The sequence below is a fragment of the Gavia stellata genome, chromosome 4, assembly GCF_030936135.1.
Source record: "Gavia stellata isolate bGavSte3 chromosome 4, bGavSte3.hap2, whole genome shotgun sequence".
Lineage (NCBI taxonomy): Eukaryota > Metazoa > Chordata > Aves > Gaviiformes > Gaviidae > Gavia > Gavia stellata.
This window is the reverse complement of record NC_082597.1, coordinates 35,528,677-35,600,594: the sequence shown is the minus strand read 5'-3', so window position 1 is coordinate 35,600,594 and position 71,918 is coordinate 35,528,677. Positions and strand designations below refer to the sequence as shown.

The window sequence follows — 71,918 nt, the reverse complement described above, 5'->3', positions numbered from 1 at the left end:
TAATTGATGAGACCCTCCAAAAGCACCTTAAAGATGCTGTTAGTAATAATCTGCTCAAAACAGGGAAAGCTGCCACATCAGAAACAGATGGCTAAGGTTTCAAAACTGCAGACAAAATTCCTGAACCCAGAGTCATCCCACGGAACTCAGGCATATAACTCAATGGAACCAGCTTAGGAAATGAGTGTCCCAAATGCTCCCTTATGATCAATATCTAGAGCTAACCACCTCCATGGAGAAATTCAGCACACCTAAAATCTTAATCTGCCAATGCCAGGCTTCCTGGAAGAGAAATGGTCTTTACAATAGACCATAGAAAAAAATTAAACCCAGTTCCAGACAGAGGGAACAGAACCCAGTTCTGCTCCATCCCTAGTGGATATGTAAACCACTCACTGAGAAATATGCCCTCTTTCACCTATTTCTAGGCCTGTGATTTTTTCACTTGTGACTACTCAGAAGTTTAGTTTCAAGAGGCAAAATGAAGCCTATTTTTTCTTTGGATACAGTAGGTTTTGTTATTAGCACACAATTCTGTGACTTGATGGAGCACGTAATCCTGGAAACGATTTCCAGGCACATTAAGGACGAGAAAGTCATCAGGAGCAGTCAGCACGGCTTCACAAGGAGAAGCCATATTTGATCAACTTGATAAACGTCTAAGATGAAATGACTGGCCTGGTAGATGAGGGGAGAGCAGGGGATATTGTGTACTTGGACTTGAATAAGGCCTTTGACACTGTCTCCCCTAAGATCCTCATAGAGAAGCTATTGAAATATGGACTGGATGAGCAGAGAGTGAGGTGGTCCAAAAACTGGCTGAGTGGCCGGGCCCAGAGGGTGGTGATCAGTGGCACAAAGCCTAGTTGGAGGCCAGTCACTAGCGGTGTACCCCAGGGATCAATACTGGGTCCATTCCTGTTTAACATGATGCAGCGGAATAATCTAATCTATGAGTTACTGTACAAAAAGTGACGTAATGACACTGTTACTGTTAATGCTGAAATTTTGAGGCTCCTCTGGCAACTGGTGCAGTGTCCACTGAGAGAGTAACAGCAGTGCTTTAAGCAGGGAGAAGGCACCCACCTTTGCAGAACAGGTCATGCTTGCCATTCACAGGTTAACTGATTGCAATCAGGGTTATCAGGTTTAGGAGATATGTCCTAAGGAGTAGGCAGTTCTTACCAGTAAATATTCATATATGGGACTTAGGCCACATCTGCAATTAGCTAACTTGGCAAGTAATGAACTGCCAAAGGGTATCATCCTTCAGCTCAGTTCTATGGCCAAATATTGCTCAATTTTCTCAAGAGAAAGCCTACGAGTTTAAATAAAAGTAAGAGTTGCAAAGTTTAGTCCTCTGTGTTTCAGTCAGCAACATTTTTGTCATCAAATGCTGTGTAACTGCCTCACAAAATTTGTGCATTTGCAACTATTGTCAATATATACATTTTTTTCAATGTGTGAAAGGCTTCCTTGATATATTCTGTTTTCAGATATTATAACAAAAAATGAAAAAACAGTATGAGAAGTTTAACATTATACTTTACATGATTGGTAGTATTGTAGTGAAAACATAGTTGTACAGTCATCTTACTTCATTTTAAAAACCTGGACATTACTATTCATGGAAAGGTGCGATTGAAAATACAGCAAACCAAAATCCAGATAGTGGAAGAAATATAACACATGCAATGGCAATGCATTATTTATTATGTGCTAAATTGCCCCATTAGCATGACTTTTTCTGACCTTGAAATATCACACTGAAGACAAAAGAGTAGTTCTGCCTCAATGCTTGTTGATTTTTGCATTTTATGTGGAAAATGACAAGATATCTAGGATATCTGGCCATTATAAGTGTATCTGTTGCAAATCCTTGTCAAGAATATACATTCAGCATAATCTTCAGATAAGTAATGTGTGGAAGAAAGGTCAACTAAACAATATTTGAGCAAGTATAGACTAGAGGTTGATCTAACATTCAATTTCCTAGGATAAGAAAAATATCTGAGGATTAAAGGATTATAAATTAGGTGTGCGAGTTATGGGTCACCTCTGTACGTAACAGAGGTTTTAAGATCCAAAAGCAAAAGTCACCAATACCTGGAATGTAGACCTTAAATTTGTTTTCTGGTACCAGTGGCAGATCAGGCTAGTATGTATCACAAAGCCTGTTTGTTCCCCAGAAAAAAAAATCACTAAAACTTTTTTTTTTTTAAATGCCTCTGCGATAATTGATGTTGAGCTCCATCCCATCCAATTTCTAGTCAATACAGTATTATCTACCTTAGTATTTCTAATTTAGCTATTTATTCCAGTGTGAATAAATTAGTTGACTAAGAATTAGGTCAACAACATTAATTATTTCGGTGCTCTGACCATAAAAAGATGAATAGAATAAAATTATGGAAATATTTTACAACTAATAGTTCATTTTGTTACCATGGTTGATGGGTGTTGGTGGTTGATAATTTCTTTTTTTCTCTCCATGCAGTAGGAAGTCAAACCCAAGAAGAGTAGCAGAGTCTTGGGGAGCGTTTGGCTGATTTCCCCATGTTACTCCCCTCCAAAGGCAAAATTAACATCAAGAAGTTAGATACAGTGTATGACAACAACTGGGATGGAGCCAAGGCAAATGTTCTAGGCACATTGCCTGGATATATTCAGATTTCAAGGAGGTAATGTCAACTTCACTGAGTATTTAGTCAGATGCTTGTAGTATGTTAACAATTTACTCAGACAAGAGTCCTATGTAGCAGATGCAAAAACAGTATCCTTTTTCTCCTATTAAAATTATCAACAAAAATTTCTGTTTCGTATCAAAATTACACAATTCAAAAGCACTTGCTCAAAATCTTGCAGCATTAGTATTACAAGTTAAAGCTTCAGTCCATCTCCCCATTCGATATTATAAAGACCTTATGTACCCGTGTGTGGGAGGGAGAGAGGGTGTGTGTGCACGCGCACACGTGTCTGCATATAAAAAAAAGGTACACATAATACAATAATGGACAGTTTAAAAAATGGGGACATTGTGCTATTGATTTGAAACTCTGAAATAAAGTCTTGCATATAAATATCTCTTTGATACCAGAGGAGTGATAATATTTTATTCTGGACCAAAAAGACACACAAAGCAATGCCAGTAACAAGACGTTTGATTTAAATGTGTATTATATTCCATCTCTCCTCCAAGAGAGTTATCTAATTTTTATTTTTTTTTTACTGAGGAAAAAATTTGAAGGTAGTTGTAGAAACACGGTTTGCAAATGCTATTTTAGAAGAGTTTTTCACAGTGAGAGTGAAAGGTATTAAAGACTTTAATTATCCTCAGATTAAGATATGGATTTATAGAGGATATAAAAATCAATTTGGTGAGAAAATGTGAAGTAAGTGTGACTGTTGGATATGTATCTTAAATTACTTTTTTTTTGGTATCTTAAGTATTACTCTAACATATGAGAACTGTGATTATTTTCTAATATGAAACTGGTATACTGTTATTCCTAAAGTGAATTATTTGGCGTCACTGAAGTCCTTGAGAATTTTTATTTCTAACTTGAATAAGGTCATCTCTTCACCTTTGAGTTTCTAACTAAGATACATCTGACCTACAGAGTTATTACAAGTAGTGCCCTTTTCAATTAGCATATATGTTAATATGTCACTAATGAATTGAATATGAGAGTAGTATGTTCTCCTTCCCTCTTGTCCTCAATGACATTCAGAAAGTTTTAGTTCATCATTCTACACTTAATGAACCACAGGAGTAACTTTCTTATGTCTTACCATGCTCTACTGACACCCCTGAGTTTTGTGTAATATTTCTTGGACCTAAGAGGTGATAAGATGACAATAAACTCTTGACGTACTATCACAACAATGAATGTAGAGTTGAGATTCACTAGTTACCCAATGTTTGCATGAAGTGGGAATATTAACATATTCTTAATAGTAATAGTAAAATTTTTTGAAAATTGTAAGCGTTTGTTTATCATTTCGCTTTTATCCCTAAAGACACCTCGGCTTGAAGCATTTTGTAACCACACCGCTGTTCAAATCTCTCACTCAGTGAAGCTGTCTTTACAAAGGTTCCACGTCTCATGTGAATGACTGAGCCTAAGAGCCCCAAAATTCTTGCCTTATGGCAGAAAAGGATCAGCTTGCTCTTCGATTATGTTGCAAATTGCAACATACATACATAAGTGTATATATACACACATATATTCATTTGTCTATAAAAGAATTCCTCTTGTAACATAAATAAAAATATTCCCTCTCTCCAAGTCCACTTACCTAATTATCACACAATAACTGAGTAGTGCTGTTAAATTAATTTTTCATGAAAATAATGGGTTTTAAAATATCTTGGGATCTATTTTCCTCATAACCAGTTTTTATAAACTGGGATTTACAGATTCTTTAACTGAATATTAGGAATGTTTTGCCATATTACATCAATTATATAAAATCTGTCTTATTCCTTCAAAAATTTGCCAGATAAAGTAATATGCCCATAGCAACTCTCCAAGAAATCATAGGCAAAGGTAAAAATCATGTTTCTTTCTTTCACTAATTAACCTTCAGGCTTAGGAAAGAAGACCCACTTTTTAAAGGTGTGACTTTCTTTTTACAAGTAATGAACACTTTCAAAGCATGTTTCATCTACAGTTTGAAAGGTAGTTAAGCATCGTTATGCTCTCCCTTTGGTGGGGAAATAGAAGCGCAGAGAGGGTGCCATCACCTTCCCCCCATCTGCAGAGCTGGGCCATGGTAGCCACGCAGCTGGAGCCCACATCCTCACCCCTGGGTTACTAAAGCATTCTGCCTCCCAAGATTCAATTTTTGGAGGGTGAAATATATACTGTGCTTATCAGTATATGAGAAGATTGGTTTTATTGATCTTTCTTGTCACACAATTTTGCTTTAAGAAAAAAAAAGAGGAAACAATTACAGTGGGTGAGTGCCCAGTGGATCATCTTCGAGAGGCACTTTAAGGTAAGGAAGATCTCAGAAACACTTCCTAATTTACCCAAGAAATTCAATGAAGTAACACTTATCATCCACTTTTATTAAGGGTACAAAAACAGATGTAAATTTTGTCTCAGAAATGGGCTAAGTACAGGCTAAACACAACACAAGCTGTGCTGTTATATGTGTTGAGCTAAGAGTTTTGGGACCAAGTAATACGGTTCATATCTAAATTATTCATACTCTACCTTAATGTGTCTTAAACCCCTGTACACGGTGGGTAATACTTCATTATTAACAATCTTCCTCATTTATGCTTTTTATCTCAATAGTAAATTACTGGCAAATCTTTCAGATAGTCTTAAAAAGATACTCTTAAGAGACTTAATATGCATGAACAAATACAAACTGCAAGTGTTTGGCCTTGAGAGTATTTCTTTTATCCGTAACTTTCTTGATGCCATGAAGAAAGAGAAATTGGTGGGAGTACTTAATTCATTGGTGACAAGGAATTTACTCATCCAGCTATTAAATGAACAAAGCATGATCAGAAGATACTACTGACAAGGACTGAAGTCCTAGCTGCTTTGTATGTGCACATGACACTAAGCGTTCATTTAATTAAGACATCATATGCATAAACAGTGAAGCTGAAAGGTCTGTAAAGCAGGAAAATAACTAATGCAAAGCACACAGTGGCTGAAGACTGGTTTCCAAAGAATTTGTCATGTCCTTTACAGTACAAAACAACAACAGATCTACATCTCCCCACATTTTCCATGAACGTTTTACTCTCTTCTCCCTTCATCACAATACTCTCAGCTTCTTCATCTTCGACCATCAACACCACTACAGCACCCTCAGGCCTTCAGTGCAATACCTTCACTTTTTTGTCACCCATCCAAATTTACTCTCAGCCACTTCTGGTGTTCTCAGTTCTCTCCCTCTCCTGCACTTTTTGGGAACATGGGAAATGGATAGGATGGATGGACGGTCACATTAACAGCATGGACCCATAAGCCATATTTCCTTAGTGAATCAGGCTGGATGGGGCTGCCTGCTCAATATTTTAGAGGCATCCACTACCACAGAACAGAGATTGCCAGCTGTACCTCAGAGTCCAGTCACAGACCCAGTTCCTCCAGCAGCCTCCTCAACACACCCAGGCTCTCAGTTCAGCCACACCAGATAATGCACCTCCTGAAAACCCAGGGTTCAAAGTTCAGTGTGTGCATCTTGGAGACCTGATGGCACAGCCCTCCTCTTGACAATATAAACCCATAAGTATCTTTCAAATAAGCATATGGCAATAAAATCTGATGTTACCTCCAATACCCCACTGTTCAACACATCAGCCAGGGGAAAGACTGAAGTAGAAAAGGGGACTAAGTTGCACTGTATCATTAAAGAATGAATTTGTCCACTTCCTCTCTGATTTGTTACACAAGTAAAAGTATGGATGTGCTGGGACATCCTGAGTACTCTGTGGGTGCTCTGTGCAGCTAATCAACACATGCCTAGCAAGTCTAGTTAAGGACGGTTTTAGCAGATCCACAATGTGTGAGCAGATGGGCTCTGGAACACCTACACAGTGGTCAACATATTCACAATGCAGGTGCAGACCCAAGGGCAGTTGATTGGACTAACTGAGCATGCAAAATATAGATGACCTGAACATAGACAGCTGTCATTTGTCCTGCTGCTGTTTTGAGTGGACTGCTGGGCACCCAGAAATCCCAGAGAAAATGGCTAAAGCTGGTAGAAGAGCAGGAGGCGAGACATAAAAGCAATCAGCTACTGCCAAAAGCAGTAACATTAGCAGGTGCGTATTCCCTCATCTGCTCCTGAGGCAACCTGGATAGGATCATTGTAAAGTTACAGGCAGGACACACTATGAAGCTGCAGTGCAGTAATTACTGTATAATACAAAATCCCATATTCAGTCATTGTCTCAAGCTACTGTGGTTCTCACTATAGAATAAAAAAGTAGTTAAAAGTTAAAGCAGGTACTAGAAACATTGCCATCAGTTCTGTTCTGTGGCAAAATTACTACACAGCATCTAGCTAAAGCTCTTCATGGCTGTCTAAGAGAAGAATTTGGCCTATTATGTTTCTCACAAGTATTTGTCTTATGCTCTCCATGCTTGTTGTTTCACCTTTTCAGATTGATTTTATCATTTTATTTAGTGTTCACCCTTAGACAGGTCTTCGGAACAACCACCTGGCACAGTATGGCCATAAAATATTTCTCAGCATTTGTTTTGTTAAGTTATCCATTAAGATCATTATCATGCTTCCTGTTTTCTTTATCAGAAGGAGAACTGGGATGGCAAACCCCATAACACACTAGCATACATGACTTAGGTATTTATGTACCTATGAATATATTCTCCAAATAAATGACACATATTAAAATGTAACAGAGCACACAAAAAATATGGTAATATACTAAAAGGTATAGTATCTATTTTTTAGAGCATGCAAATTGCATGCTTGTCTCAATAGGTTACAAACAGATGGAGTGTTGTGTTCAGCACATTTCTTCAGAGTTTCTAAATCTGCCCAATGGGAATTCCACTACCTGCACCAGCTGTACAGGTGACCTCTTTGACTTCCACTTGCCAGGCTCTGAATATATGAGGCAGTGCTGGCATGTTTTTAAAATAAAGTATATGCAAATATGGACATATTTGACATGTTGCTGTAGCACCTATTTAAAATGTATGCTATCTGGTTTAACCCTTGCACCCATAATTATAACATGTTTCAAACTGTCTATGCAGTAAAATGTTTTTATGTCTTTCTCTTGGCTAATCTACTTTACTTTTTTTTCCTTAATCAGAAGCAATTAAGATTTCTTTTAACCTGTAATTATGAGGGTTTTTTTGTTTTATTTCACTGTGAAAAGTTACTACTGTACTCCTAAGGCTGAATTTTCAAGGCACTGAATGTCTACTTTCTACCCTAGGTGCAAACGTTCAGGAAGATCTTGAAAGCTTTCCATATTAGGAGGCTTATTATACAAGAAATAGGATACATTTCTTGTTTTCATATAAACATAGCACGTAAAATATTCTTTCTTCTGTTTCTGTCTCATTTATTTTAAAATGCCAAAGTGAACATATCCATTATATAGCATTTCAAAGATACACTAAGGCTCGTATTGAAAAATGGCCAGTAGTTGTGTTGGTATACAGTCATTTTCTGGCTGAAAGCGGCCACACACTTGAGACATTCACCCTATTACACAAAAAGACAAAATGCTCCTTTCCTGGGAGCATGAATAACCTGAGTAAGATAATCGGCCCAATTTCAAGAAAACATACAGCTAAATCCAGGTGATTTCCTTGAGTTTCACGTGCTCACATGAGTATGGTTTCGAATGGGGATGTATGGCTCTAGCGAGGTTATGGTTGATCAATACGGTACAGGTTAATGAAAATGTAGTGTGCCCCAGGAAATGGACCAGCCCATGGAATAAGGTTCTGTCCCTCCACTTGAAGTTGGTCTGTAGAAGGGTTTCTGAAAATTTAGCAAGCTACAGAAATAAGGGGACAAAACCATTTTAGTTCCTTGAATTCTGCCTAAGATCTTTTTCCATTTCTCGTAATTAGTGTTGCTATGCTCAAAATTTTGTCTACAAGCAAAGGGAAAACACTTCTTATATGTAAAGACAATAATTTGCTCAAAACCATAACAGTGTAAACCAAGAAACACTATTGGTTTTAGATCTAATTATTGCAAAACCAGAAAGACTACTTTTCTATTGGGAAAAGTCTCTGTAGTAGTAACAACAATAAGAACAAGAACAACAACAACAATAATAATGATGATGTTAACATTTTATACACTTAGTTTCTACTCCTTTTTCTAGTGTTATATGCACCCTCTTCCTGCTCCTGCAGGTCCTGAAGTCGGTGGTTTCAGCCTGGTGGCAGTGGTGGGTGTTACGATGAGTGTCAGCATCTGGAGTCCTTCACTGGGAGGAATATGATGTTCATGTTAGTGGTGTCTTTGTCCTCACTCTACGATATACCTGGGGACATTTTATATGTCTGCTAATACATTTTTACACTTTTTTCTTTCTCCACTGATCTGAAGCTCCACATTACAGCCAAATTTACAATATATGGTGCCTTTTGCCTATGTTAGATACTATTTATTTGTTCTCTTTGTTATCCCTAAAAGCAGTTTTGTACAGCTCCTTTCTTTAGCTGACCACTGGTGAGTTGTTTATAGCCGTGGGGTCTCTAGTGCCAGCCTGTGCCCATCTCTTACCATCCCATGTCAGCCCTCGTCTGCGACGCATCCTGTGTCTCCACTTCTCAATGCTGCTGCTATCCTACCAGGCCAGTATTTCTGTATACCACCTCTTTATGGCAGTCATAAACACCTCTTTGTACATAGAACTGCTTATTATTGTTATCTCAATAGAACTATGATCATACTCTACAAATATAAAAGAAAGCAGAACAAATTAGTCTGGCAAACTTTCACGCTCTGGATTTTAACAGAGCTCTTCTGATCAGCGTGCAGAACGCATCCTGACCTAGTATACCCCGCTGCTGCCTAGAGTCCTCTTCTATCTCCAACAGGCAGCCTGTGAGAGACCTACCTCCCTGCTGCTGCATCAACTGGGACTAGAAATTTGCACATTAAAGTGAAGAAAGATACTCCAGGCAACCTTATGAAAGAATTAAAAAGGAACTGATGTGGGGCAGAAATAGGACAGAAAAAGGGATTATGCAGGTTTTAGGAATGGGATAGTGGGAAGAACAGGAGGTGGCAAAGAGTCTGAGCTCTCAGGAGAGGAAGAGACATGATCAGCAAGAAAGCAGCTCAGTGTCCATTACATGTGAGGGAGAGAACTCATAAATGTAGAATTATCAATATGTTCACCTTCAGCTTTACAAACCACATCACTGTGAGAAGTATAGGGTTAATTCAAATACCAGATGCCTAATAATTTTCATGAAATGGCTAGATGAAATGTCAGATTTATCGTCTAAACTAACTGCAACAAGCTCTACAGATTCACCCAAGACCTAAAACATAATAGATTTCCTCTGGCTAGCACTAACGCTCTCTCTATATTTCTCAGCACTGGTGAATTTAAAAAATGTATTTACTTTCAATCTTAAATCTATCAGGCAGTAATAATTCTAATCTAAATTTACAAGGATCAAGAAACTACTTATGGAAAGTGTTCTATAGATATTGCAGAATCCGTTCATAGTTTACAATGGTCCAACAAACGTAACAAGAGGCTATGCTTGCAGATCATAAAAATGAAGTAAAAACTTAAGATTGCTACTATGAACTTGAAATATTGATATAAAATAAAGCCTTAGTCTAGCATCATCTAGAAAAGTGATTGTAAATTTTCTGCTATAAAGTCTAGATACGGCAACAGTTTTCCAGTTTCTGAAGTTTGATATCTAAAAGTGAAAACCATATTTCTTTAATACACTTGGAAAAATATTTTTATTTTCCATCAAAAGCCAGCTGAAATGTGCCAGGATTTATCTGCCTTTAAAAGTAGCTTTGAGCAACAGCAGTAATGCCTTCTTAGACGGAGAACACTGAAGCTACCTGTAAACCAAATTGCATTTTCCACAGATGACAAGGCAACTCTGTATAATGGAACCCAGGTGTTAGACTAATTTCTAATTTAACCCTAAATGAAGAAAAGAGAAATATTAATCCTCAATGCAACTTGTTGTGGTATTACAGAATCCATCATAATGAAGAAATGACCCCACTTTGCACAAAGGTTAACTGTACAAACGGTACTGCATCGACAAAAATGTTAATGAGTTTGTGTGGCAGCAGGTAAGCAAGAGCTGGCAGAAGGAAGCTATTGTGATAGGCAGATAATTACAATGGAAGTCATGTCTTTGGTAATGACTAGGATTCACATCACATACCTTTTCAGTCACAGTACAATTTTGCTAGCTCTGTTTATGGTAATCTATGGGATTATTTGACAGCAAGGTGACACTTTGACTTTGGAACAAATTTCTTTCATAGGCAGCACAATTACTGATATTGTGACATTCAATTAGATACATCACTGCTGTGTAATTTTGATCTTAGAAAGTATACAAACTCAAGGTATATTTTTCATCAGTACATGAAGTTTTTTGGTTCTCAATTTGGGTTTCATCATGCTAAATGCTTTGACCTTACTAATGTGTAGGAGCCAGGAGAAATTTAACAGCTGTGAGTTTTTAACCATTCAGCTGCAGGATTTATAAAGAAAAAGGAAAAAATATGCATTTCAAATATGTAATTGTCTTAAAGAGAAGGAAAATAGATTTCCAGGCAAAGTTAATCTGTGTTATAAACTCTACTGCATAACAACAAATATGTAATATGATTTTCAAAAGGGAATTCTGGCAGTAGTTACACATTATATTGTATTCTAGGCCAAATCCCGAGCTAATCTGTTTACTTCGATCTCACAAAACAGCTACAAATAGGAAAATATTCAGCTGAAGAATCAAATCTGTGTCACCCATTCTTCCCTTTATGGAAGGAATGTGAAATGACAGGGAGAGGACAAAACTGACAAGAAATGTGGTGAGTAGCTCCTGAAGTTCCACCATATCCTTGGTCCATGGCAATAAGCAGGGTCTTACTGTGAACATTTCATTGCAAGACCAGAGACTACAGCACCCAATCAGTACTTGAATGTAAGTAAATAGTGTTCACAAGTGATAAAAGATTTATTTTGGCAAACAGACAGCAGTTTTTAAGAAAAGTATTTTCTGTTTGAAATTCTTCAAGAAATGCTTTGTACAAACAAATTTTGGCTTCTGGGATGCTCATCAACATTTTCTCCATGTGTTTCATGTGCATATTTCAGTGCCTGAAATTGTGTGACTGGTCGCCTAAAGCACATTTTGTTACTTCAGTTCTTTCAATAACTGACCTAATCTTTCACAACTGCCTCACCTAAAATCTCTCTTGCTTCATAAAGTTATATCTTCACAAATATAGAATTGTAAATACTGATTTTATGGAAAAAATTAAAGAAAGGAAAATATAAGAAAGGGTATGGATGTATCAGAAGCAAAAACTTGTTTAGAAGACAAAAGAATTTCTACAAATACATTGCTTTACTATTAGCATGGCTCTTGTCCTACTAGTGATTTTTTCCCCCCTTGATGTAGGTTTTACAATCTAAAGTTTGCATATCCACCTTCTTTGTATCTCTGAATCTGTGTGAAATATTTGTTATTTTAAGATATGGGATCTAAATATTAATCAAACAACAGCATTAAGGAACAATAGACACTCTTACTCTGCATGATGTCTGCATCATTCCTTCCATTGAACTTAGGTGTAAATTTTTATACTGAAATTGGATTAGAAAAGTTGGCTTAGGTAACTTATTTATAGTCATGATGTGGAAAAAAACAATTTGCTATCAGTATCCTATTATTTCCACTTCTGCTCAGAAATTTGTGACTTGAATGAACAAACCCTAAGTCTTTAATAGGATGAGGATGCTGCTAAGATTTGTTAGAGCAGTCACGTTTTTCTCTCTCCAAGGAGACAAGTCACAATCATAATCATCTTTCATTTGTAGAGTAGTTTTCATGCCAAAGAACGCCCAAATGCTTTAAAAACTTGCCAAATTACATACATGAATCTTACCATTCACCACTGAATTACAGCAGCCTCTGTTGTGAAAGATTTTAAACAACACACAGTAAAGTCTAGTTCACTTTAGGACAAGAAATGACTACTATAAAGCACGAAGAGTCTCAGTAGGCAGGCAATGACACTTCAAATGGAAATGCAAAGAGACCACTGAAGTTAACATGCTACTTAGGAAGTGTGGCACATCGATTTAACGACTTTCCTTTTGTGTTTTGAGAGGACTATACATCCAATAACTCATTGAGCAAGTCCAAGTGCACTTGATGCACTCAGAGCACAGTTCTTTAAGGTGCTGAGTACTGTGGTTCACAAGACAACAAATGGTAAGTCTGTAAAAATGACATGATTAAATGTAAGTAAGTGCTTAAGTGCTTTACTGATCAGAACTTCCAGAGCTGTGTAAAAGAGTCTGTGTCCCTGTGAGCCCGTCGTTCACATCTTGAAAGCAGGATTTTTGAAGGAGAGAAACAGAAGCAGTGAGAGGGGTTGATATTTTTCACTGGCACAGTTTACAAGGACAGAAATAGGTAATTCCCCTCAAAATTCTTTCCCTCACCCCTTCCTTGAGAATTTGCTTTATGAGGCTACAGCTGAAGAGGACAAGGGTTCTGTTTAAAGAATAAAAAAAAAAAAAGAAAGGACAAAAACATATCAGAAGAAATTTAGACAGAACCCAGGTCTCTAAAAAAACTTCTACACAGTTGTTAACCTAACTGCAGAGATGCCTATTTCTATAGACATCTCCAGTGCTGCAGTGAAGACTGTACAAGAGGGAGGTCTACCGTAAGCACTAGTTTAAGAATTTCTCAGATGGAGGCAAATGTGCCTGAGGACTGATAGCTGATGCAGCAACAGCTGCTGAAGGTGCATGGGTATGGAGAGAGCAGGCAGCAATCTGATGAGACTTTCAGGAGATAAGGAGCATGTCCAAGAGTCTTGAAGAAGATTTTGAATAGGAAAATCTATTTTCCTAGTGTTTTCCTAAAGTTCACCCACAAGTGCCTCAGTTTCCTTGGACAACCCCAAACCATCTGTCCTCAGACACCTAACCTCTGGGACCACATCTGCTGCCTTTTATGTCAGGATTTGGACAGGAGTTAGGTTGCTTATGTTAAACGTGTCATGAAAGGTGACAGTTATGTATCTCAAACAGCATCTACAAAGGCCAACATGGCAAGACAAAAGCAACCTAAACTCTTAATACTTCCTAAAGTCAAATCTAAAAGAAATGTTAAAGGAAGTGTTGACATTTACTTTTTTCCCCAGGTTAAGACACACTCTTTAAGACTGTAGCACTGCACATTCAGTAGATGCCTTACTTCGTGGTCATATATGCAGTGTACAAGTTACATGCCCAGCCTCTCGGGGCGGAGGTTCATGGATTTCTAGAAAATGTCTTCAGAAAAGCCTATTTTCTACCCAAGATAGGCAATCAAAAAGGACCGTGAACAATATGATTTCTAAAAACCTAACTGCATCAAGGATTCAGCTACCCAGGATTCATTGACTGAACCCTGAAAGGCTTCCTCAGCCCCTGTGTCTGAAATAGAGAACATGTCTTCCTTTCTAAGCAAAAGTCTGAGGGGGTGTGAACCTAGATTTCCCACCTCTTGGGGAATATCCTATCAGGCTGTTGGTACTCTGAAGAGAAGGAAGGGGACACCCTTAGTATCTTTCTTTGCATGGAGTAAGTAGAAGTGTATAGGCACCAGAAGGAGTTGAAATAATATCCAGTCCACTTCAGTTAGTGGCTGGCAGACAAATTCACTCTATTGGAGGCATCCAAAGAGCAGAAGGAGAGGGCTGTTATGTTAGAGCTGGCCTTTTAAGTCTGCTCTTACCCAGTAGTCAGAAAAAGGCATCAAGATAGAAAAGTGTACCTGTGACCTTTTCTTGCATTCCCAGTCCTACAGGTAGTTAGTCTCCTACTCCTCGTACCAGATCTAAGGCAGCAGGCATGAAACCTGAGGGTAATATATATTCTGTGATACCCAGGAATGCTTCTCAGATCCCATGAATGAATATTCAGCCCTGCCAGAAGTTCAACTCGGTATTAGCATGAGGTCTGACTAGTAATCCCCGTTCCCTGCCATGGTTTCTATATTAAAGAAACATACTGCCAAAGGTTTCCCAAACGGATTCCAGTAATGTGTCAAATCAAGAGACTAAAGCCTGGTGAACCATCAGCTGGCACCAACAACAGTTCAGCATGGATGCAGGGAGTGTGAGAGCAGCTGAGGAATGGAGGAGGACAGTTTCAGGAGATGGGGCGTGGGAGGAGTCGGGGAGACACAGTGAAGACACATACACATGCTTAGGTTTATTCATGAGCATATGACCAGAGGTGAGAAGGAAGCTCTGTAAAAACAGCACTGAGGGGAAGGGGATTCACCTCCCCATTCACAGTCTGCTCCTGGGAACTCCCAACTTGCTCCCACCAGACCAGATTAAAGCAATCAGAGTAAAATTCACTGCTGTGGGATTAGGAGGTGGAAATTGAAAGAGGACACTGGGATGAAAAACCCCTCATTCTCAGACATGTAACATAGCAGATCAGTTCCTCAGATAAAACTTCATTTCCCTTCTCCCTTGTGTGCATTGGAGGTGTGCAGTGGAAAGAGAAGGAGATAACTAGTAATGAAAGGAAAAGAAGAAAGGGCATCCTTTACATACACAAACACACACACACGTGGGAGGAAGTTGAGGAGGAAAGAGGGACAAGTGCAATGTGTTCATTGAGAAGAAACTCCCTCAAACAAGGAGAAAACAGCAGGACGAAAACGGAGATGAAGGAAAACCATTCAACTGTGAAGCATTTTGGGGAGAGGGAAAGACATCCCTGAGGCTGCTTCACTTTGCGCTGGGAAGGAGGGAAAGGAACTAACCAAAGTTACTGGCTACCAAAGGCTTCCTGCTCCCTCTGCAGCCATCACCCTGCCCAGTTTGTCACCCAGCCCTGCTTTGTTTACAGCCTTTTCCCCAGCTGATGCCTGTGAGTGGGGAGCACGGGTGTAAATCCAGCAAGCACTTCAATACTTTTAGCTCAGCATTCAGTAGAGCAGGAGCTGAAACCAAGATCTCTGTTCATATGTTGGTTTCTTACCCACCAGCACATAGACTCCTTTGTGTATGCCCTTCTTGTCCTCTTTTTTCTTCTTTTAAAGGAAAGTGACAGTAATGGTTTCCCTCTCTCCCGAGCTCTGCATGAATTTCTCATGTCCCATGTGGTAGTTTTGCCTGAGATAGAGTTAATTTAAAGAACTACAAAAAAACCCCCAACCCCTTATTGAATGAAAAGATGGTGTAAATCTTTGCTTAGCAGTTTTCTTTTTGAGCGGCCTTACAGGCAAGCTAGAGGATGAATGCTTGGTAGTTAATTTGGGTAGAGTTCTGCTGGATGATAAACTCTTGGTGCTGAACTCTTCAGTTCTAGCAAAAGCTAACACTCCCTGTGCACGCCCTGAAAACATCTGAACTTTTCGTTATAACAGAGTTGGATTTTTCTGCTTACTGATGATTTTTGTTGTTTTCACTTATAATTACTACTCCTCTCTAAAGCAGTTTTGAAAAACTACAATCAAGACATGAAGGCTCCTGTGGTAACTGGCATACATCCATGCAACTTAGAGCTAGGTAGTACAAACTTTAAAAATACTTCTGCCAAGGAACCATTCAGTGAGGTATGTCACGGCTAGTGTTTCTTCTCTAGGAAAAAGAAAACACCTAAAGACTCTTTATTAAATTATTCCCCTTTGTAAAATTATCTCTCTTTACTATTTAGACAATATTGCTCTTTTTTTCCCTTCTTTTTGGTTTTCCCTAGTCAGCATTGAGAATCAGCTTCAGACAGAGTCAGTGTAAGCAGAAAGCACTGGTGTTTCTAGTGATACTAGGCGGTTTGGATGCTCAGCTGATGCTTGCTACTCCCACGCCCAGAGGTACCTGGCTGGCACCAGAACTGTGGAATTTGCACAGAACCAGATAGAGCTCTGAGCCAAAACTTCAAAACCTTTCAGATATAAGGGGAAAAATGAAATGTAGTGGAAATTCAGGCATGAGAAATAAGGAATTGAGTTAATGTAATCTGCATGATTCTGATCACTGATGATGGATCTTTTATAGCTTGATGTTTTGGTCTGCCACATGCACCCCAGCATTTATCTAACTGCCTCTGCAAACGCACTCACAGTCCAAAACAGCACAGATGGCAAAAGTATTTCCATATAGGTTTTGACGTGGTCCTCTAAAGGAAACAAATATTATGTAAAAGCAGAATAATGCGATTGAAATATGTTTAATTTTTTAACCTATTTTAACATTAGAGTTATACAAATTTGATTAAAACAGAGATTTAAACCAAAACTAAACTGCACACTGAGCAACAGCTGTGCATGATCCGCAGGTGGCTTTCCACAGCAGCACGCTGTTCCATGGCTCTTCAGCTCCCTCTGCTGCTTAATCGATTCCCATATTTTTCGTATTTGCAATGAGCTTTTACTCATTTTTTTTAACCTCTGTTTTGATGAGAAAAAATGATGCAGATTAAAATTGCACCTAAAGCAATGAAATGATTGCTTGAATTGATAAACAGTGTGTGCAAAGTTTCATGTAATTATTGTCCCTCCTTTTCTCAGGGAATGACAAAAAGCCCATCAGACTCTTCTGATTGCTTTCTGGTTACTTGTAGTGCATATATTCCACCATTACAATTTGACTTGGTGTAACTGGAATGTATCTATTGCTTAAGCTGACATTTCCTGGTTATGCAATTTTATTTCATACTGATAATTTGTTAAAATAATTATGTCTTTATATAGCTCAGTGTACTATTTATTACAAATGTCTCTTTCAGATGTCTCTGGAATACTTTCTTTCCCAGATTTTGATGGTGTTCATCTATCAACGATGCTAAAGAAAAGAAGCAGCAGCTTGTATATTCCAGTCTTTATTGATGTATTTTCCATTTCTAAATAGACTTGACAAAGCTTATCCCAGATAGCAGACAACTGTATATATTCAAACAATGTGTTGGTCAAAATGCAATATAAATGCAAACCACAAAAATACACACACACACATTCATTAAAGTAGAAATTTCGTTAATAAGGTATAATAAAGGGAAGGAATTATCTGCCAGAATATGTGTGAGAAGTATTATAAAAAACTCAGTATCATACATCATACTGACTAAAATGGGGATTTGAAAAGCAGTAAAGGTTGAGGGAATATTAACACACAAGATTATGCTGTTCCAAGGCACCTCTGACCCTCAGGGGATTTTAGAATACCCAGGAAGTCTATTAGATTACATCAAAGACAGGAAGCTTAGAATTCGGTGTGTAATTTTCTCCATAGGTATGTAGGATATTATATCCATTTTTTTCTGTTCGGATAGTCAGCCATGCGATTATGTCAGCCACTGACAGAATTACCCTAAGAAAATAAGATTATGAAATCTACATTTGAAATTCTGCAAAACTATTGAACGTGCAGGTTTGGGGAACCTTGGCCAAGATGCTACTTCCTCCAAGACAACTAGGATGACTTTTTGATGGATCTGCATTAATGCTTAGCCCCAGAAGCAATGGTACCTGTGGGTATGTACTATGCTACATCTGGGAATAAATGCAATCCACCGGTAGTCCAACATGAACAGAACAACTCGGACAACTCAGGCTTGATCAGATCTCTCAGGCACTGTTTGGATGCATTGCTTTGCCCTTTGTGAGGACAGTGCTTACATTTGAATCTTTTCAAAGCGTTTGCTGCTGTTCAGGAAACGGCGACACATTGCTGGCTCTGCTCAGGGGACAGGGGAAGTGGCTGTCTTTGCTATCAGCTTCTTCATGCAGCTTGCTCTTGAGTGACACCTTAGAAGCAGGCCTGTTGGACTGAAGACTAGTTCCATGACTGAATACTTTTTAGGAGGACATTACAGAATGACAGTCAGATCCAACGGATGTAGGAATACAAAATAAGTAGGTGGATTGCAGGAGTCCAAAGCTGCAGTCAAACGAGGAAAGCAAGAGCAGAACCACAAAATTGTGGCCTTGTGACAGGGACATTCTCTTGGGAGTGGGTGAGTGAGAACCTGGGCTGCAGGACCTGGGTGTCCAGGTCTCCTGGGACAGCTTTTGCATTTTACAATACACAGAGAACAAATAAAATGCCTGTGCATATGCAGCTATTCTTCCAAGTGATTAAGCCTGAGCTCTGGGTTCAAACTGCAAGTTTGCATAGCGACCTTACACGCTACCTAAGCCTGTCCAGGTGGCATTTTACTGCTATTCCCAGATAGTTTTAACTCAACAAGTAGCAGAGCAGAGTGTTTTTTTGCCTGACTAAAGTCAACGTGAACAAAGCATGATTGGCAGACTCTTGTGCTCAGGGCTCAAGTTCCAGGTACCTGACCTGTCATTACACCTAGAGCAATAAATTAAACATGCCTGGAATGGTTTTCTAACACCTAAGGTAAGTGAGCAGAACAATTCACATTTATATTTTCAAACTTTTTAAATCTCCAGAATGCCTGTATGCAATCTAACTGAGATGTTCTCAAGTCCATGTTGATTCTTTAACCATGTTTGGGGCTTACACACAATAAGGCCAGACATTAGTGATGTGCCCCAGGTATTGGTATCAGGGCCAATGCTTTTTTAACCTCTTCATTAACAACCTGGAAGATAGGAGTAGTGTAACTTCTGCAAGTTTACAGACAATACAACACTGGGGGGAGTGGTTGATACACCAGAGGTTTGTGCTGCCATTCAGAGAGAGATCAACATGGTAGAGAGGAACCCCATCAAGTTCAAAGGGATACGCCAACTCCTCCACCTGAAGAGGAACGACCACAGGTACCAGCACACAACATGGACTGATCAGCTAGCTGGAAAGAAGCTTGGCAGAAAAGGCCCTGGCAGTGCTGATGGACACCAACTTGTATGCAGGCAGCACAGCCTTGCAGCAAATAAGGCCAACAGCCTCCTGAGCTGCATTAGGAAGAGTGTTGCCAGCAGGCTGAGGGAGGTGATTTTCCACTCTGCTCAGCACTGGTGAGACATCTGGAGGGCTGGGTCCAGTTCTGGGCTTCCCAGTACAAAAGAGACATGGACATAGCAGAGCGAGTCCAACAAACTGCCACAAAGATGATAAATGGATCTGAACATCTGACCTACAAAAACAGACCAAGAGGTGGGACTCTTCAGCCTGGAGAAGAGAAAGTTCAGGGAGATCTTATCAATGTGCATAAATACTTGATGGGGCAAGGGTGAAAGTAGAGAAGACTGAGCCAGAGTCTTCTCAGTGGTGGTCAAGGAAGGGACAAAAGGAAATTGGCACAAAGTGAAATACTGGAAACTCCATTTACACACAAGGAAGAAAAAAAACAAAACAAACCCTCAAGGGCGATCAAACACTGCAACAGGTTACACTGGGAGGCTGTAGAACAACTTCACACAGGAAAACTGACACCACCACCACTACTCAGACCTTGATGTCCTATGAAGTTGAAAGCCTGACTAAAATGTTTCACACTTCGTATGAAACAGTAACAATCAGGGTACCATTTCATCTTTGTGGAACTAAATTTCCCACTTGAGTCTGGAGCCACTATTACAGCAGCTATGCCTACAAACCTTTGACCCACATCTCCCTTACATCAGTGAACTGTACCTGTGACTGAATTGCACCTTTAATTTCAAGAAAGAGAAGAAAATGTGATTCTCTTGCATCCACGACAATGATTAAATGGATTATAATACCTGTATTTGGAAATAAGAGAGGAATGAGACAGCTTCTCTCAGACTTAGGATGAAGCTAGCAGCTTCCTGCTTTCCTCAGATGAACTTACCCACCTAACAAGTACAGGAAGAAGACCATAAGTAACACCAACATTTTAGGCAAAGCTCAACCTGGTGGACAGACTCTCACCAATGCTTATCCAGCTTGTAGGTTTGATCTGGTAAGCAGAATTGTCAGTCAAAGTCTTAAAAAGCCCCAGGGTTTTATGTACCTGTAAAGTTAACATTAGATGAGCTGGAATTCAAAGAATTTCAGGAGGTGCTCAAAAACAAATGTGGCAGCTTACTAAATTTTGGATTTAGTTGTAGTTATTAAATCTAGACCCAAGAGCTGTAGTTCAGGTGCCCATCTTTTAAAATGGAGTGATGAAGATCATCAACATTATGACTGGAAAGATGGTAGAAATGTAAAGATTTTATGAAAAGATTTATTCAGTAACAACAAAACTTTTAGAAACCAAGTCCTAGTCAGACTGAGCAGAATTAAACGTGCATTGAAATGTGCAGGTCATGATTTGACAAGTCATTTGGTGTACTAAATTATCTTGCTGGAATAACAGGTGAGGAAACAACAGTTTTTAGTCTTGTTCGTTTACTTTGCTTGCTTCCATGGAAGTTGGCTCCTGGAAAAACTTTACAAAATTAATTGATACATTTGATAGAATTGCCCTTTCCACCAGCACTCTATAGACTGTAACTCCAGATGTTACAGAACACTCAGGTATTAACATAATTTTTCACGTTTTTTTCCTTTACAAATTAGCATTATAGCGGTCTCTGTTCTGAAAGTCTCTATAAGCACGTTTTGCATCTGTTTTACTGTGCGGGATTCTTCCAAAAGGTTCCAAATCATTGAAGCAGGCATCAAAAACTTCATCCACAGCTTTTTCTGCCGTTTCTTTGCTAACTTTTCTAACAGCCAGAATGGAGCGAATTGCTCTGTCTCGTACACAAGTCTAAAGTGGGAATTAGATAAAGGAAAATCTGTTATTATTAGTATAAATAAAATTTGACAAAATCTGGAAAAAAATTAACTCCTACTGTGATACAAGATTATTGCGTATGTAGAAGAGTCAAACAATGCCTGTAATAAGCATTAAAGTACATTTTTGTTCCATCCTGTGTTAACTATGTGTTTTAGTTTTCCATGTGCAACTAAACCATCAGGTAAGTAAAATACATTCCTGAGAACAGGAATTAAAATAGAATTTGGCATTTGTTGTAAGTATCAAGTATTTGTACAACTTGACTTGGACACAAGAGAAAATATGCAGAAAGAAAAAGACATAAATATCAGTCAGTACTTTTCCATTTGAAATGCTGTAAAACATAGCGGAATGACTCCTCTACTGGCCTTCATTTTGATACCTCTTCTTTAGGGCAACTTTTGCTTATACAGTTTGTCTACTAAAAGATAAAAAAGATGTAAACATCCCCAGCTACAAGCTAACTGCCACTCTAACATAAGCAAGTACTTGGGACTCAATCCATAGTCTTTGTTACTATTAAGAAAAAATAATTCCTATAAGACTTAACACACGTGGGTATTTAGAACTCTTGTCGTTCTCCTTCCTCCAGTTTTCAAAGACTTTTTAGAGTTTTAACCACTTATAGTGGGTAAGGTATTCCCACTACATTTCCTGCAAACCCTGTTTTTTGTTTGGTTCTTATTAACCATCCATTGTCACTAATAATACTCTACAATATGACTAAGTATTCAGGAATTTCACTCCAACAAAAAGAACAAGGTAGAAAAAAAATTTACCATGAATCATTAAAGGTTATTAAAGGTTTAAGAGAAAGCAGCAAGTCTATGGCATCTCCTTCTTTTTCTGATGTTTTCAGCTATGAAAGTGTAGAAGACTGAGATCAAGTATGTAAAGATGGATCATAACAATTCAGTAGACTTTAATGTGTACAGTCTTTACCTGATGGTGTCCTTTTAATCCAAATTTAAACCTGGCTATTTCATTCATCAGTGTACAGTCTCCACTGAGATTAGCAGCTCGAATCTATTGAGAACAAAAAAAGCCACATGATCAGAGAAACACACGGAATTACAAAGTCAAAAAAGCTGTAACAATTTTTTGTGGTGACTGCTGGTAGAGAATATTCCCAGGGCCGCTTCTACTTATTAAGTACATATTACCCTTTATATCCACCCTCTCAGCCTCAGTGAACTGCAAAGCATTACTACAGAACCGGTAAGTTTCTCCAGGGACCAAGTCTCACATATTCCCAAAGCTTAAATTAATGAGCAGAAGAGATCATATGTATAAGGATGTGTGGGTATATATATACGAACTGCTAAAAGAACATGGAAAGTAGTATTCTTCCCAAACTATATCATAAGCTAATACAAGAGTCAAGAAGAAAGATACCTTTCAGAGACTACAGTTGCAACACCCAGAAAAGCAGTAACCCACCTGCTTTAGGAAAAGCTACATTTAAATGAGTATGTATGTTTTAGCTTGTTAACTGTCTTGTCCTGTGCATTGTGTTTTCTTTTGTCTGCCAACTGTTCCACACCCTACCCTCTCAGTTAGGAAATATAACTAAAACTAGATTTCCTGTAATTAAGTACCAGAGTGAGAATAAATGCATGGAAAATATGAAAAGTAAGAATTTAAAAGCTAGCAATAAAAATTGTAAACACCATATAGTAAAATAAGTATCAAAAGACTTGAAGCAAACAAATAATCTCAACAAGAGCAAGAACAAGTACAATCTTGTTTTATGTATGTTCTCTAATTCTATGTTTGAGGCTTACATGCTTTATTCTGCACTGTGTATATGCTTAGACAAAAAAAGTAGATGATAGTTACTAATTCTGAATTATTGTATTGGGTTTACGTGGCAAGATGTCGGCAGCAGGGGCCTGCCAGGGTGGCTTCTGTGAGACGAGACAAGGGGCTGCCCCCATGTCAGAGACAGCCAGTTTCAGCTGGCTCTAAAGCAGACCCGCTGCTGGTCAAAGCCGAGCCCATCAGCGGTGCCGGTGGTACCTCTGTGATGATTTAAGAAAGGATAAAAAACACTACATGGCAGCTGTGAGAGAGGAGTGAGAAAAACGTGAGAGAAACAGCCCCACAGACACCACAATCAGTGAAGATGAAGGGGGAGGAGGTGCTCCAGGTACCAGAGCAGAGATTCCCCTGCCACCTGTGGAAAAGACCACGGTGACACAGGTCACCTCCCTGGAGCCTGTGAAAGAACACAGTGCAGCAGGTATCCACACTGCAGTCCAAGGAAGACTCCATGCCAGAGCAGATGGACATGCCCTGAAAGAAGTTGCAGCCCATGGAGAGCCCACACAGGAGGAGATTTTCTGGCAGGAACTGTGGCCCATGGGGAACCAATGCTGGAGCAGTCCATTCCTAAAAAGACTGTACACTGTGGAAAGGACCCAGGCTGGAGCAAGTCTTGAAGAACAGCAGCCCATGGGAAAGACCCATGTTGGAGCAGTTCATGAAGGACTGTATCCCGTGGGAGGGACCTCACAGTGGAGCAGAGGAACAGCGTGAGGACGAAGGAGCAGCAGAGAGAAAGTGTTATGAACTGACCGCAGCCCCCATTCCCCATCCCCCTGTGCCACTTTGCGGGGGAAGAAGATAGAAGAGTCAGGACTGAAGAGTGAAGCTGAGCCTGGGAAGAAGGGGAAGTGGTGGGGAAGGTATTTTTAGTTTTATGTCTCACTATCCTACTCTGTCATTATAGGCAATAAATTAAATGAATCTTCCCCAAGTCGAGTGTATTTTGCCCATGACAGTAAGGTGAGTGACCTCCATGTCCTTGTCTTTATCCACAAGCTTTTTAATCTTACTTTTCTCCCCTGTCCTACTGAGGAGGGAGAGTCAGAGAATGGCTTGGTGGGTGCCTGGCAGACAGCCAAGGTCAACTCTCCCCCAGTTAAATAGAATGGCTTTACTGATACCACATAAGGTTACTTCATTAAGCTTTAACTATAAAAAGATAAAGATAATACGTGACTGTGACTCTCTCCCACAGCAAATATGAATTCAATTAATGAATTAAAGTTAATTTTTATGAAATCTGATTTGTTCTGTACCAAACACATAATTTTGGTTCTCTCACACACTGTTTATAGGTGAAACCTGTGCACATCTTAAATCTGGAATCAAGTATCTTCTCATAAAAAACAAACAAACCAACCCACAACCATGGCTTGGATGGGTGTACTCTTCACTGGGTAAAAAACTGGCTGGATGGCTAGGCCCAAAAAGTTGGGATGAATGGAATGAAATCCAGCTGACAGCCAGTCACAAGTGGTGTTCCCCAGGGCTTGGTTTTAGGGACAGTCTTATTCAGTATCTTTATCAATGATCTGGATGAGGGGATTGAGCGCACCCTCAGTAAGTTTGCAGATGACACCAAGTTGGGTGGGAGTGTTGATCTGCTTGAGGGTAGGAAGGCTCTGCAGAGGGATCTGGACAGGCTGGATCCATGGGCTGAGGCCAATTGTACGAGGTTCAACAAGGCCAAGTGCCAAGCCCTACACTTGGGTCACAACAACCCCAATGCAACACTACAGGCTTGGGGATGAGTGGCTGGAAAGCTGCCTGGCAGAAAAGGACCTGGGGGTGTTGACTGACAGCCAGCTGAGTATGAGCCAGCAGTGTGCCCAGGTAGCCAAAAAGGCCAACAACATCCTGGCCTGTATCAGAAACAGTGTGGCTAGCAGGACTAGGGAAGTGACTGTGCCCCTGTACTTGGCACTGGTGAGGCCGCACCTCAAATACTGTGTTCAGTTTTGGGCCCCTCACTACAAGAAGGACATTGAGGGGCTGGAGCACATCCAGAGAAGAACAAGGAAGCTGGTGAAGGGTCTGGAGCACAAGCCTTATGAGGAGCGCTTGAGAGAGCTGGGGTTGTTTAGCCTGAAGACGAGGAGGTGGAGGGGAGACCTCATCGCTCTCTACAACTGCCTGCAAAGAGGTTGCAGAGAGGTGGGTGTTGGTCTCTTCTCCCAAGTGACAAGTGATAGGACAAGAAGAAATGGCCTCAAGTTGCGCCAGGGGAGGTTTAGATTGGATATTAGGAAAAATTTCTTCACTGAAGGGCTTGTTAGACATTGGAAGAGGCTGTCCAGGGAGGTGGTTGAGTCACCATCCCTGAAGGTTTTTAAAAGACATGTGGATGAGGTGCTTAGGGACATGGTTTAGTGGTAGATTTGGCAATGTTAGGTCTACGGTTGGACTTGATGATCACAAAGATCTTTCCCAAACTAATTGATTCTATGATTTTATTAAAAAAAAAAATCCCAAAACAAAGCCACTGTAACATTTTTATGTATTTTTTAAAAACAGTTAAAAAGCCACCTAATTCACACAGTCACAAGAATGTGCTTTCATAATATTATTCATAAGGGTAAGTTCTTCTGTGGTCAAATGATATGGATTACATCAGAAACGAACTAAAAGCATGTGAATACACACAAAGCGTGTGCACAAGAGGAATCTTTACTCGCCTGTGCTCAGTTTAATTTCACCTCCTAATGCATCCATTTTTAAGGCCTTTCAAGTAGCAAATTTCTACATCCTCTGAAGAGGACATGGGGTCATAACTAAAGTACAGTATTAGCAACATCACAATCAATCAAACAATGTATGTTATAGGAAAAGACAAGTTTGCTGTTAACCAAATAAATCTAAAAAAAATAACGTTACCATACTACTGTGATAACTACCAAAGACACCAAGATTTGCAGGGGAGAAAAAGAACCCTATAAACATTTGATTAATGTGCGAATGTGTTTTCATCCCTAACTACTCTCATTTGTTAACAAACACTTCTTGTTACGGTTACACTTGCAGTGATCATGTTCTACTTTGTATGACACTGAGTTATTAATATTTGTGAAAACTAAATATTTGTTTTCTGAATGAAACCGTTTAGGTTGACTTGACAGAAAGGACAAAATATATTAATAGGATTAAACCAAATTAAGTCTGTGTAACAGCATTCCTATTTAAATATGAAACATCCCTAATAACCAGCAGTAATTAATATAATGACAATGTTAGAAGCATTTTAACTTACCTCTGAACATGCTAAGTGTTTGACATTTTTAAACCAGTCAACATGTGCACGGCAGTGATCAAAAGCATGAATCAATTCATGTGTGACCACCCGGTTCATATGGGATTGGTGGCGAATGTTATTCTGACACAGAACAATCTGTAGAAGAAAAAAATATAGGTAGTCTTTTCACCAAGTTTCAACATCTCCCTTCTCAGAGACCCAGCACACACCACCTACGGCATTTAGACTCTTTAGATCAGTGTTTTACTACATTGACAGCCTCATCATTCTGCAGTGTACTAGTTCCAATACCATGGAACATCTTTCATTTATCTTGTTTTCATGACTTAAACTCAGATATCAGCATTAGCAGATTTAATCCTAGTAAAAAACAGTAAAAAAAAAAAATGTAGACCTTTGAAAGGCGGCAATATCCAGTGCCTACCTGAGATGTGGCAGAATCAAAACCTCCACTGACACAGCCATCACAGTTTTCACAAGAAAAGTGCCGGTCATTGAAGACAGTGCTGAAAGGCCCAAACAAACAAAGTTATAGGCATTAATTTGAAAAAGACCAGTAACTCCATGTAACAGTGATGTTACTACACAGACCAAGACGAATTAGTTTACATACCAGCCGGACTGCTTCATAGCCTCAAGAAGAAGTTGAGCATATGGATCTAGAAAAATATTGCTGCAATCAATTTCTCTAGACAAAAGTTTTGAAAGTCATCTATAATCAAAATATAAAAACAGTCAAGAAAAAAAAAAAGGAAAAACACCAGACACACAAATTCATACTTTGTAGTATTTAACCCTAATGCAATGCAGCTGGCATAACCCTAATGCAATGCAGCTGGCATTGTTACAGCTCAGACTATGTGAAGTGATACAAAATGATACAGAATCATGAGATATACAAAAATATTCAGTAATCAAGTCACTTCTGACATTATTTTATTATCAATAGGCATAAATAGAGGGGCCTACAGGAACTGTTGTTTTCAGTAACATTCACAGTCAATATTACATAGTGAAAAGGGCACAAATGAACCAGAAATCGACAAGTGCTCTCAAATTTTCAAAAGAAAGTGATAGAGAAGGATCTTCTGATAAGAAAAAAAAATATACAGCCACTTTTGGAACTGTATTTTCTTTGTCTTAACCAAAATCGGCGTGTTCATCAAGCAGCAGCCGCAACCCGCCGACTGTTCGGGCCCCATCCAGCCGCCCCGGGGGCGGACAGCGGCAGCGGAAGGAGAGCAGCTCCCGCCCCAAGACCCTGCGGCCCAAGGTCACCGCCGCAGCCAGTCCGTTCCAGCGGGGGACACGGACTTCCCCAGTTCCACCCGGGGCGCCCTCCGCTGCGCCAGGGCCGGGGCCGCCGGGGATGCGCTTACTCGTGTCCAGGGTCATCCTCAGCATCAGCTGGCACCTGTTGTGGAAAGTGAAGAGGCTGCGCACCAGGAAGCTCTGCGGCTTCTTGTTCCGATCCGGGAAGAGCCGGTAGCCGAAATCATCCTCCTCCAACCCCGCCTTCTCCTCGGCCGCCGGTGGAGCAGCCTCCCCTTGCTCCATGGCCGACGCCGACCCCTGCCCTTCCCCGTGCCTGCCGACCACCGTCCCCGGCGGCGGGGCAAAGGGCAAAAGCCACGGCAGCGCCAATCGCCGTGCCAGCTCCCCGCCACGTGAGGCAGAGGGGGCGTGGCCAGGCTGCGCGGAGGGCCGCGGACCGCGGGCGGTGAGGCGAAGCGCGGCGGAGCGCGGGCGCATGCGCTGTCTGCCCCCGCCGCTCCCTATCCCCTTGCCGCTGCGGGGCCGCCGGGCCGCGGGGACTGTCCCGCTGCGGGGCTGTGGGGCCGCACTGCATTCTGGGAGGAGGCTTGGCCGCGCGCGGAGGGCGTCCGGCGGCGGCAGAAAGAGGCGGGATCCGGCGCAGGTGAGACCGCGGCGGGACGGGACGGGATGGGATGGGGCGGGTGGGGTGTGTGGCGTCCGGCTCGGCCTGTGGCGCAGCCGGCCTGGTGCCGCTGCCGGTCCGGTGCCGCCTCCCCGGTGCCGCCTCCCCGTGGCCTACAGGCGGCCTGGCCGCGCGGGGTGGGAAGGAGAGGAGAGGAGAAGGGGTCCCCTGAAGGGCCTCGTTTGTAAGTCCGAGGCGGTGGAGAGGTGGGTGTCGAAACTTAAACAGGCTGGCTTTGTCTCGGGGGCCTCTTCGGCGTGAGCCCGGGCGACCTGCGGTGCGGCCTCGGGGCCGGTGTGGGGCTCGCTTCCGGGGCGGCCTGCGGTGCCGCTGGGTGCTAGCCTGCTCCGCTGGCTGTCGGCCTTTGGGGTAATGCTCCCCCGTGGAGTCGCTGGGACAAGGCAGCCCTCGGGTGTTGGGTAGAACAAAGGAAGGCCCTAGCGCTGAGACTCAAGTGAAACCGCATTAAAGGGTGTAAGAGCTGTACTGCAAAGGAGTCGGCTGTCCACGCGTGGGTTAAGGTCGTTGCTAAGCTGTGTGCAGCAAGCAGCGTTAGGTTAGTGGGTAACAGGAGCAGGCTTACGTTATACACTTGTGCAAGGAGCTTTAGAATGCTAGAAAGCAAACAGCTAGATTTAACATTAGATTTTCACATGTATAAGAATATTATTTTAGTCAGTGGTAACAAGAAGAAAAGTTCAACAGACCACAATGTAGTTTTTTGCATCTTTTGAAGGTTCTTCTTCTAGCTACCGGTGGCCAGGGTGTACTAGGCTGTATGGAATATTTGGTGTGGCCATGCCCAGGTTTCATGAAATTAACTGGCGGAATATTGCAGAGACTCTTCAGTACAGGGCAACAGTTGAAGGTGGAAAAAAAAAATATAAAAAAACCACCTGAATTGGAAATATGATGAAAAATACCCATTTTTTTGGCTTTACCTAAAGTTTCTTTCCAATTGGTTTTTCAAATAGATCAAATATTTAGAAGATTTTTGGGAAAAATATATATTGCTAAGGGAAAGCACGTTGCCACCTATGTATAGGAGGTTACTAGGGAGAAGCACAATTGGTGCATCAGAGCACCTACATAGCTGCTTACTCCTGAGCATGAAAAAACACTTCTGCTTCAGTAGGATTAGTTCACCAGTAGTCATGCAGTGTGTTTTCTCCATCTTTTATGAGACTCTTGTCCATAATTATGGACAGCACATTATATTGCAGAAGTCATTAGCTTCGTTTGGCCCATAAATTTTTATATTTCTATGCTATTAGATTATTGTCTTACTGGATGTTAAAAATAAGTAAAAAATCCAGTCCTTTTTCACCCTTAATCCTTATGTGAGGATTGTAACTGATCCTGAAGGTTTCAGTCAAGAGATTATAGTTATCAACCATTCATAGCTTTCTTTGTCTAAGTTTGCATTTAGTTCATCATTAATTACTTAATTATGATTGCTTTCAAAATATGTTTGCTTCATCCTTTCAGCTTTTTGTGCTATGGACTGTACAAATGTGGGGGTGTTTTTCTGAATTGTAACCAAGAGTTTTTTAAGGTTACTTTTTGCTCATGACTTGATATTTCTGTGATAATAAAACGTCTTTCACTTAAAGACAGTAAAATTAAGACAACCAAAATTTGAAGACTATTAAATATTAATGATTATTAAACAGTATTTTAGGGACTTGGAGGGCTACAGATGCCTACAAAGAGCATATTCAAAGAATATTCTGGGCTTGTAATTCACTAGATTTCATAATAAAACACCTCACGTGTTTACTCGTTCCTATGCTAAAAATGTGTGCGTATTTAAAGCGTATTTACTTGCAGGGGCTGAAAGTGCTTTTGAGGGTTGGTTTGTCAGATGTCTTGTTTCTGTTCAGACAGAAGGCAGCATGTATATCTTAATTGATTTTTTTAGTTACAACTTAAATGTTAACATGTTAAAGTTTTCTACATTCTGTCGTCTGGGAAACACCGCAGAAATTGTTTTAAACTAAGATCACCTTGTTATCACTTTCAGGATTTTCATTGACTTGTTGGGCCCTTTCCCTTACACCTAATTAGGAAAGCATGACTAGTTTATTATGATCTACTTTGTTTTATCTGAATAAATACCTTCCCTTCATTTTTTCAAAGACATTTAAATTGTCTTTCTTCTTAGTCTATTAGTATTTAATATTCCTGCTATGCTATTGGGAAGCCTGTCTTGCATGTAAGTCAGACTTCTTCATTTTGAAGTAGCTACCTTCTTTCAGTACGTACTTTCAAGTTCTCTTTAGAAAGTTTTTTCCTTGAAATTTGGCAGATTACAATGACTGCACCAAATAAAGCACTAGAACTACAGTTGCAAATGAAGCAAAATGCTGAAGAGCTGCAGGATTTTATGAGAGAATTGGAGAGCTGGGAAAAAGACATTAAAGAAGTGGATTGTGAACTAAGGAAACAGAGTGGTGTCCCAGAAGAGGTAAAAATCACGAGTCCAGTGTCAATATTAACTCAGCTATTCATAATGTGATAGTATTTGTAATAATTGCTTTTTGCTTCAGCAAAATTACATGTGTTGACTTAAAATATTTCAATAGAAGGTATGAGCTAACCCAGCTGACTTGTTCCTTATCTGAACTAGACCAAAGATTCCTCTGTACACTGTTCTACCAACAGATCTGTGAGGCAGTAGCATCGAGGTAACAGGGACAGTAAATTTTTAATTAGCTCCAGGTAGATCTAGGAGAGTATTTCTGTCTGCAGTATAAGTATTACTTACTTATTGCTGACTTTTAATGTGTTGATGTTATTCTCCAGTGATACTCTGCAAAGAGTTGTCTTCTAAAACTTAACTTTGTATCATACTTGCTGTCCTTAGTGGTTTTGTAGAGTTCGTGAGAACAGCTTGCTGGATGGATTTCTAAAATAAAACTAGCCAGTAGATAGATACTATTTCTAGATATAGGTACTATAGTTTCTTCAATACAAGTGACTTTCACACATCTGTTTTATAATAAATTACTTATTTCAATTTAGAATTTGCCACCAATTCGAAACAAGGCTTTTAAGAAAAAGAAGAAAAGCAAAAGTAAAGTTCCTTCAAAGATAACCACTGAGGAAAACAAGAAAAACAAGATCAAGTCTTACGATTATGAAGCATGGGGAAAACTTGATGTGGTGAGTCAGAATATTTGCTTGTTAACTGAGTCTTGTCCCCAGTTGATTCTGTTTTAAATAAGATTTTGTTATAGTGCTGAGAGTTCAGTCCACAAGTCAGTATCTTACTGTGGTAGGTACTATATGAACATAGAAAGTAGCTTTCTCCCAAAAAGGTTATGTGTTTAAAACTTGGAATATTGAGAAATATGTGAGTTTTCTTTTGACTGTGTTCTCATCCAGCAGATTGAATTTGACTTTAAGGAAAAAAACCCAATGGTTTAACAATAGGTCTATTAAACGGTCATAATATATAAGACTAAACACAGCTGTCAGTATTAGAAGATAGATTTCTCACTTTAAGTGTGGAACACTCCTTAGTAAAGAGGACTTAAGCAGTAGAGATTTTTAAAAACACACTACTAATTCTCCTAAAGTCTTACTTGTGTTATTTTGCATTGTTAAATTATAATGAAAGTAATAGTTTTTTACATCTGATTTCAGGATAAAATACTTGAAGAACTTGATAAAGAAGATAGTACTCATGATTCTGTATCTCCAGAATCAGACTCTGAAGAAGATGGAATTCGTATAGATGCAGAAAAGGCTCTTGCAGAGAAGGAAAAGGTTATAGCATTATAAATGTTTGTTATTTGCAAAGTAGCAATTTAGATATAGGAGTGTTTGTAGTTTCTTGTAAAAGATTGTCCACTGAGACCACACTTCTGGTGGAAGAATTGCCTGTTCGGAGTTTTTTATCTGTTTTCTTGCCCATTATTTCAAAATTCTCACTGCATTTCTGTTTCTTCTCATCACTGATTACAGCAAAGCCTGTCAGACTCTGCTTAATGTATGCTGATAATGATTAATGTATTGGTGGTTTTTTGCTTTGAGAAGTTGGGTTGTTCTATAGAATATGGATCAAACTGGTGTATACCTGAACACAAGGTCTGAATGCCCCAAACTAAATCCATAAGAATTTAAGATTAGTCCCTTTATGAGGCTAGTACATCTGGGAATGATGGGTGAACTTCTGTGTCTTCCTTGCCTTGGTAATGACCAGTTGGTATCAGTTCAGTTTTACCTTATTTTTCAAGTAGAATACGGCAAGACCTAGCTCATGCTTTATTGCCATGTGAGATAGATAGGCTAAGTTGTATAGCAACTTCTGTGGTTCTGGGAAACTTCTTTGCTTACAAACAATGACCTAACACCATCTGTCAGTCCATACTTTTCTTCAGTAGCATTTCTTAGGGGTTTTGGTTTTTTATTGTCTGCATGGGTGTGACATCTGTGTTCTTTCCCTGCTGCTGTGGAAATTCCTTGATGTATAATCTGCAGTCTACACTGAGAAATTGAGATGTCTTTGACCATTATCACCTTGGCTGCAGTGAAGTAACTGAGGGCACACAAGGTAAAAGTTGTGTCCCAAAGGAGGCAGAAACGAGAATATTTGCCTTGGAAAGCAAAGATACCAAATCTAGTTACTAAAAACTCAAAAAACCCTTCAGTAATTCTCTATGGCAATTTAAGCAGCTATGTATGTTTTGTTACAGGTTTCTGGAAATGACCCACAAATACGGAAAATCAGTATAGAATAAAACCATGTTATTGCATAAATCATGAGAAATACTTAATATGGGATACTTAGACTATTTTAGCTAAAAGAAATGTTTCACAGTAAAGCAGTACTTTGTGAGAAATATTAAACAAAAATGTTTGAGTATTCTAAAATAAAAACTTTGAAGTTTTTCACCAGAAATTAGTATTGTGTCTGTCAATGTACAGTAATTTGCTAAAAAGACTTTTTTCTATTCACAGGGTAATAACTACTTTAAACAAGGGAACTTTGATGAAGCTATAAAATGCTACACTAGAGGGATGCATTCTGATCCATACAATCCAGTATTGCCCACAAACAGAGCATCGGCTTTTTATAGAATGAAAAAGTAAGACTTGTATTGTTAAATCCATAATACTTTCTTCTTTGAAATGCTACCTTCAGATTTTTTGTCTGGTTTTAAGTCTTGATTATATTATTTATGATGCTGCGATACAATCTATGTAAGACTGCTGTTGCAGCCTGCTTTGCAGTTTCAAACTAAAGTAGGAATCTCCAGGATAAGGAATCTGGTAGTCTCTCTCATCTTTTTGTCCTCTGCTTTCATACTAGAAGTTCACCATCTTCTGTGTTACAGCGTAAGACTTCAAAAAAAGAAAAAAGAGAAAGTTCACTATCTAATTTGCCTTTCAGATTCTATTTCGAAGGCTTTAATTTGTTTTGGGGGAAGAAAGGGTCCAGCGGAGTTGGTTATTCTTTCTGTTGCAGTAGAGATTGTTGACCTCTGTTTTCCTTTTCTGTTTTGATGTTTTCTGAATCTAGAGATGTTTAACTACTTGTTCTATGCCCCTTCTGAAGTATGTAAGATTTCCACTTTAGAGAGAACCTGTAAAGCTTCAAAGTAAGCTAAATCACTCAAGTTTTGGGGTTTGTTACCTAGATGTGTCCAAACTAACTCATTCGTATTTTTGATAGGTTTTCTGTTGCAGAATCTGACTGCAATTTAGCACTTGCTTTAGATAAAAATTACACAAAGGCTTATGCCAGAAGAGGGGCTGCTCGCTTTGCTTTGAAAAATCTTCAAGGTGCTAAAGAAGGTGGGTCTTTTTAAAATTCTTTCCTTAAAATACATGCAAACTGTTTGGTTATCTGCTTGATTAAAGCTTCTGTGATTTGCTTATTTGGTGTAGGAATTTAATTTTCATTTCCTGTAAACAAAGAAATGAAATACCATATTGCCTATTCTTCTGGCAAGGTAAAATTCAAGCAGCAAGTCGAAATGATTGCTGTAGGTATTAGTAGTCCTAGAATAAATCAGCTTTAAATGTCTTAGAATAATGTGTTCCTTGCAATATCTCAGGCTTCTTAGGTTATCTCAAAAGAATGCTTTTTTTTAATACTCTGATTACTAGCCTGTAGTTCCTACCTGAAACATTGTTTTTTGATCTTCTGATAGATTATGAAAAAGTTTTAGAGTTGGATGCAAACAACTTTGAAGCAAAAAATGAACTGAAGAAAATTGATCAGGTAATAAGATTAATAGGCCCTCACATAAATTAATACATCCTGTTCAGTTTGTATCTGTATCAACTTATAACAAGAACTGAATTCAACAAAATATCGTGTGCTTTTTCTGGCATTTGAAGTTCACTGAGGTCAAAATCTGTAATTGAGTTTCTTCTGGATTAACTAGCATGTATGCAAATATGAGTGTAGTAGTGGATTGACAAACTAAGACTGTATGTGTGCACCAACATCTGTGGTTTTATTTTTTAATTTTTTTTTTAAATCTTCCCTCAGATGGTTTTTCTATCTCCTGTGTTAATGTTTTTTTCAGTCATGCTTAGTATTTTGGTACAATGTAGCACTATGTATGAGAGAACATGTGTGTGTTCTTGGCTGTAAAGCTGAACTGCTCACCTGCTTGTAGTCCCACTGATTGCTGTGGTCTGCCAAACCAGAAAGTAGGTTTAAACCTAGCAGAACATAATACTCTACTGCAAGTCTGATCCCTTTCATGACAGGGAGAGAATGTTGATTAGGATGACCTTAGTAAATATAAGCTCACCTGTCATTACTGTGTGAATATGCTTATACCTCTTCAACTGTAGTTTGGAAAGTGCTTGAAACATTTATTTTCAGAATGAAGACCCAAAGTCTCCAGTAATTGAAGATATAAATGATTTGTGAATTGGAATATATAGAGACAGGTTCCATGAGTCATTTTACATTGTGCTTCAGAGATTACATACTTTTTATTTACCAAGTCATAGTCTCACTTCCAGTCCTTCATAGATACACATTTTCAAGAACAGTTTAGAATGATCTCTTCAATTTGCATTCACCTTACAACACAGGCACCTGTGTTAAAATGCTTGGCAGATTTTTGCATCTTAAAAGTTTAGAATTTATCGTAATTTATGTTCTGAAAATGTGTAAATGGAGGGCAATACTTATTGAGGAAAATTACATCTTTGCAGGCTCTGTCATCAAAAGAAAGTTCAGAACAGAAAGAGTTTGAAGGTGTGGTCAGACCAGAATTAGCAGACGAAGAGAAGAAGCGCATTGAAGACCAGCAGCTCAAGCAGAAGGCTATTACAGAAAAAGATCTGGTAAGTCACAGGTTCCGGTGGAACAGGAGAGAACTAGCGAAGAAAAGTGTGGTGTTGTGCTATTAGCTATGCAAATGTGTAAATTACATCTGATACTGTCTTGAACTTCATAAATACAATGTCCTTGATATAACCTTAATTGTTTTCCATTTTGGGCTCTAGGGGAAGGGGGACAATGAGTTCTGTTTGGACTCTTCTGGAGGCATAATTATACAAGGTAGCTTTTATAGCCCAAAATCGTACATGATAAATTCCAAGTATGTAGTAAGATAAGTAAAACTCAAACTGTATTTTGCAAAGATCCCGTTTCTCCAGTATTATATGTATCTTGACCCCTGCTTGTCCAAGTAGAGTTGTGGAATATTTCTTTTTTCAAACCTCTGATTATATGGTGAAAAGTAGTTATAAAAGGACTTCAGGGAGTGCAGGCAACAATGACAATAAAAATGTATTTCAGGATACATGGTCTTGACTCACAGTTGGCTTATTGATTTCTCCCTCTCCCCACTGTTGCAATTAAGAAATAACATTATCAACTAAAACATAATTTTCTTTTTGTTCTCTTACCTAGCTATTTAACTTCTAACTTGTTATCAGTATTCAGGTTTTCTGTACTGGTTGTAAGAAGTAATTAGTAGGAAATGAATGAAAGCATACATTCCGTAGGTAAAAGGAACAAAACTTTGAAGAGGCCACAGAAAAGAAATTTCAGTCTAGTGCAATACTTCATTGGTAGCAGAGTTGACTCATTGTGGGCCTCTTTCTGGCAACATGGATCCTGTCAAGTCTGAACTGTGGCCTTCGCTTTTTTGCCACTGAGTAGAGAAGTAGCAGAGCAGGGAACACATGGCTTTATATTAGTACTGAGAAGCAAAAGATAATTTTAGTCTCTTGGAAACAAACAAAACAAGTAATGTAATTTTGTTGTATAGAGCGTTAATTAGAAAATAACAGCAACATTTGGGCCCAAGTAATATTTAAGGATAACAGTTTTGTGGATGTAGCAAGATAAAGACAGATTTGTGCAGCACAGAAAGTCATCTTGAAAGGGGAATTGTAAAGGTTCAGCTTTGTTCAGCTTGTGTTTAAATTCAGGAGGTACAGGGTGGCTTATACTGCATATCCAGAGTAAAGACAAATCATAAGTTATACTTACAAGTCTGCAGTTAAACTATGCATGAAGCAAAAATTTTTTTAATCCTTGAAGCACTAGAAAAAAATAAGATTTTTTTTGTGGTCTGCCTCCAAGCTTAGATATGAAGAAATACGCCCTGATGTGGATGTTCTTTGTGATCCATCTTCTTGATATGGTGACCCTGTCTACTAAAAAGGATAAGAAAAACTCATTGTACTAGATCTTTCTCAACCCCATTTTTTTTCTAACCTAAATACTACAGGGTAATGGTTATTTCAAAGAAGGAAAGTATGAAGCTGCAATAGAATGTTATACCCGTGGTATTGCAGCAGATGGCACCAATGCTCTTCTGCCAGCTAACAGAGCCATGGCCTATCTGAAGATTGAAAAGTAAGTAGGATTGCATGTGGATACAGTTTCTTTCTTTGTTGTGAGCTGGATGGAAGAATGATCTAGTGGATTTTCACTCAAGTTCAGTTACTGTCACTGCTAATTCTTTCTAGAATTCAGTACAGAATAAATCGTATTAAAAGCAGTAAGGGAGTGAAAATAACTCAATATGTGTGATCTTACAGTGCATTTCTTAGGAAAGAAGTTCTGAGAGAAAAAAATAGCATCAGTATGAAATTATAATTTCTAAAGTTGGATTTTTCATTCTTTCATGTATATAGAATTCTAGGTAGTCACCTTTCTTAAAGGACCTGCCTTTATGTCTTTTTTTGACTATAAAACTCAGTCAGCTACTAAATGTTGCACTGTAAAAAAAAAAAATGGATTATAACTTCTGACTTCAAAGGGAATGGATAGGAGCTTTTTCTGGAAATTGTCATCTTTTAAAATATTTTTCTTTAACTCCAATAATGGAGACGTGTTTGTGTAGTTAGTTTATTTTTAATTAAGCTTTATCCAAATAATCCAGTAACAGTAGGAAATGCATGCTTTCTAGTAAACGAGGGAAATTCCATATGACCATTTTTGAAGTCTGAATTTTTTGTGACTCCCTGATGGTATGGTAATTTAAACCTTTTAAACTGGTAGCATAAGAAGCAGAGAACTGAGCATTATGTTGGTCGTTAGTTCTAACATGACATGGTTGGGTATCTATAGAGACAATACATTGATTTCAAATTCTAAGATTATAAGATAGGTTGCACAGGTAGTATTTCTGACATGACATTTGTAACTTAGTACTGAAGCCATAGATAACATCATAATGCGAGTAATGTTCTCAGAGAATCAGAGGAAGTGATACTTTAATTGAATGACCAAGCAACAAAATCAATTCTGTATGATAAATCAGTGTATCATGGGTCTTTACATTTCAAAGAGAACCTAAACATAAAATGCAATAGGCTCATTGGTATTCTTATAAACCTCTAGAACTGATAAAAGCTGCAAAAAAAATACTGTTTCCATAGATTTAATGATAGATTGAAGGAGGAGAAGAAGAATGAATGAAAATACTGTAATATGCATATAGTGGAATCATGATCTAATACAACTAAATATAACAGGGATGGGGAAATTTGATCTTACAATGAAGCAAATGACTTCAATGTAAGGAGGTACTGACTTCTCATTCTGAAATAGTTAAGGACAAGTCAGAAATTCAGATGTAGAGAAATTTATTCTCATACGTTTGCTTCTCCTTTCTTGTATTTTTGTTTGGGTTTTTTTTTGTTTGTAATTGTATTTCTGTTTTACAGAAGTACAAAGCTATGATGCTGACTTTCATTTTAAGACTATTTAATGTTTAAAGAGGATTCTGCTCTGACAGGCTTTAAGTGTTTAATTTCTCAGAGGAAGTGAATTTCTCTCATAAAAAGAGAGTCAGCAGTGTGTCATGAGATACCAAAAGATTTGGCTGAAATTTCAAGGTGCTGAGAAATCACATTTTATATGTTTACTTTTATTTTACATTTCAGTTCAATGGTGTGTATTTATTTGTATATAGGTAGTTAAGGTCTGTCTTCATATTTTAATTGTTTAGGTTAGCTATGTCTTTTCAGTTGAAACTGCCTCTTTTGGAACATTATTAATTTTATACTACTCTTTTGCTGAGATATGAAGAGGCAGAAAATGACTGTACACAGGCTCTGCTCTTAGATGCCTCCTATTCTAAAGCCTTTGCCAGAAGAGGAGCTGCTAGAGTTGCTCTTGGAAAGCTAAAAGAAGCTATGCAAGGTATGACTTTGAATTAGTCTTAAGTGTGATAGGTAAGAGATGAGTATAATGACATCCTGATTTTTTTGGTCTTCTAATAGCAATTAAAACAGCTGCTGACTAATTGAAGTCACCAGTGCAGAAGTTAAGAAGGGTGGGATTTTGTTGTGTTTCAGTGAATACGTATAAAACCTTTTGTGTTGGTATTTACATGATAGGAAGAGAGTGTTGTGTGAAATTACAACTATTGTTGCTTATGATAAGTAGTAAGAAATAGCTTGAAAAATGTGTTTAGAACTAGGTCATGATATAAGCATTAGGATGACTTACCTGCCTTTAATTATTTTAGAGCTGTGAAGGGAAAACAGAAGGTTTAAAAAGTTGCCAGGAGTACTTTGTAATTTGAAATGTCTCCATTTTTCATATATTGTTTTTCATGCAGATTTTGAAGCTGTTCTGAAGCTAGAACCTGGAAATAAACAAGCAATAAATGAACTTACTAAAATAAGGAATGTATGTATACTTGGGTTCTTTTTTTTTGTAGACCTATAGTAATAAATTGTTGGAGTGGGAGAACCACCCAGAGTAACGATGAAATCTCAATATGAGTATAGTCGTTCTCCCCTTTATTCAAGCTTACAGAGTATATATAGACAAATGCCAAGAACACGCGTCTGCAACAGTTGTATGATTGGCTTACAGCCTCTGTTCACGCGCCAAGGCGGCGAGTGTGATTGGTACAGTGCTCTTGTGCACGCACAGGAGCACTTCTCCTCTTCGTGGATGTAGCTCCTTCTTCGTGTTTACCATTCTACTGTCTCTTATCACAACAGGCTTTCAAGGACAGTTAACGGTTTCCTCCGAGCCTTCCCTCTCATCAGAGACTGGGTTGCTCATGGGAACCAGATCGTGTCCCTTGTTACTAAGCCATTCCTCCACAATAAATGTTTTCATTCTTTATTACATAATTTTTAACATATAATTATCTGTCAAACTTTTCATCTTTTGGACAACTTACCATTTATTTTTTTTTTTAGGATTTGGCTGAGAAAGAACAGTGGACTCATCAAGAATATCCTGCAGTATTGATAAAAGAAACAGAAATAAAAAATATAGTGAAACTGATCGATAATCCATTACACCTGAAATCAACAGTAAGTTGTTATGTTAGTTGCTTTCTACAATGGTGGGAAAAGCAGAGCTTAAAGTTAAAATCCACTTCTTGCTTATTTAGTTAGACTAACTCCTGATAGATACATCTTCCCTGTGGAAAGCCCAAAATTTACAGATTTACTCTTTTGAAGTTTTTCAAGAAGGTAACTTCAGCATCTCCATGTGTGTGTAATAGTAAACATGGTGTAACCATTCAGTCTACAGTAGCTGGAACAGGAAACATAGTGTATGCATATGTCTGTAATATGAAGTGGGGAGGCAATTCCACAACCCTCTCCTGGGTCCATGGCTAACATTGCAGTTGAGAGTAAAGGGGAGAGAGTTGGGTCTCCATGTTTGATTGCAGACTCGAGAAAGCCCTTGGTAAACTTCCTTCTTTTCATCTGCTGTTTAGAGTTTCTGTAGCAGCTGTAGTGGTAACAAGACGTGTTGCCTGCCCATGTGATATGCTGCTGACACTTAGGGCTACTGCAAGAGCCTTGAGCCTGCATTTTTATCCACATAAACTGTATTTCTGGGTATCGGTTTTCAAGAAGCAATAGCTTTCGACTACAAATTATCAGTGGTTATAGTCAGATTAATGAGTTACACATGACAAAATATGATAATACAGAAAGTAGTATCAGCTTTCTTTATGTATTAGGCTTCCTCTTATAGTACATTTAATCTTTATACGTTCAGCAGTGAGTTGTGTTAAATACAAAGCGCGCTCACACTTCGTATGGAGTACTGTAGTGTTCTGCTCTTGATGATTTTAAAATGTTTGTTTACTTCCATTAAATATATAATTCAGATGGATAGCTGTAGTAGAAAATGTGTGATTAACTTGATCCTTTTTTTTGGGGGGGGGGGGGTAAACTATTATATGTTATCTATAACCAGATACAATATTTTTAGACACCTAAATGAATTTTTTGTAAAGTAGCTGAAATACTATAGACAATTATATTCAGTTTGGCTGCTAAATTAAGTGGAGATACTAGGTTGATTGGTTTTTTCCTCGTTACTCTGTTAAGGTAGAACAAGTATAGGTTGAGCATCTGTGCTGTTAGTACTACCCAAGGATCGCAGAGAGAACTGTAATTTTGAGATGGTATATTGTCAAAGCAAACCCTGTATTGTCTGTCAATACACCAACAAGACAGTGTTTTTTGGGTGTGATTTATAGCAGTTTGCAAACTGCTGTGAAGACTTAGATGCGATTGTGTTAAGAGTGGGACAAGAAATCTGTCATTTCTAGAAGTCTAAATTGTTGAGTATGTTTAATTGTGTGTATTTGCATTCGTATTTCTAGAGCAATACACATTATGTTCATGTTCAGCAAATTAAATTCCAAAGTAAAAGGTGATGATTTCCCCCCCCACTAAATGGTGTTTCCTTGTAAGACCTGTGAAGGTGGTGCTAGGTGATGGTCAAAAATAACGGTGATCTTGCAGAGATTAAACAAGCTAAAGTGTTTTAGTTAGCATGTCCTCTATTGGTGGAATTAATTACCTTATGGTGTATGTAACTTGGTCAGCCAGCAGGGCTGAGTTACAAATATTTATCGTCTCAAAATTTTAAACTGAGGGTCAAGGCCTATGTTGCTGGATACTTAACTTGTTTAGCTAAATTACAAAGCTTGACCAGGTCATTGGTCAAAATATATGGTAGTCCTTGCCCATTCAACCTTAGTAGGGGAAAAAAAATAAACTAATCTTCTTTTATTTTATTATTATTATTACTGGGAAAACAGAATGCAAATTCTGAGATCCTCTAGAGTAAGGACACACTGGTTTATGAGTGTAAAGCAATAAAATGATCCTACAAGGCTTCCCGTAGAGTGTTATGAAGTTTTCTTTTTTGCCATTTAACTTTATTGAAACTATCTTCCATGTGCACCACCACGGATTAAACTGGTTATTATGAGATTATTTAAAATTAAACACAGCTGTTTCTGGGGCCTGTATATACACTGATGTTGAGGCTACACACATGACATGAGGTATGCATTCTGTTTAGAAGCCTTTGCGAAGAATAGCCATTGAAGAAATTGATGATGACACACCACATAGTGATTTGCTCAGCAATACTTCTTTAGTCAATAACTGGAGGAATTCAATGAGTGTTGAAACAACAGAGAATCTAGATCAGGATGATCAGATGACTACAATGGACATTCCAAAAGCAAAGCACTTGAAAATAGAAGAAATCAGTGACACATCACCATTACAGTAAGTATAAAAGTTCTGATCCTCTTTTTAAAAGGTAAATGTAGTTGAAGTGTAATCTTCATTTTCAAATTTCTACATGTGGTGAGTTGTCGAACATATTTTGGAGAATTTGAATTATAAAGAAAATATTGAAAGAAACTTCAGTTCTTACATGTCTGCCTCTTTGATCATGTAGTGGTTGAGACAAGCATGATCTATTTAGTGTCAGGTGGAAAGCTAGTCTTGTTCTTACATTTCAAATATAAAGAAATTCATAATATTTTCCTATATACCTTACTGTCTTCCTTGTGCACTTATCTTCCCTAGCTGTGATTTCTCTTTGTAATGTTTTAGAGTAGATTCTGAGCGGAGTTCAAACATTCTTTGCACATTAGTTGTGTCAGAGAGAAGGAGCAGATGAGCATATTGTCTACTGAGCAGGCAGCTGATAACTTCAGGTTTGCTCAAAGTTCCCAAGTTCCACTGTGTTAGCTAGGCAAACTCAAGTCTGGCTGGCTGAAACTACACTGAAGCCACTATCCTAACTTTATCCCTGCTAAGTGTCGGAACTCTTATTTGTTGTCTGTTTAAGAAAGCTCTGTATGGATCAGCATAATCTCATTGTGTTAATAGTAAATATTTTTCATGGAGTTTTGATTGAAGAATTTCTACGAGAAACACCATCCCGCACGCACCTTTTCCAGCTGAGTCACATGGAATTACTGTGAAGTGTTGGGGAAAAAAAAGTGTATTTCTTAACCATTTTATAAATTCTGAAAAATAAATGACTTAACTGACAAATTATAGGACAAAAAATAGCTCCACTGTAATCAGTTATGAAAACAGTTTGTTCATTTTACATGGTTATTGTTTTGCATTGTGAAACTGCGGAAAATGTAATTATTTTTTTGCGGCTCTGTACGGTAGAAATACATACCATAAAATGCAGTTATTTCCGGAAACAAAGTAGAGAAAGGCTAAGTATATTTGTAAGTATTTGTGGATGTGTTTTTTTAGAAAAGATGAATCAAGTATAAAGTATAATTTGAAGGGTTTTTTTAGACACCTGCTTGAACTAAAATACATTAATTTTAAAAATGTTGATGGTATGTTAGATTTTTAAGGAATTAAAAGATCACCAGTTAGGTCTCAGTGTAGGATTTCCTTAAATGTTTTCTTGATTGGGCATTTCAAAATATCTCTGCAGGCTTCCTGCTAGTGTGAAAGGAATTTCATCAGTGTTGCATCCATCTTTCCCTGTGAACCAACAGAGAGAAAAAGAAATCAAAAGGTCATTTAGATGTGCTTCTCCAGTCCCTGCCATTCCTGCAAATTCTTTCCAGCTTGAGTCTGACTTCAGGAAATTGAAAGACTGCCCGGAAAATATGTACTTGTACCTGAAGGTATGAAACGTAGTACTGACTGACAGTGCTTGGACAATTTCTTCAACTGACATTGAAGAAACAGCACAAACTTAGGTGGAAAGGGTAGCTATGTTTAGAGTGTCTTAACCGTGTACAGTAGTCCCTTTTTTTTAATTGCCTTCACATAATATTAAGTAGCTTGTTCTACATCTGAGTATTTCTCCTCTTGTGCCTGACTTCTCACTTACCTCACTTTGAGTACAGTCACTGTATAATCTGTCTTCTTTCAAATACAGACCCTGATTCTGTAAACACTTAAATGCATTAGTAACCATGTCAAATTGTAGTTTTTCAAATGAATGCTTCTAAGGTAATTAGACATAGCAGCATTCTTATCTCTTTAAAGTGCAAAAATGCTTGAAACACATCAATCTACTTAATGTGTACTTCTGCTTTGTGTATTTTGCAAAAAAATTGCTTAGAATCCTTTTGAAAAAGTTAGCAATCATAATCACAAAAACAAAAAAAACCCCAAAATTAATGTTCAATGTCAAATAGTGCAAGTGATTTGGTTTTTTCACTTTCATGCACTTCAGCATCGTCCAAGACATCCTAAAAACTCATTTCTAATTCTCATGACTCAACTGTATTTTGTTGCCTAAAAATAACACTTTTTTCATTTTTCCAAAGCAAATAGAGCCTTCGCTTTATCCAAAACTGTTCCAGAAATCCTTAGATCCAGACTTGTTTAACCAGATACTGAAAATTCTACATGATTTCTACATCGAGTAAGTTTTAACTCCTCCTATGTGTTACATTGCTTATTGGTATTCTGTTTTTTGGGTTTTGTTGTGGTTTTTTTTTTCTCCCTACCCCCACCCTTGGGCTTAGAAAATTATTTTCGCCATGCAGCGTTACATGAGCATGATGCAATGATTAGAATGATTCAATAATTGGAATGGTTCCTTCTTAAGAAATTAAACATACCTTGAAAAATCAGATAGAAAAGAGATAAATAGCCTTTACTGTATGTTGTTGAATTCAATTCTGCCAAGTAGTGTCAGAAACTGAATATTAGACTGTATGAAATAATTTTTGTTCATATTACTGTATATATTCTGTTATTACATATCATTGCATGATACAAGCTTTCTATATTAACTTTCTAAAGCTGAGAAATAGAGGGTTTCATTTTTGTGCAATGCTTATTGTGATGCATTAATTACCTGCTAGCATTTTACAGTAGCCTGTAGTAAATGTGTATTGGAGCTAGAAGTTCTGATAAGACAGAACCTGGCAATTGTTTCTGAAATTCCTATCCATGCTACCATTTGAGTCTTAAAGTTCATTTTGCCTGTCATAGGCAGTGTGCCACTTCTCTGAATTACTCTGCCTGAGAGCACACACTCAGAATGTTTTTAGGGTGGTGTTTTATGGAGAAAAGCAAATGTAAATGAATGTTAGCCTTTCCCTTGGTTTCTTTAAAAGTAAATATCCATCGTGTGGGTGAAACATGACATCTTAAGAGAGATTGTCCTACATTTGGTGGTATGACATATAAAGGCTAGGAAGTTGAAATTGTTTTCAGTAAGGTAAAAGACACTTCTTCTGGAGGGAGACAGGACAAGTTATGAAAGAAAAATGCTATTTGTTATTAGTATTTGTAACAAAGACAGTGCCTGTTTATGGTTGGCTAGAAGAATGTAAATTGAACACAATCTAGAAATTTTCTGTATGGATAAAAGTGATGGCAACTGTAATGTGGTGCTTTTTGCTGAGCTTCCTATGACCACAGGTTCTAATTTCCCTCACACACACCGATATGTATACAAATGGTGAAGTTATGGCAAGGTGTAAGCCTTAAATCATAAAATAGCTATCCTGTACACTAACAGCAGTCAGTTTGCATCAGTCTAGGTTGTTATATTTCTTCACGCTTGCTCTGTATCAGAATAATACTTGCATAAAGGTTTCTGGGTGTTGACTTCTTGCTTCGTGGGTGGAAGAGTGAACAGGAAGATGAGAAAGGCAGGCAATATGAGAGAGACAGAGAAGGGAGTTCCATTGGTCGTTTAATTTCTTGTTCCTGAAGTCTTTAATACTGCTTGCAGCTACTGAAACTTTCTAATCAACAGTAGTTATTTTTATATTTCTAATAATCTTTTTAAGGAAAGAGGAGCCATCACTCATCCTTGAAATCCTCCAGAGGCTATCTGAATTAAAAAGATTTGATATGGCAGTAATGTTTATGTCAGGCTCAGAGAAAAAAAGTAAGTCATTCAGTAGTGTCTTTTTAAACTTCATTTGTGATACTGTAGAATCTAGCAAGAAATACGTAAAATTTATTCCATGTAATAATTAGTTAAGGTTAGTTAGTTGTCTAGCTTAGCTGGTAATGTTACAAATTTATGAATTTGTATGAAATCTTACATCTGACATGCAAAGTAGCCAAATTACACATTTTCCACAATTTACAACCATTTCTTGGCAATCCTGACTTTACTGTGGGCAAAAAGAATGCAAGTGTCTCTAAACCACTCAGCCTGTTCATCTCTGTCCTGTTCTTGAGGCATCACTTAGATTAGTTTGCAATTCAGGTTGATGTTGGCTTGAGTTCATGGTTTATAAAAGTGGTTTTTGTCTCAAATATTTTCTTTATTTAGCACACCAGACAGACTGTGTAACAGTGAGACACAAGCAAAACATTTCTCTGGGATCAAATAATGTCAAATTTACTATCTACAGCTGAGTTTCACTAATAACCATTATAGTTTCAAAATTTTGATATGTGAATCTCCTTAAAATAAAATTGCTTGTTTGACTTACTGAAGAACAAGTAAATTCCACTTCTGAATTGCATTCACGCTTCTAACCTGATGTAAGCTTTATCTTCCATCTGGCATTAACTTTTATCTTCTGCATTTAATGGCATAGTGCCAAGATAGTAAACAAAATAAAAGCTGTCTGTTTATGTTGTCAGGATTATATACCTGTTTAAGGAAATGTTGTTAGGCAGCTTGTGGGTATCAAAACAAAGTGAGAACTTCCCTTTACTACTTTTTTTTCATCCTCTTAGTAGTTCTAAAAATTTACTTGTATTTCAGCTACATAATCCAACCCTTACTCTCACTGAGGAAAGAGTTAGATTAATTTACCTTAAGAGTGTGCATCACAAAAATAACAGTTTATGTTGGGATTTTCTTTTACAGTTACACAGGTATTGTTCAATCATGTCAACCACATGGGATTGAAAGATACTTCTGTTGAAGAATTGGAGAAGAAATACAGCATTTTCTCTTAGAGAGATGACTGATATGTGAATTGCTGTTGCTGCATTTCTTTCATGTATAAATCGGCTGAAGACGTCTATAAAGACTGGAATTTTGTTGCTTTTGTATAAGTAATGAAAGTCTTAAACTTGGTTTAGCCAAATGGTAAGTGCCTGAAGAGATAATTACCTAGTTCTGCAGGTACATTTGCTTTCCAGCATCCGAAACAATACAGATCTACATTGTCTCCAGGAGAATCTGTTTGCCTAAAAAATAATTGGACAGATTGGCATTCAGGATATGGACTGTAGATAGAGATCTTTATTAAAAGGTAAAAAAAATATTTATAAACATGTCTTTGGTAAGAATCAAATGGTGTAAATTACAAATATGCATGTTTTTTATTTTAGAAAATAAACTGAATGTTGAATTGAAGGTACTAAATTCTTAAGGAATTTTTTAAGTTGCCTAAGTCATCCTTCTCTACATGTTCTGATGTGGTGTATCCTTAATGTGTGAAGCGAACCTGAGGTATGATGGCCAAAAAATTCCAGAATTCTTTTACTTGAGTTTTCCCAAAAGCTGAGTTTTAAGCATTGACAGCTGAGATATTCCTGTGAACCTCACCTGCAACTGCAGAATAGAAGGAAGCCAAATACTGTAGAATTAAGCTAAAAATATAGTGGAAAACCACTTTTTGTCATCTTTGAAGAGTACTGTTAAAATAATCTGATGAAACTTATCTTTTGGGTCAGTTGTTCCTAACCAGGTAAAGCACTTAAGAAGCCTCAGGAAGCTAAGCAGAATACCTTTCAAGTGTGAAGAAGGCAAAGGCATGAAGTCACCTGAAATTCTTAAATGAGATAAGAAATAGCATTAGGCATAGTAAACTAGTCACACTGTTCACATGACCAGAAGAAGGAAATAACAGCACTTGTCAAGTATGCTGTAAGATTTAACTGTAGTATCCAAGTAATGGCGTCTAAGAATTTGCCTGCGTCTCTAGGCTTGACTGCTCTCTTTCGTTCTGCTGATACGAATATTCTGTGAGTTTGCTTTCATCCTGCTTCAGCCCTTGTGCTTTACTGGTGCTTCTCTGACTATGGAAGCCTTCTGACATTAATGCTTTTGTTTTGATAGTTGTGCTCTTTTTCAGAGGAATAATTAAACAGTTATAGCATTCAAAAAGACTTCAAATTTCCAAGATGGATTAATAGGAAAAGGTATGAATGTTATCTTCTATGTAGCCAGTATTAGAAAACTAATTTTAAAACATTTGCAGCTGTGTAATGTCCTAGTTCAGATATAATCTGGTGTAAAAAGAAAAAGAAAAAAAAAGTAACTGAGCTACATCCTTGGGCTGGGTAGCAACTGACATGAATGGAGCACTAGGTCCCGAAGGTAGTTTCCGATTAGCCCCAGAACTGAGCGCTAGGAGAATAGCCAGTGTTACTGGGGAAATGGAAGAGCCTTTATATAACACTGCTTGCCGCTTACCTACAACATGAACTGTTATTACTAGGTGCGTCCCAAGTTACTTGATAACTGGCTATTTCTTCCCCTTTTTGTAAAGCACTTCTGATAACATATCAGGGATATTGCTGTAAATACAAGTGGGGTGGAGTAGTTACCAAAGTAATTTTATACACCTTTGTAGATACAGCATACCTTCTTATGGACTGTTATGAGTTATTCAGTGTAGAGCAGAGGTGTATGCCTGATTAGGCTATACTAACAGAGCATTTGGTACATTCTCAGAAGCTGCTGCTTGAAGGCTATTGGATGAAAACAGGTGATTGTAGTATGTATCCTTGACAGTAAAAGCAAGCTGATAGCAAAAAGATTTGAAAATTGTAGGCCAGGAGTCACCTACAACTCCATCCAGTCTGCTATGTTTTTAATGAGAATAAGCAGCTATATTTGGTTTCTGGTCCCACTCCTGCTTTTACGGAGATTTCTCTTCAGGATTTGTATGTGGTAAGGAGGGCTGATTGAAAGGAAGCTGTTCAAGCGCATAGAATTTGCAGGTATGGATGAGTGGACCTGATTCATGTTGCTGCTGAACTTAGGCCACCAGGATTTATCTTGCAGGTGGTATGCTACTGTAGCCTTTTGCTTGTATTTCTAAATGCAACATCTGATGGTGACCTGCAAAGTCCCTGAAGTTACTTTTTAGTGCATAGAAAGCAATGCAAGATGGAGAGCAGAAGGCAGGCATTCAGAGAACTGCTAGCTTCGCTTGGTCCAGGAGGTGGCAGTGTTTTTCCCTTCTAAATTGTTAAAGATTGCCGAATCTCTTGAGTTGAAAGGTTAGTGAAACATGGAGAAGATTCATAGACCTGAAGTAAGTCAAGAATTCTTTCTGGGGAGAGAAGGGGATTTTTTTTTTTTTTTAAATCTAACACCCTTTCAATGATTATATCCTTATTGTGTCAGGGGAAAAAAGTCTAAGGTAAATAGTGTGAGGCAATTAAACAGTGTGGAATGCTTTATAGCTCTTTGCTATGTTATGGCATTCAAGGTATCAAAAATCTGAGGTCATGTTTGCTGCAGTGACTGATTCAGACTTGAGTTTTGAATTATTCCTTTTTTTATCAGTATTGAATGTTATATTTTTCTAGACAACTTTTTAACTTGTGAAGATCACTTCTTAATTTGAATAGTCATCCAGTAGATCTGGGAGACACTCAAACTCCATATTGTCTATTGATTTCATCATCTAGGTTGTTAGAATATCGATGGAACTGTGATCCTAGGGCATCCTTCTGCAGAACATCCTTACAGCTTTCTGTTTTGACAGTAGACTGATTTTATTTTTTTCCTTTCTCATAACTCTAGCTCTGCATTCATACAGTAATAGTTTCATCTGAGCTGTGTTTGTCTTGCTTATAAGAATGTCCTGTGATAAGTCAGATGTCAAGATGAAGATAGTTCATCTGCTGCTTTTTCATTACACTACTGTGGAAGAAAGGATTTTAACTTGTTCTTGGCCAACTTGTATCAGTTACTGCGGAAAGCATAAATGAGTATAGAGTTAGAGTACTTCTTCCAAAATATTTTTTAGAATTAAAAATTTATGGTCTTGACTGTGGTCAAGAAGTTTTTGCTGCTTCTTTTCTTCCCTGTCTTTCTGTTTAAAAATAGGCATTTCAGCTTGCCAGTTCTCAAATATAATGAGTACTACTCATTCTGAGAGTACTTTTTTAACATATCGTATTAATACAAGATTAACCTATCAATTTTTAACATATCTTATAGAGAAGTCTTTGGGACCCAGAGAACCTATGAACATTGAACTTCAGGAAACTTGCGTTCTAACCCATTCTTTTCTTTTACTAGACAGAGATCTTTCTTCGTCAACGATGTGAATACAGTTGCTTGTAGTTGCCATCATTAAGGAATACTGAAGTGAAAACAGCCATTGAAGAGTTCATTTCTAATGTCATCAGCTGTTAGTTGTTTTTCTTCCGTCTTACATAACTAACACTTCCCTTGGCTTTTTTCTTTTAATGCAGGTGCTCTGTAGAGCAATCTCTTCATACTCTTGTCAACTGCTGCTTATTTTGTTTTCCTCTTCTGGTTCTGATATGGTCCCTGTGTTCTGTTGTTGCTCCTACTTAATGATTCTTAAATAATCTGTCCTCATTTCCATTACTTACATGCTTTTCTCAGATCGTTGAAGAGCTCTTTGTTGGTCAGGTTGGTCCCTTTTTACACTTGCTATGCTTTCTTTCCGTTGGCATAATTTCAGCTTATCTTAATATCATTTATTTGGGAACTTCCGGGTCTCCTGTACCCTTTTCTGCCCTTAGATTTTCCTCCCGTGAAACCTTACTGAGCAGTGTTAGAATAGAGGAGGAAGTAGAGAAGATTAAGTGCATGAAACTTTCAAAGTTGCGTTTGGATGCTGTGATGTCTAGGCAGCTTGAGATTGCTCTACCGTCAGTATTAGAAACTATGAATTTGGGGCATTAAATATACATCTTTTCTCTCTTCCACCTGTGTCCCATCTGATGGCAACTGTAAGCCAAAGAAGCTAATGCCAGTCTTCTGCCACTAGTTTCGTTTTTTTTCTTTCAGTAAATTAGTGCTTTTCTAGGAATAGCAAGAAGGGCCTTAACAAAAGCATAGGGCTGCACATTTGTTGACTCTCACTTCTCCCCAGGTAAGATTCACCCTGTAGCTTTTCTTTTGTAGCAGCTGTCAATCACACTATTTGTTGGATCTTACAGAGCCAGGGGTGTTCTGAATGGCATTCCATCTCTTGTGCCTTTGCATGATACTTTTAGTAACTTCCTTAAGGTGTATTTCTAAGGGTTGTGTTATTCAGAGGACAAAATTACCCTGCAAAATCCTTTCTTACTGATTATCCTTGAGAGAGCAGGAAACTAGCCTGACCTCTCAGGAACATATCCTAAGTTTGAATCTAGTCTTCATTTAATATTGGCAGGTGCAAGCCTGTCAAATTACCTGGAATTGCATTAGTGATTAATCTGACCTTGTCTGCTTTGCTGGTTAGGTTTAGGGAAAATGCAACTTCTGGAATAAAAGGTGAAATTGTATTTTTCACTGTTGTCACATCTCTTAAGTATGCAGTTCAGCCTGATTGCACCAGTGAAGTTGTGTGGGTTTTATGCATCTGTCTGTTCCTTTTTTTTGTACTATTTCACATGATCCATTTGTATCAGATCTTTCCTATTACATCTGTCACTATGTGCCAATTCCCTCTCTCTGAATTTCAGTCTTCCTTTTCACTGGGCCCTTTCTGGTTTCCATCGGGTTCAAAACATTGTATTCTCCACTGCCTTCCCTCTCCTGTCATTAGTTGCAAGCACCTCAGCCTTTAAAACTGTCATTTGGAGGCTGCTTTTAGTTTTCTAAATAGAAAATTTCTGCTCTAGGCTGTTTCTGAAAGCTCCTTCCAACAGCTCTGCTTCTTCAGGCTCCATTTTGTAGGAATATTCTACTCTAATGTCTGGCTTTATAAACTGAAGCAAGTATAGCATAGAAACCAAGGGAATTAATTTTTTTTCTTCTTTTTTTTCTCCTTGCTTCCTATTCAAGTGGTTGCTGAGTTCAGTTGTGGTTGGATGCACTGGAATCTTTTGCTTTCTTAATAGTAGTAGGAAATAGTGTTTGCTTTCAAGACTTCATCTTCGAACTTCGGACCTTCCAGTCTCTCTTCCAACACTTGTTGCATTAATAAAGTTTAAGGTGACAGGGTAAAAGATAGATTTGATTCCTTGTTCCTTCATACCAAATAAGTCTACCTGGGTTTTAAAGCAAGAAATCTACCATTAGGCACAAATACTGATTATGTTAACCAACAACTGATTGTACAAAAGTCTTCCTTGTCCTGATGCCTGATGAGATAGGACAGATTAATGTTCCGTATAAATTATTAATTTAAAGTCCTGTTTTGCGACTATATACTTGGACAGGTCTGCCACAATGAGCTGAGCAGCAGATCAGAGTCTAAGCGAGGAAACCTGCAAAAAAACACAAATAAACAAAAAGCTAAACAAAAACCTCCAGATTTTTTGGTTTTATATTTATTACAGGAATGACTGCTTATACTTCAGGTTGCAAGGGCATGTACTCAGAGGCAGCTTCCTCCCTAAAGAATCAGTGGTCTGTACAAATATCACCAAAAAGCAGAGAAGGATTAAATGGTTGATTTGCCTGGCTGTGATTGTGATAGGAGAATAGTATCTGACTCCTTAAGTCAAAATCTGGTGTCTTTCTGGCTACATCAGGCTGAGTACTCAGTTTGGCAAGTGGTGCTTGAAGTTGGTTTATAACGAATTGCTATGACTTTTGGAAAAATCAGGAACACTTTGCTGACTTCAGAAAAGTGTACTCCAGAGTCTTTGTTGGGAAGTGGAAATGCTGCCAACTTTTTCTAAAATAGCCTGAAGTTCAGGCTGTTGAAATAAAAAGTAATGAGCTACTGCTGTACACCAAAGCCTGTGTGTAACACCATGTGGCACATGAGCCTTGAGTACTCTACTTCTGTCCTTGGTATTAACATTTCTTTGCATTTTGTGATTGGATTCTGGTGGTTGTGAAAATTAAGGCTATTACAGGGTTACATCTTATTAAATGCAGTATTTAAGTGAAAATGTGCGTGTGTTTTCAACAGATGGGTAAAAGCATTTTAGGGAATATTTTCCGTACAATCTGCAACAAAGAAAGGACATGAAATAAATACTTAAGAATTTGCCAGATCTCTGAGATTTTTCTTCTGCTTCAAGATTCATTCTTCAGTATACAAGCTTGTCTGATTGATTGGTAAAACTGGCATCTCTCACCCAAAAATCTGCAAGCATTCATTGAGTTTAAGAACATCATCTTTGTATAAATTTTTATCATCACTAGACTTTAAAATTAAAGCAAGAGAGAGAAGTAGATTCACTCTTTGCACTGGTTTGCAACTGTCAAGCTTTGGCTGATCTTCTGACCTTGGGAGAGCCCTTGTCCTCTTGTCCCATCCCCGGTTGCACTTGAAATACTGCTGCGAATGACTCGCTGCCTGAAAATGGGTGTAGACTACAGCAGCTGGGGTTTTATGTGGATGGAGCCTTTTTGAAGAGTTGAAGGGCAGCCTCTACTTCATTTCTGTCTTAAATTTCAGAGATGGTATCCAGATAAAACGAATGCTCTGCAGCTTGATTAACTCTTTGCTTGCTTTGTTCAAACTGTAACTGTGTTGTGCAGTTTGAAATACAGAGCCCTGGTAGTCCCTGGTGCTCTGCATTCTGGTTGTCATCTTGGCTTTCACAGAATCCTGGGTGAGGCAGGCGCCCTGTGGGTCTTGAACACGGACTTGTACCAGTGGCTTGTGGTCACTGGCTTATGGTGGCACAGAGTAAGTCCTTCCTCCAGGGATTTGCAATCTAAATAGACAATGTGTAGTATAGTCTCCCCACTGTTAGAGATGTGGGACTGAATGACTGGAGAGGCTGAGGAGAGATTTCCCTTTTTGTGATAAAACCCTTTCTGTGGGTGGTCTGAGCTTACTTGATTTTCCCTGAAGTGGAGTGGGAAGGACTCAGCTGCTCAGTTGAGAGGGGTGAGAGACGGTACATCTCTTTGGGCTCTGATGGAGATAGGGCCATCAGCTGACACATCGCATCATCTGGAATGTAGAAGAGGATGTGTTTTACCAGTGAGTGCCAGCTCATTCCCAGTGTAATGCAGGAACTTGGTGACTGGGGGGTGAAGAGTAAGAGACATGAATTCCGTTTCACAGGACTCAAAATCATTGTATTTTTAAAGACTTTCAATATCTCAATTTCAATATTCAGTGTTTTCAACATTTCTCTCTACTTCAGTAAAATCTAAACATTAATGAATATTTTTAACATGAGATTTGGAGAAGCTAGGAACTGAACAAACCCCACTAGCCCTTTTTGAGCCCTAGGTCTGTTTTAGTAACTTCAGCTAGCTTTCCTCTCTCAGAATTACTTTTTGCCCTTGTCTTTGTCCTTTCATGCTTTTGCCTGTCACGTACTGGGTTTATGTGAAGCTAGCTGTACTAAGGACAGATTCCTGTGGTCAGTGTTCCCATTATCAGATTTTGTCAGAACAGCTCTGCTGGTTCAGAAGCAAAGAAGAAGTTTGGCTTGATCAGGATGTGCTGCATATAAAACACCCAGAAAGTCTTCGGGTCTATTCCTACCTGGTTTGTGCTGATAGAAACAGGAAGCCACTGTACCACACCACCAGAGCTCCAGTCTCAAGTCATTTCATAAGGCTTCTTTCTTCAACTACAGTAAGGCCGATGCAAAATAACATTATAGGGATGAGCTGCTGTGTTCAGAGGCTGACTAGGGGTCTTGCTTCTTCCTGTTCAGCTGCCTGGGGTAACAATATAGGGCTCTTCATCTGAAGAATTTCAAACCTTAGAGCTTGATAAAGAAAGCTTGTTTATCATACCTAGTTGCCTAATGCATAAAACAGAGCTCATTCTATTCTTTGTGCCCTGCTGATTCTCTCTAGGCTGATACTTGCCATCCTTCAGCCTGTCTGCACTCTCTGTTACTGCCAGTTCCTGACTGAATATAGCCCATGCATTTGTCAGAGCAAGAGGGACATTTTGAATGGGTCAAATTAAATCAGAACAATAGACCAAAGCAGCATTTTCAGGTGCCTCGATGTATTCGACCTCCCTGTGTACAGGATTTCCTCAGGTATAGTACTGCACACTGACAAATTTCAAAACTTAACAAGATGACTGTTTCCAAACTGATGAACATCTGTTGGGAGGTTGCCAAAGACAAGTGAAAATTAGATGCCTATATTCCTCTGAATCTTGGGAAAAAACAGCTGCATTATACAGCCTATGGGAGCAGTGCTAGGTCTGGCTTTTATTACAGACTGCAGGAAGTCTTGGACTAATCTGTGCTTGGGGAAAAAAAGGGAAACCAGGTGATGAAGTGAGTGAGGAGACCAAGCCCTTCCATCATTATCTTCCTTGATTATAATGAATCGTCCCGTGTTGAGAATTGCCGCACTTCTGTGCATAACCCCATGTCTCAGGCAAGTTCCTTCCTAGAAATTAGTTGTCTTCCCAGAAGTTCAAGATTTGGAATTTTTTTTTGTTTTCAACTTTATTGGTAAGATATGGCTGTGCTGTTTTATCCTGCTTAGACTTTTGCTCTTCTAACTGTTAGGTTCATGAAGGAGCAAAGCAGGTTTGATTAGTTTGAAAGTCATGTAAAATTGAAAAGATAACATCACAGAAGGTCTCTCTTTCAAAAGAAATTGGCTGTGTCACTGTGTCACTTTTCTCAAAGAGCTAATTTGCAAATGTTGATAGTTTGTTGTTGTTTTTTTCTTTTTATTGAAAACGTTCTGGGTTTGCCACCCCAGTGTCTCAGGCCAAAAATTATTAGAAGAGCTTCCATATGCCATCTGTGACTTGAGACATTTAGAGAGAACTTGATTTCCCCCAGGAAACATTTTTCAGATAATTCTGCCTGAAGATAGACTGATATGTGATGACTTTGTGTTTCTTTCTAGATTCTTATAAGTACTCTCTTCCCTGGAGAAAAGAGAATTAATACTTCCAATAAATATTCTTTTTCCCATAATTGCTTTCTCCTTTTTTAGCCTGTCCCTTCTTCCACCACCTGTATGCTGCCTTTCTGCACTGAAGCTCTGCCATGAGTCTCCTGCTTAGCCAAGCCAGCTCCTGATACACCTGCCTGTCTTCCAGAATATCAAAGTGGGCCTCACCTGTTGTTGGAGGATGCTGTCCTTAAAAGCTTGCCAGCTCTCCTGAGCATCTTTCAGAGCTGCCCCACAGGATCTCACTTACCCATTCCCTGAACAAGCAGTCTGCTCGCCTGTAGCCCAGAGTCTGTGCTGTGCTGCACTTCTTCCTCTTTCCCCAAAGGATCTTGGACCCCACTATTGTGTGGTCACTATGGCTGCTACTGACTATCACACCCCCAGCTGGCTCTTCCTTCTTGGTGAATAGCAGATGCTGGAGAGCATCGCCCTGCTTGGCCCAGCCAGTGCCTCTATCAAGAAGCTCTCCCTCACACCTCCAGAAATCTTCAACATTTGTGTCCTGCTGTGTGGCCCTTCGAGCAGATGAAAGGAGGTTAAAGTGTCCCAAAGAACAAGGGTCTGCAATACAGAGGCTTGAGCTGTTTAAAGAAGTCTTTGTGTTTGCCCTCACCCTGATCAGGTGAGGTGGCAGCCTCCCACCATTATGCCACCTTCAGCAGCCTCTCCTCTGATTGTGACCCATGAGCCCACATCCAGCCCACCACCCTTCCCATGGAAATGCTCTGCACCTCTGAGCTGCTCCTTTGCACAGAGGGCATCTCCCCTCCTCTTCTTTACTGCCTGTCTTACCTGCAGAGCTGGCACTCACCTGTACAGGCAGTCCCAGCAGCTCTCCAGTCTTGCAGCGATGCAACAGTGCTGTCATCCCACCTGAGTGCTCATCCCTCCAGATTGTTTCCCAGGCTGTGCACACGTGTGCACTTGCACGCTAGATGGGGAGCCCTCCTTTCACCCTCTTCCTGATGTCTCTTGTTCTTATCACCCTACACCTTTATCTTTCTAAGCATATTCAAATTTGGCACCAGGCTTGGTTTTAAGAAAATAAAAAATCAGATTCCTTTTACAGACCTTAAGTGTTTGTTCAGCTGCAAGCCCAAATTTAAGTTTTTTCTCTAGGTTAAGTTCCTTGCCTAGGTCTGTATCTCAGAAAGATAAACATGATCAAAACCTTCCCGAAGCAAGGACTGGGGGGAGGCGTCAAGCTGACGTGAAGCTTCTGTCATGTCACCGTACCTCTATCCGTCACTCATGTGCTGTCACCGCTGCCTAAGAAACAAATTGTCAGCATGTGAAATTGCAATGCAATGGTGGAGCTGGAGTCCCTGCTGTACACAGGAGCATCTGAGGCTTTCAGAGATAATTAGGAAGACTGTTGCCCGCGCGTAAAGATGAGGTTCTCTTAATTGGCAGGAAAAGGTAAAAATATTTTCTCCTGATAGGGAAGGCAGCTCTAGGTCTCTGGGAGAGTTGGGGCAGGGGGACTGTGCTGAACCCCTTAGTGGGGCAGGAGATTCTCGTAAGAGCCAGATGAAAACTGAGAATTAGGAGGGAAAAACCTCAAAGCAACTTTGGGGCTCATGTTATAACTGAGAGTGCTACTCATTGATGATTGTGTTTGATGAAATCTGCATGAAATATCTGTTTTCCTTCCTAATTACAGAGCTGGAATAATGATTCAAGAATATCCACAGACTATTTATGAAGTGAATTTTGTGAAGGGAAAGCTATGAACTATCTTTGATTTGTTTAATTTATTTGACAAGCTTTGAGTCTGACCCAGCTTGGGGGCAAAGAAACGCTGACAGGGAAAGAGAGTACAAGGCCTTTATCTTCACTGAATTACTTCTGCCAGCAAAGAAAACCTTTGGCTCTTCAATTATTTCAGTCTCAGCCTGATGTTTGTCTCCTATCACCCAGTCCAGGATCATCTGACTTGTCATACAGGATCATGATTGCTTTTTCCTCTTCAACCTAATGCTAAAAATAAGAATCTCGATTCCCCTCCTTACCTGACAGCCTACGGACAGGGCATGTTTTGAGAGGAAATTTTGGAACTGCACAGAATTGCAATAAAATCCAGTATTGGGGGAAAATGATCACCCCTGACAGCTAGGGCACAAACTGGAAATAGGTCTTCCAGGCTAATGTGTCTTGAGACGTCGCTGTTGCTATTAAAGAGTAGCACAAGATGGTTAGGCACACAGGGAGGGTGTGAATGCCAGCATAAACAGATAGATGCAAAGAGACAGTAGTAGCTAACCCTTAGTTCATAGGCAGCTTTTCTTCCCTGAAATGACTCGCTGGCACCATTCAGAGGCAAAGGAAATAAAAAAGTTAGAAGAGAGCCACAGCCTTCTGCTTTGACAGGAAGAGCAAAGTTTGCCACAACTCCGTGCTCTATCTGCTCTGATTTATCCCAGAATCATTGAGATGCCACAATAGCTGCTGATCACTGATTCATTCTCTTAGACAATGTAAAGTGAGTGTATTGATTAATGGATAAATAGGACGCATTGGCTGTACTGAGCCTACTGATCAAGCTTGTATACAATCATGGAAACAATGTTCCTTCTTAAAAATGAGTAGAATTTCAAAGTCAAGCACTCAAAAGGCTCAGAATGTCAGTTAAGCCTGAAGTGATACTTAGTCTCTATTAGGCCCATTTGTGTATTTTTCATACCATGATGTAATTGCTAATTACATGATACACCCGATTTCTTGCCTTCTAGCAGCAAGGCTTGAAAGATATTTATCCTCTTGCAGTCAGTGGATTGTTTGAAAGACTATAGCTTTTTTCCAGGAAGATTTTTGGTGCCTGTATTTAGCCATCGAAAGAGCAACCTGTCGCTTCTGCAGCACAGTTCGTGCTTTTAAGCTTTTCATAATACAGTTGTGCAAAAAAATCTAATAATGAGTTGCAGCCACAGGGAGGGAAGTAAAGTGAGACTAGCAACCCTTGTTCAGCTGGTCGTTAAAAATTTCATGGTAGCATCAATGACATCCACACACAGTTACTCTGTTCTCCCTATTGAAGTACTCTTCTGTTTCCTGGCTGTTTGGCACCAGAGAGGCAACTGTATGACAGACAGACATACCTGTGTGTGTGTTGGTTCAGCTGGACTACATGCCACATAGTATTTGCTTTGTGTTGGGCAGACTAGGATTGAAAAATCACTGTAAAACCTACAGCATCAGTACTAATCAGTATTAATTTTTTGAGTGCTCTTACAGACCCATATTGCTTATCTTCCAGTTCATTTTTGTTGTTCTTACTCCTCTAATTCCCCTTCCTTCTTTTATTCGTAAGTGCTAATTAACTGTGCCTACGAGCCGTAACACTTTCCTAATGAACAAACCATGGGCTTTGTGAAAGTACCTCAAAAGACATGGAAAGAACCGCTTCTAGCTGAGCCAAACCCAGCACATCTCGTGTCGGCCATACAGGGAGAGAGCGGCTCCATTTAACAGCCTTTTGGAGAGCTGCCAATGCTGTGCAATTGAAAGAAAGCCTGCAAGCAGCGAGAGCATTGGTGCTCAGCCATGGCAGCAGCGAGGGGGTGAGTGCCTTGCTGCGAGCTATGCAGGTGAGAGCGTGCCTGGAGGAGAGGCGCTTCCCGGGAGCCTGCTGAAGCTGTGCTGGCTCTGACTCGCAACATCATCTTCTGACCTTGTGTGGTGGGTTGACCTTGGCTGCATGCCGAGTGCCACCAAGCCGCTCAGTTACTCCCCTCCTCAGCAGGACACAGCAAAAGCAAAGGCCATGTTCAGAAGCAAAGGAAAACAGAAGATTTATTCTCTACTTCCCATCAGCAGGTGATGTCCAGCCACTTCCCGGGAAGCAGGGCTTCAGTACGCATAGCAGTTGCTCTGTAAGACAAATGTCGTAAGTAACAAATGCGCGCCCTTCCTCCTTTTTCTCCTAGCTTTTATTGCTGAGCAGACGTCATATGGTATGGAATATCCTTTTGGTCAGTTTGGGTCAGCTGTCCTGGCTATGTCCCCTCCCAAGATCTTGCCCACCCCCAGCCTATTGGCCTTTGGGGGTGAGGTGGGGGAATGTTGGAGAGACAGCCTTGATGCTGTGCGAGCACTGCTCAGCCAAAACACTGGTGTGTTACCAACACCTTTTCTAGCTACCAATACAAAGCACAGCACTATGAGGGCTGCTATGGGGAAAATTAACGCCATCTCAGCCAGACCCAATACACCTTGCCTAAAAATACACCACAGTCAAGAAAAAAAGAAAAACATCTGAGGACAGCGTGAGAGGAAAATGTTGCAGGGAAGAGACAGCTCAGCAGGAAGATGTGGAGTTAATGTAATTGGATGTGCATTAGATTGCCTTCAGATGAAGGAGACTTTAAATGGAGAGGAAGGATTAGTCCTTTCTGGGAAAAAGCAAAATGGGAGAAAAGGGTTGATTTACTGCCTCCACACTAACAACAGATGAGATGGGTCTGTGTTTCCATCTCTTCTTTGGCAGGCAGTGTCAAAAACAAAATAGCTCGTCAGAGCTTTTGCATTCTGCAACATAATAGCCAAAAAATGGCTCTGGGAAGAATCATCTAATTAACAGTTTCCTTATTTTTTATGCATTTTCGATAAAGGCCCCATGTTGAACTGTCTTCACAATGTTAACAGAAATACAAGTAATGGGAAAGAGAGAATAGAAATGGACTTCTGTTTGGAGAAATTAAAATCTTTTAGTATAATACCAAATTGAATTGTTGTGAATCATTGTGTAACAGAAAAAAGAAAGGATGTTTGATTTGCAGAAGTTCCTGCTTATCATTCATGGCAAATGAAGCAAATGCAGTTTTATTGCATGAAGGAACAATCTTCAACTGTCTTCAACTATTATGCACTCCATTTAGCCTGGAGGCGAAATGAGACATGCAGCAAGAATGAAAGTTATGTAAAATAGGCATAGGTTGAGGGAAAGCTGCAAGAATGAAGCTGCATGGGGCTGAAAAACGCCTTTCCTAAATTTCTGTTTCTTCCACTTTGCCCACAGAACAGGGCCTGGAAGAAACCCAGAAACAGCATCTCTCAGCCTGAGCTCGCTCTTCTGTATGGAGAGCAGCAGCTGTGCCAAGCAGCAGCAAGGAGGGAAGGGAATTGCTGGTGGGGTATAAAGGAGGACCAAGACCCCCTCTTTGGCTGTCAGACCAGTGTCTGACTTTTTGTACCCCTGTGCCTGTTGAAATCACAGAAATTCTTCCCATGGAAAGGCAAGTTTGCTAAACATGAAGAACAAATGAAAAACATTGCTTTCAGGCATAGACCTGATATCACACATTGCCCTCACCAGCTGAGAGTATCCAATAGCATATGCAACACACATATTTCCCTTCTGTGGTTTCAAAATCTCTTTTCCTCAGCTATATCCACCTTGTAAAAACATGACAAATATGAATCATTCATGATTCTTCGGCGCTTCTTTGGATTTTACGCTACAGTCTTGTTCATGACATAAAGCAAAACAAGGTTAGAGCAACACTGATTTTTCCTCATAATGCTCTTTTATCTGTGAACATAAATGGAAGAAAAGCAAAGCAATAAATAGCTTTATAGAATAGCTTCCACCAATGGGGTCTTTATGCCAAAGAAAAAAAGAAAGATGAGGTTAATAGAGTGTGTGGTCACACCAAATAGTACACTGTGACTTTCTGCTTTATTGGTAGGGTGTGCTGCAAAAGCCAGTGTTAAACCTGACTTAGGAAAGAAACACATAGGGAGGAATATCTAGTCAGAGTAAGCTGACTGCCAGCCTCATTATTATATTTGTAGCCTGTAATTTTTTTCTAAATCATCTTTAATATCAAGAAATATATAAAAATTATTATTTAAAAAAAAAGGAAAAAAAGCACCCACAGAAAAACTGACATAATGAAAATAGCAACAAAAATAGTAAAAGTAAATCAGGCTGAGCACAGTGCAGTGTGCCTAAAAGCCCAAGCTTTGAAAGTAAATTAGGATGAAAACTAAGCCTGCATTTTTCAAACTGTTCTACACTCAGCCTTCTTGACTTGTACAACTTGCACTTGTGAGCACAACTATTGATATTTTACATTCTTATTTAAGAGGGCTTGTTATCCTAAGGCATTAAAATGCCAATATTCCTGCTGGAGTTTCTCAAGTAATTTAATAATTCTGTGGTTTAATTATTGAAATGATTGCAATCTACATTCAGTAAGTGCAGCAGCATGGTGGTGATTTGAAGGGTGTGATATATGTGTATTCTCAGTGGTAGAGGAAACATGAACAGTCATCAGTCATGTTGGCTCCTCCACATAAAACAATGATAAGGAGAGAGGTTTTTTGGAGGTCTAACAACCCCAAGAGGGTTTGGAACCCAAATTACTGTTATCAGATCCTCTTCTCTTCCCCTCTACAAGGTAAAATTTCTTCAACACATCAGTTTCTGCTACTGAATTTTCACAACCATCTTAAGTTCCTCACAGTGGGTATATGCAGACCACCAAAACCTGGGCAGGATAGAGTTGCACAACACTTACCTGATGCTGAAACCAGTTTGGGATATTTCTTTATCTCCCCTACCAATAGGGCCTGATCTTTAGTTTAACCATACCTCAAGGGAAAACTTGATGCCCCTACACACTCCCTAAGATTGCAGTGGATGAGCATCAAAATGGGAAATCTGGTTCAAGTTCCTTTCTCCATCCTTATAGCACAAGCCAGTGCCCTAGAACATCCTGGGACAGTGAGTCCTAAATCCCTCCAAAAATTCTGCTTTACATGACCTAATCAGAGGTTATGTTTTACAATAAAATTCCTGGTTTATATTAAAATAGGAATTTAAATACCCCAAATCTCATTTTTACCATTTGGTAAAAGGAATTTCTCATGCTCACTTTTTTTCATGCAAAGGGCAGCAACTTCAACAGGCAATACTGTTGGAGCCACCTTTCTCCTCCTGCCACCTGAAGATTACTGCACAGTCTGGTGGGGTACAGCAGAAAGTGTAAACTTGGGCAGATGGAAAACCTCAACTCAGCTTTATACCATCCCAGGTATGTGTGCTCTGACTATTGGCTTATTTACTATGTCAAACAGAAGATGTCCTACCCTGACATCTTTTTAGAACAAGAAAGAACCCCTATAAAGGTGTTTTACAGGCACTGAGTGTTAGCAGGAAACTAATGATTGTAAATCCCAGGCAGAGACAGGAATCTCAACCAAGTGGTGTTAGGTGGTGCTGTCTCCAAGGAAGTGGAGCTTAAGATGTGTCTCTTCCTGCACTTTTTAATAATTGTTTGAGAAGTTTCTCCTTTCTTACTGCCCAGACAGGACAGACTGGTATATACTCATCTAATAGAAGACAACACAGAAAATAGTGTCTGCATGGGGAAACTATGCGTTATGATTAAGATTTACAGGAAGATGGGACTAACAGTCACCTCAAGCACTTGTAGGGCATGGATCATTGTGTTTTGAAAAGATGTGGAAGAACATGGTAGAATACAAACATACAAAACTTGATCTCTCTCCAGCTGCTGAGAACAAGTTTTGTAAGTAGTTCAAAACTGCATAAATACTGGATTAATTGCTACAGCAGCAGTCTCCAGCATGCGGGCCACATATTATGCATGAAGTCCTGTGCTAAAACTGAGGCTGCTGATGGAAAACAAAACATGATGTTATCTGCAGAACATCCCCTTGCCCAATATTAGCTGTACCTGCAGCAGATGATCTTGGTGTCATGCTGGCTTTCTGGCTTGGGTGTGTATTACACTCTCTTTCCCTCCCATCTCATTCCCTCCTCCTGTGGAAATAAAACCCAGGTTCAGGGGAAAAGGAACATACAGCAGCTTCCAGGCAGATCTCCAGTCTGGATGGTCAAATCCCAAACTACCATGTTGTAGTGGTCCTCTGCATGGAGAGCCTGTTAAAAGAAATAATTTTCTTAGGGAAATCACTGAGGTCTCCACTTGTGTTGTAGCATAAAGTCCACATCCCCAGGGTAGATTCCCACATCTATCTCTGGTAACAGAGAAAGAAGAGGGTTGATGGAAAACTGACAATATGCTGGGGGCAAGAGTTTGTGTTGCCCAGTGTGTTTTTAGGCACAGTAGGAATCAATGCACAGACATAAATTATCAGAGAGAGAAAATGCCTCGGCATCAATGCCACGTTCAATGCGTGGGAAAGCCTCAATGCCAGCTCAAATACAGCACAGCGAGCAGATGTCTTTACTACAGTAGGCATACTTAGACCTCCCTGGATTCACAGCAACAGCATGGAATTACAGTCTCTTTCATTCAAAAATTATAGCAAAAATCTGTTGCCACTCACCTTTTATATAAGCATGAAAGGCTACAAAACTCACCCACTGTGAGAAATCTGCAGTAAAGACAGAAAGGAACAGGAGAAATTAAAGGAGGAAGGAAGCAATTTCCATTCTTCCTCCTGAAGCCAGGCTTCCTTACGTGGAAGGATGCAAAATTCCTTGTAGCCAAACTCAGGAGGTGTCGGCTGGATGGAGAGGCTACAAGATGGGGAAATAACTGGATGGGCCTTTGGGATCACTTGAAGTCTATCGAATGGCTGGTAATGACCGGTGTTCCTCAGTGGCTGATACTGGGGCCAATATTATTCAGTGTCTTCACCTGGACAATGTGGTGGAATGCACAATCAACAAGATAGTGAATGGCATGAAATGGGGATAGCAGTTCACATCCTGAAAGGCAAAGCTGCTATTTGAAGAGACCTCAACAAGCTGGAAGAATGGGCTGGCAGGAACCTCATGAAGTTCAGCAATGACAAATGTAAAGCCCCTGGAATGGATTAAGCCTATGCAACAGCACAGACTCTGCATTGGCTGGCTAGAAAGCACTTTGCAGAAAAGGACCTGTGAATTATTGTCCTGATGGACGACAAGTTGAACATTGAGTAAGCAGTGTGCCCTTGTGGCAAAGAAGGCCAGCCTCATAAGGTATTAGCAAGAATGCAGCCAGCAGGTCGAGACTCTATTTAGCAGTTATGGGCTTGCTTGTGTCCTACTGGGTTCTTTTGTGGGTTGTAAAGCACAAGAAACATCAACAAACTGGAGCAAGTTCCACTTGGGGCTGGAGCACTTGACCTGTGAGGAGAGACTGAGGGAGCTGGGCTGGTTCAGCCTGGAGGAGAGGCAGCTTTGGGGGCACCTAATTGCTGCCTTCATCTGTCTAAAAGATCGTTGTAGAAAAGGTAGAGCCATACTCTTCTCATAGCTGCACAAAGAAGCTCTCTTCCTTAATAGGGTAAGAGACAATGGACACAAGTTGTAACAAGAGAACTTTCAACTGCATATATTGAAAAACATGTTCACAATGAAGGTGGTTAAACACCAAAGCCGGTTGCCCAGAGAGGTTGTGAAAGCTCCGTCCCAAGAGATACTCAAAAGCTGACCAGACGTGACCTTAAGCAACCTGACCTAGCTTAAAAGCTGGCCTGGCTTTGAGACCTTCAGAGCTGCCTTGCAGCCTGATTTTTTTTTAATGATTTTATGTTTCATAAAACCCAAGAGAGAAAGTGGGCAACAGAAAACCTGAATTCTTAATGTAATGCTCAGAACTTTCCCTGAGAGACGCAGTTTCTGGGAGGCAGAGAGCCCTGGTGTCTCTTTCCACACCTGATGGCAGAAGAGTCCATGCCTGAACCTCATGAGTTTAATACCAGCCCTACATATTCAGAGATAATTCCTGTTCTCAGCCTTTGAGTGATAGTCTTCTGCTCATAAAAATCTCACAACTGTGGATGTTTTTTCTGCAAATAGCTATTAGGAAAAGCTTTGGGTATGTATGAGGGTGACTGACAGTTATCCCCACCTTATCAGATATATAAGGATATGTTAAAACGCTTGCCCCCGTTTTACTGGAGAGATTTTCACAGCCCATTTCACAATGTTTGTTTCTTTAAGCTATGAACTACAAACATCACGTCAAGTTTCTGGAAAATACGGCTTCACACCTACACCTCTGGCTTTGAAACAGCTCCCCGGAGAGAGTGACAGAAAATTGGTAGGTAAAGGAATTAATAAATACATAGCAACAACAATTACTATGAATACAAAACATGGCAGCGGGAGAAGTAACTATCATGTTTAATCTCTCCTAGCACCCTTCCTCTCATAGACATTGTAGGAGAAGCTGTTTATAACTAGTGGTTGGCATCAAGTTCTGTTGAAAATATTATATAAAACCTCACTGAGTATGGCTACTGTGGAGAAATTGCTTTTTTTTTCACTTTGCCTCAATTCAGTGGAATACAGGATGGAGAACCTTAACGGACAACTTAATTTCAAATAAAACCCCTTGGTGATATAATATGAGAAGCTACTATTTATGAACCCTTAAGAACAGGACACTAACATAGATTCTTTATTGGGATGTTGTCATTAAAAACAGCTCTCCTTCCTATTTTAAAGCTGAGTTACTGGAAAAGAATACTGAGGTATGAAATGTTTCTGTTTTATGATGATTCTGAAGGTATAGAATTAGATTTTTCCGACAGATTTACTGTTTTTAATTAGAATCAAAAGTGCAGACTAAAATCATAGTTATAACAAAATCTTAAACTTGCATTAATATTTTCATAGAAGCAACTGAAGTCATCATTTTGCCCAGAAAAACAGGTCAAGTCTCTGAATATTTGATTTCAAAAGCTAAGTAGAGCTAAAATATTGACTTAAACATAAAGTGTTAGGTATATCAACCAGATACTGCCTTGAAGAAATAGACTGGTGTGGGACAGCAGCAAAACAAAAGAAGCAATATTTCTCTTTTTATTAGACTGTTAGCAACAAATATATGGAATTCTGAGTGCCTGAAGTCAGGACTCTCAGATAATTTCTTTTTGTAATGTAAATGAAAATCAATGATTAATGTAGCATTTCCTGAATGGATACTAAAACTACTTCATCTTTTTGATTAATCTCTTAGGCTACACTGCAGTTTACATTAAAAAGAAAATCAGATATGAATTTACTGAGCTGAGAAAACAGCCCTCTCCTAGTTAAAATGCATGCTCTGTGTGCATCCATTGCCTGTATCACATTGTGAAAAGAGGAGAATGGTTCTGAGTTGCACTGGTAGCGAAAGCCTTCAGCGTCTTTCTCCCCTTGCCCATCATTACTTGTCCCATCTCTAAAAACGCATATACAGTTGTGGGTGAAATTCAGTCTGTCAACGGAATATGAAAAATAATCAGAGGACTTTCATTTATTGTTGTATGAATTGGTTTTCCAGTCTCTATTTATATGTCACAAACAATATAAATTCAAACTTAGCTTTACCCATTTTTTTTAAAGTATAGGGGGAATTTGAAGACTTTCTGAAGAAGCCAATCACCAGGTACATGAGTGCAGCACAGCCCAAAATTGCTACCTTGACCCCTGAAGCAATGTAAGTATGGTACTGTGACCCAGGCAGCCAGAGGCAGCTGCCAACTTTCTCTCGGCAAGGCTGACTGTTGCCTCCAGTATCTCTGCATTGTGCACTGTTGCATAGCCGTGCCCATCATCACACCTGACTGGAGCTGGCTTGTCACGGTTTCCTCCCAAGGTTGCACCTCACTCCGGACACCCGAAGCCACCGAAGCTGCAGCTGGGTTTTTTCCATCGCCCCATGAAATATCCCATATACAACAAACTAGATTTCTCTTTCCTGTCCCTGTATTGAGACCAATAATTATATTCAGACAGAGCAGATCACAGGAAAGCATCTGGATGTGATCTGGAGATGGCAGGAGAAGGAGAACTGCCTGCTCTTTGGTCATGGTTTCTAAATTTCAGTTCATCACTAAAAGGGGCAGTCCCAAAGTTCTGGCTGGATTTGGGCTTAACTTCCAGACACTAGTTTTTGTTCTGGTAGGTTAATGAACTCTTCAGTACCTCTGATTTTCTTCTCCCCAAAATGCTCATTGGTAATGTTTAAACTGCCTTGGCAAGTTTGATGAGCTTGACAGACTTCTATAGTGCCTCTCAGTACAACATCTTTTCCACCACAACTTTTTGATATTTAACATATAGATTTAATTACCAGAGAACATAGAATCATAGAATCATTTGGTTGGAAAAGTCCTTTAAGATCATTGAATCCAACCATAAACCATAGATGAGCATATAAGATGAGATTTAAAGTAAGGTGTAACTTTAAAGCATCTTTGATTGCATTCAGCCTTAAAAGCCACAGGATTAGTGTGAATCTTATGTTTTAAATACCTCTCTCTGTTGAGACAACATGCACATCAGTGTAATGCTTGGGCTGAAAGAGATCATGGGACAGTGTGCCTTTCATCTAAGCTGCATGTTGAGCTTGTCTCCCACACAACAAACCATCACTGTGTTTCTTCAGGTGGGGTTAGTGTCATGGCTTAACCTCAGCTGGCAACTAAGCACCACACAGCCACTCACTCACTCCCTGCCCTGCCCAAGTGGGATCGGGGAGAGAATCAGAAAAGTAAAAGTGAGAAAGCTTGTGGGTTGAGATAAGAACAGCTTAATAAATGAAACAAAATAAAATAAAATAATAATAGTAATGATAATAATAATAAAAATTGTAATCAAAAGGAAAATAACAACAGCAACAACAAAAAAATAAAAGCCAAGAAAGACAAGTGATGCAAATGAAAACAACTGCTCACCGCCCTCCGACCGATGCCCAGCCTGTCCCCAAGCAGCAGTCTCCCAGCCAGCTTTCCCCCTACTTAATATACTGAGCATGACATCATATGGTATGGAATATCCCTTTGGTCAGTTGGGGTCAGCTGTCCCGGCTGTGTCCCCTCCCCACTTCTTGTGCACCCCCAGCCTACTCGCTGGTGGGGCGGTGTGAGAAGCAGAAAAGGCCTTGACTCTATGTAAGGACTGCTCAGCAAAAACTAAAACATTTCTGTATTATCAACACTGTTTTCAGCACAAATCCCAAACATGGCCCCATACTAGCTACTATGAAGAAAATTAACTCTATCCCAGCCAAAACCAGTACAGTTAGCTCACAGCACCCCCCTCTGGTGGGTGTCCACACTAAGCTGCAGGGCAGGACAGCGAGTCCTGTTTTAGCAGAGACCAAGCAAACACCAGAACTCTGTAGAGCTGGCTCTGCATGCCAGACCATCATCTTCACTGGCAAGAATGGCCAGCTGGCATGGACAGAACTTTCCGACTGAAATCTATCTGACTGTACATTGTCATGTGGATGTGGATGTGGATGTGGATGTCTTGAGCTGGGTTGGTGCTGGTGCTGGCTGCGGTGTTTCTGAATAGATGCTCCTGGGTTTAGGAGATGGTTCAAGAAGGAGAAGCTGTGCTGAGTGAAGAGCTCGGTTTGGACTGCTCTTGACAAGTGGAAGTGTAAGTTGCTACAACTAATCCATTATCATCCTTGATTTGTTTGGCTTCTTCCTGTATCTTCCCTGGGAGCACTGCAAAAGCCAAAGTTTTGTTTACATAGCTCTGTTCCTCCTCGGCAATCTCCTTATTCTTTTGGAAACTATCTAAGTGAGGTACAAAAACTGCATGCTGCAGGCACATTTCTAGTAACCCTAACTTTGCCTATCCCTAAAACAAGCAGTATAACAACTGCCAGTTTTGCCTTCAGCCTCTCTTTTTGAAAATAGTACTGGAAAGGCACACACATTCTGTATCAATTAAACAACATACAGATGTCAGGAACGAACCCAGAAAAAGACAGCACTTAACTGGGATCTGTGCTAGCATCAGAAAAACCTACAGCATATTTCTGATCAGGGCTTACTGTGCAGTGTCTGGAAAAGGACAGATGGGACAGACAGGGTTGGTAGGGAGCCTCATGAACCACAGAAAAGGCCAAGAAGAGTTTTCCCTTCTGAACCTCTCTCCTCCATTTGGTCTGGGTTCATCACCCTGAGCCTCTTTCAGACATAGATGCCTACGGCAGTTTTCCCACAAGACATGCCAAAGGCAAACACACAATCTTCTAATGGCTGGAGCCACTTAACAAGGAGTAGAGAAGAAGTTCAAAACTGTACTTTGGCCTGGGAGGCAGGGATTGAAAGTCCTATCATACTTTCCAGGTCCATGTCCTAGTTGTTGTCTAACTGTTCCCTCTTCCTTTCATTTAATAAAGTTTCCGTTAGTCTGTTCGGAATGGGATGCAGTTAACGAAAGAGACTAGGAACCTCTTTCTCTGCCTGGTTTGTCAGGGCGGCTCATAGTTTAGTCATCAGGTGAGATATGGAGACTGAACTTCCTCAAAGAAAAGAGGGAGTAGTCTAGAGATTTCAGGTGCTGGGTGACTCCTCTCATGACAGAGCTATTGAATAAAAAAAAGCTAAGGTGCATTTTTGCATAGTTCCCAAATTGATTGGAGCATTTCTCCAGTCTGATGTTCCACTACACCCTGACCAGATGTGAACACTGAATAAGTTTGCTCAAGTCTTCTTCGCAAGAGCAAATTTCTCACTAAGACATCTCTATATGGTTAATGCTATAGTATAGTAATGACCAAAAAACTCACTAAAGGAAAATCATTCATGAGAGTATTTCCAAAAAATGTTGTGCTATCCTCATGCTATCCTCAATTATTTTAGGTCTGATGTTTGTGAGAAAGGCTGAGGACTCTCTGCTTTCTGTCAGAACAGCTCTGCTTAATTAAAATAGTATAATTTGGAACAGCAGACACAGATCAAGCAATAAATGGTATAAAAATAAACCAGATCACAAAACAAGAGAACAGGCTCATATTTGTCACCAAATCTCATTCCTACTTCTTTCCATTCACCAATGACATGTAGTTTACCCATTTTAAGTGATTTTGCATTGCTGTTATATGTGATGATACCTAGATCACTTCATGAGCAATTTTCACATTGCACAGTGGAATAAACAGCTCCAAAAACGTATCAGAGAAACACCTCCTCTGTATAATATTTTCATGGCAAAATTAATTCTTGCAAAAATAAATTGTGAAGGGAACACAGAATCACAGAACATAGAATGATAGGGGTTGGAAGGGACCTCTGGAGATCATCTAGTCCAACCCCCCCACCAGAGCAGTTTCACCTAGGGCAGATTGCACAGGAATGCGTCCAGGCAAGTTTCTAGTATCTCCAGAGAAGGAGACTCCACAACCTCTCTGGGCAGCTTGTTCCAGTGCTCTGCCACCCTCAAAGTAAAGAAGTTCCTCCTCATGTTTAGATGGAACTTCCTATGACCAAGTTTGTGCCCGTTACCTCTCCTCCTGTCACTGGGCACCACTGAAAAAAGACTGGCCCCATCCTCCTGGCACACACGCCTTAAGTATTTATAAGCATTGATAAGATCCCCCCTCAGTCTTCTCTTCTCCAGACTAAAAAGACCAAAGTCCCTCAGCATTTCCTCATAAGAAAGATGTTCCAGTCCCCTAATCATCTTCGTAGCCCTTTCCAGCAGTTCCCTGTCCTTCTTGAACCAGGGAGCCCAGAACTGGACACAGTACTCCAGACGTGGCCTCACCAGGGCAGAGTAGAGGGGGAGGATAACCTCCCTCGACCTGCTTGCCACACTCTTCTTGATGCACCCCAGGATGCCACTGTCCTTCTTGGCCAGAAGGGCACATTGCTGGCTCAGAACCTTACAGAAATTATTCTGAAATAGTGTGCTGTGAAAACTGAAACCTTGTTGTATAATTCCTTAAATTATCTGCAAGGTTTTAAAAAAACCAATGTTTTCTAGATGGAGAATCTGCAACATTGGCCAAAAACACCTGAGCAATGCCATAGCCATTTCTTTGACTTTGTAAAAGTTATTTTCATCCCTCCTATT

At 39.4% G+C, this 71,918-nt stretch overlaps 2 protein-coding genes across 4 annotated transcripts; one reads left to right on the top strand and one right to left on the bottom strand.

Moving 5' to 3' along the window:
• Positions 1–20,849: 20,849 nt before the first annotated feature.
• ATP23 (ATP23 metallopeptidase and ATP synthase assembly factor homolog) lies at positions 20,850–28,085 on the bottom strand. 3 transcript variants are annotated; one of them, XM_059816578.1, is made up of 6 exons: positions 27,884–28,085; positions 27,118–27,163; positions 26,929–27,010; positions 26,502–26,639; positions 22,370–22,453; positions 20,850–21,397 (listed from the first exon to the last, which is right to left on the bottom strand). In XM_059816578.1, exons 1-6 carry the CDS (start codon positions 28,059–28,061, stop codon positions 21,194–21,196), a joined length of 732 nt encoding a protein of 243 aa, XP_059672561.1. In that variant the 5' UTR covers positions 28,062–28,085; the 3' UTR covers positions 20,850–21,193. The 3 variants fall into 3 exon arrangements, with proteins under 3 accessions (XP_059672561.1, XP_059672563.1, XP_059672562.1); XM_059816580.1 differs by having other exon boundaries at positions 27,948–27,966; XM_059816579.1 differs by having other exon boundaries at positions 27,118–27,216; positions 27,884–27,911.
• Positions 28,086–28,353: 268 nt separating this feature from the next.
• Positions 28,354–47,428, top strand: RPAP3 (RNA polymerase II associated protein 3). The gene is made up of 17 exons (XM_059816545.1): positions 28,354–28,422; positions 30,752–30,910; positions 31,468–31,608; positions 32,092–32,214; positions 33,409–33,536; positions 34,124–34,245; positions 34,605–34,675; positions 35,629–35,760; positions 37,158–37,285; positions 38,958–39,079; positions 39,501–39,571; positions 40,096–40,212; positions 42,233–42,444; positions 43,631–43,826; positions 44,478–44,575; positions 45,957–46,057; positions 46,997–47,428. The coding sequence occupies exons 2-17, from the start codon at positions 30,758–30,760 to the stop codon at positions 47,086–47,088; spliced, it is 2,007 nt and encodes a 668-aa protein (XP_059672528.1). The 5' UTR covers positions 28,354–28,422; positions 30,752–30,757; the 3' UTR covers positions 47,089–47,428.
• The last annotated feature ends 24,490 nt before the right edge of the window (positions 47,429–71,918 follow it).

Excerpts from the sequence above, each read along its gene's own strand:
- RPAP3 (XM_059816545.1), top strand. The coding sequence starts at position 30,758 with ATGACTGCACCAAATAAAGCACTAGAACTACAGTTGCAAATGAAGCAA. Across the intron at positions 30,911-31,467 it reads AGAGTGGTGTCCCAGAAGAG|AATTTGCCACCAATTCGAAA; the intron begins GTAAAAATCACG and ends ATTTCAATTTAG. Across the intron at positions 37,286-38,957 it reads GCCTATCTGAAGATTGAAAA|ATATGAAGAGGCAGAAAATG; the intron begins GTAAGTAGGATT and ends TCTTTTGCTGAG.
- ATP23 (XM_059816578.1), bottom strand. The coding sequence starts at position 28,061 with ATGGAGCAAGGGGAGGCTGCTCCACCGGCGGCCGAGGAGAAGGCGGGG. Across the intron at positions 27,011-27,117 it reads GCTATGAAGCAGTCCGGCTG|CACTGTCTTCAATGACCGGC; the intron begins GTATGTAAACTA and ends TGGGCCTTTCAG. Across the intron at positions 22,454-26,501 it reads AACACTTAGCATGTTCAGAG|ATTCGAGCTGCTAATCTCAG; the intron begins GTAAGTTAAAAT and ends TGTTCTCAATAG.